Source organism: Chamaea fasciata, unplaced genomic scaffold, assembly GCF_029207755.1.
Source record: "Chamaea fasciata isolate MVZ Bird 193981 ecotype frontalis unplaced genomic scaffold, bChaFas1.0.hap1 SCAF_1, whole genome shotgun sequence".
In the NCBI taxonomy this organism is placed as follows: domain Eukaryota; kingdom Metazoa; phylum Chordata; class Aves; order Passeriformes; family Sylviidae; genus Chamaea; species Chamaea fasciata.
Genome location: NW_027094086.1, coordinates 129,096,230 through 129,168,318, shown reverse-complemented (window position 1 = coordinate 129,168,318; position 72,089 = coordinate 129,096,230). Strand labels below are relative to the sequence as shown.

Sequence of the window (72,089 nt, the reverse complement as noted above, 5' to 3'; positions counted from 1 at the left end):
AGTAACAGCCCCAGGATATGAGTTACCTTTTCACTCATAGCTGATACAGCATGATACAGCATTGGCAACTCTGCTGGTTCAAGCAGGAAATTGAATTAACTGACTTCCAGAGATCCTGATCAACATACCTGATGCTGTGTATTGGTAGTTGCTACTGCTGGAAAGAGTTTTTCAAAATTTTTCATGTAAACTTTTTTTTTTAGTAAGTTTTTTTCAAATCAGAGAATTTTCCCGATGATTGATAATTTCTACCATAATACTGGGTATTTTTAAACATTTCAGTAATGGTTTTGCTTGCAGATTTAAAATATTATTGTTTATCAACCCCCTCCCCCTATGTATCATACTATATACTGAAAGGTTTTTGTAAAAAAGAGCAATTTTTAAAAATATTAAAATCCTTCCTTTTTAAGTAAAATAGATGGTTTTAGTAAAAATGTTGATCACCAAAACTACCAGAAACAAAAAGCACTATGAAAAACTTTTCAAGCCATGTAAAATGACATTCACTAAACTTTCAAAAAGTAGGAAAATCTTCAGCATTCTTTTAATAAAAAAAAGTAGTTGAAAAACTTATTTTAAAATATTGTTCTCTCATTTTTCATTGGTGATCTCATATTTTCTAAAATCTCAATAATTAAAGGCACTTGCATACGTGAACGTTAGATTCCCCCTCAGTTTACATGATCTTGAGCCCTGGTGCACCTCCTCCTCAAGATCCAGGGGGCAGTTTAATAAAGGCTATTCCTAGATTTTGCCCAGGCTTTGTGTTCAGCCTGGATAAGGTCTGTCATCTGTATCTTCTTGACACGTCATGAAGTGAAACAGGCCAGCTTCTCCTAGCAGAGATTCCCCACAAGATTCTTTTTATCTTACTTTGCACAGACTGTTTGAAGCCCTGCCTCTGTCCTCCATGTGTTCCACAGTTTATTTTTTCACTCTTTTGTTGCAGATATGTGAATCAGCTCAGATTAAGTTAAAAAAATAATGCAGCAAACGGGCTTTATGTTATGGCAAGGAGTAGTGAAACTTTTTAGGCATAAAGGGGGAGCGCAGGGAAGTTTAGACATTTGCCATCCATTAAAACCGAGGAGAATGTAGCTCAGACTCCATGTGCTTTCTGAACGGAAACACAAGCACGCTTGTGCTTAGCTCGAAATTCCTTATTATTTACTTCATGAACTCAGAGACAAACTGCATCTTATTCAAGGTAAGGAACTGAGAACTCTCCTCCCCCTTTACGTTATTTCTTTGTGATTTTTCAGAAATGTTGGTACCTCCCTAGCATTGCTTTTGACAACCAAGTATCTTTGCATGTAAAAATGGAAAGCTTCAGAGGCGATATGGCAACTTCTAACCCACAACAGTAAAGCACAGGCAGAGAGGAGAGGGCAAAATGTCCTTTTGCATGGTGAGAAGGACAATGTTAAATTCTCTGGTGTTCCAAACAAACCCATAGGATGCAGAAATACCATGGGAAAGAATGTTGACAAAATTTATGCTTGTGGGTTAAAGATGCAAGTGCTTTAACAAGAAAACTAGCAGGTCAGAAAGCAAAGGATTCCCTTCCCCCCTGCTCTGCTTGAATATTTCTTCCAGGGATTTGAGAACTGCAGGATGACGTGGAAAGGGGTAATAAAACCCTTCGAGTCGCCGGGTGTTCCACAGCCTGGCCTCACTCACAGCAGCTCTAGACACTTTAAAATTAAGAGTCCCACGGAGTGAGTCATCTTGCCTCCCAGCTTCTCCCCTTTTTGAAAGAGTAGGCAAAAAAAGGCTGAAAAATTCCCCTGCAAATGTCTCGATCTTGCAAGCTTTAGTCAAATCACAACAGCATTCTTTTTAATGTTACTGAGGAACTGCAGTAAACAAAACTCAGATCCTAGAGATCTAGCAATTCCCAGTCTCAGTGTCTCAGGCTGTGCCGCTACGAAAGTTTTCTGTGAAAAGAAAAATAAGAAGAGAAAGTCATTGCTTTTCTTCTTGACTTCTCCGTTTTGGGGTGGGGGTTTTTTTGTTTTGTTTTTGTTTGGGGTTTTTTGTTCTCTGTGGGCTCTTAATTTGGAATTGTTGACTCTCCTTGCTCTGATGGTCGCAGGAGACATACAACATGCATACCATATAATTGGGAAGCGGTTCAGGAAGCTGCCACGTCTGTAGGGCTCCAGCCCAGCGCACAAAAGGAGGCGGAGGTAGCAGGAATACCTTCTACTTGACGAACTTGGAAATTCTGGTGCCACATCAGCAGGAGCAGAGCCCAGCACGGTGCTCTTCAGTCACTGCAGAGCTGAAATGCACCACAGAAGTGATTCAAGGCACAAAACTGCCCAAATGCCTGCTAATATCAGCCCTTCTGCCCCCCTCACATCTCAGTCAGAGGGGGGTGGTACACACTTTAAACCTCTGTTTACAACAAAGTCCCTAATTCCATTTAGTACACTGGGAACTTCTACCTCTATGTCCAAAAGCCTCTCAGTTTGCTTCTCTGTGAGTCAGGGGGGAACTGAGGCACAGAGAGACTGAGGATGTATCAAGACCCTGCAGTAGAATTTCACATCCATGTACCTGACCTGACTTCCTGACTTGGGAGACAAAGCCTAACAGCCAGAGAGAGCCAATGTTGCTCCTAAGGAGCTCCAGGTCCCGATGGCTTCTGGTTCTAGAATGAATTCAGGAATGTCTGTGTGATGTTGCTACTGCCATGCAGACATAAATTTCATTCTTAGCTAGCTTTGGTTCCATTGTGCTCACATTCTGAGTAGCCAGCACACAGGAAACTCAAGCTTTTTGTTCTAGAGGTTGGGAGAGGGATTTTGAGCCACATGTATGAGACACCTTACCTGGGTTTGGGCTCATTGGGTAGTTTTTCAACAGAGTGAGTTCATTTATAAACACTCAAGGGTATTTGCAATTCTATGAACTATGAAGAGGTGATCCTGGAAAAATTCATGACTGTATTAACAAGGCGAAACAATGACCACCTGTATGGACGCTCCCTGTAGGGATAACAGCACAAGCATGAGCATCTCTTTTATCTGCTCAGCTTCTAAAAGTAGCAAAGTATGAATTAAAGAAAGCCTTTGATTCATGCACCTTTTTACACCTATTTAACCAAATATCTGGAATAAGAGTGTGTGTTCACACGGCCATGGCTCTACCTATCTCAAACATGATGTGTTTGAAGACAGAAGAGCCTGCTGAAGTGTCTGCTGTAAAAACCATCCTTGGAACTATCAGAGCTGGAATCATATGCTGATTATTTAGATTTATCACTATGTGTACTTGATCTGAGATGTTGAAATATGCAGAAAAAAAGAGGGCTTAACGACTTAACAGGGACAACAAAAAGCTTATGTTGGGAGCAAAAAGGAGAAACAAATAGCAGAATTCAAAGAAAAATGTGAGAAATAAGTGAAGTTTCCCCAAAAAAGTGTGTTTTATCTAGACAGAAACAAGTTCATTTAGATGTTCAAAGGCAGAAATTAATGTATTCAAGTACCATTTTTCAAATATTTTTGAAAAATTTGAAGGAAACCATAAATAAAACTACACAGATGAGTGTTGGATCATCTAGAAAATAAATACAATTATGGACTTTTCTCAGTTGGCAACTGTTGTTCAGTTATCTCTTTTGCCTATTCCAAGTGCACTTTTGAATCATGTAAACATAATCTCCTCACATGGCGAACAGAGGCAATTTCCTATTTTCCAGAATGGATATGACTAAATAATTTACACATTATTTACCATACAAATTCTGTGATTGTGTGAATTGTGGAATGAAATGTGTGCACAAATCCAACTGATGTCTAATCACTTTGTATTACGTAATTACTAAATACACATCCATGTTTATGTGCTGAGTGCCAATATGAACATAGTGCACTGGTATCTATTTTATGGCAAAAATCAAAGTAGCATGAGGTGGCTGTAGTGTCGCGGCAGGACAGCAGCCATCCGACTCCATTACATTAATACCTTGCCTCTGATAGAGACCTTCAGGACTTAGATGCCCAGGGTAGAGGAAGTATTTCTTTTTCTGGAACAACATCTGGCTCGTTAATGAACTCCACAGGTGGCTATGCTGGTGGTTTCTAGCCCCTTATGTGGTTAGGCTCTGTGTGGACAGCTTATAAAGCCCATCATGTCAATGACTGGCTCATTCAGCCTGAACTATTTTCGTTGGACTTAGTGATACTGTGGGATCTGTGCAACCTCAGCAAAGCCTCTCCTGAAGTAGGTGCTTAAAAACACCTACAGTCCAGACCGGAAAAAGAGATGGTATGTTTGTTTACAGAAAGTTTAGCACAGGCAAGCTACCATCTGTACAGTCTTTCTGAAGTTGTTTATCCAATTTATAAGATTTTTTTCTTAATAAAGAAATAAAACATATTACACACTTAAATTAAAAGAGTGTTTTAAGGCTATAAAGGCAAGCACCCAAATTCAAAAGATTGGAACAATTAAAAATGTGTAGGAAATATTTTAAAAACCTGGTATTCTTTTCTCTTCAGATATGATTTTGGATACTTAACATAGCTCTGGACAGATTGTTTTAGACTAGCTGAAATTTCTGAAGGAAACTGAAATTTTGATTCACTAATGCAATATTGCCTCACACCATTTTTAGTGCTCTACTCATAATAGCCCATTGTTAGCAATGTATTTCTTCACACTTCCTGATTTTCCCCACTGGACATTAAAAAACATTTGGAGGTTAAAATAAAAAAAAAATAATTAAAAATCCTAGCTCCTTACTTCTTTCCACCTTTTTACACAGTGGGGAAGATAAAATGCATTAATAACTCCACTTAGGTAGCAGAGACCAAAGAAGCAAGGGTTTGGTCCATTTCTGGTTCAATGTAGGTCAGTCAAATTGATCCAAAACTTCAGCAAAAAAGCCTTTTGGTCTTCTTTCTGCTGTTGCTAAGGGAAGTTACTGTGCAGCCCTGTATGATGTTTATAGAGCAGGGTCAAACTGGAATAGCCTATATTCACCTATGTGCAGGGTAAACAGCTGGCTTCAGTAAGACCCAGAAGCTTTTCCTCAGGCATGTAATGAAGTCCACAAGGTCCTCTGACCTCACACCTGAATAGACATCAAAATGCACATTATCTGTGAAGTGATCTTTCAAAGACAACGTTAATGCGTGTCATAGGTTTCACAGAAACTGTTTATACTCAGTTGTTTCTTTCTACTTTAGTACAAAATCACTGTGAATTTCTAAATTCAGCAGAGATTCTGTTCAACACTAACTCATCTGCATATTTTGTACTTATTGCACAGTTTAGATGTAAATTGCCTGCCTGAAATTACACCAACTAGATTTAAGGCTATATGTTCCATTAAGCATAAGAATTACGAGTACTTCTGATGGTCTGAAGAACATCTTGCAGCATGAAACAAAGAGAAATGCAGTGATTATCTGCGCCTGCAATCAATGTAATGGAAATCAGTACAATGCACATTTAACCCATGGTAAGGGGAACATCATTATACTCTTCTGATCTGTTACATGAAATCTTGGATGTTCCTTGGGTGTAGGGTTGATCTTTTGTAATGTTCCTCTCTTTTTCTGACCAAATTATCTTCCTTCTTTCACTGGGGCAGGGCTGTACCCAGCCATTTGAATGCCCAGTGCTGAATCAGAAAAACTAGACTCAAGCCATGTCCCAGAACCTGCTGAAGGCAATCCCCATCTAGTCAGTCCTCAGTGGCTGGGGTTCCTTCTCTTGGGCAGTGACACATGGAAGAAAGATGCGAAGTCTTTGAGTACAGAGATGAGGGAGAAAACCCCAGACTTGGAATAGGTTGGGCTGGTGGACATGAGGAGGCTGGCTAGACTCTGGATGCAGAATGTGAGATGTATCACAGGATGTATCTGTACAGCTGGCAATCCTCCCTGTCCTTTTCTCTCCCTGTCCAATGAGACTGCAAGAGCATCCACACTTGAGTATGTAAAGGCTTGGTGATGTTGTAGCAGGGAAAAAAATTAAGGGTGGATATCTACATTCTGAATTATGGCTCTGATTAACAACTGCCCAGACTAAACAACCTTCAAAGAATAAACCATGAGCACAGAAACCCTCTCTTCCGAAAGGTGAGTTTCCTTCTGAAAGATAAAAAAAACAGAGGAAGGGTTTGAGTCTCCCACCTTGCAAGCATTTTCTCTGAACACCAACCTATTGGGTGAAAGATACAAATTCCGTGTGTGGACCACAGTCTGGAAGTACATTAGGTGCCCACACATTTTTTTCGTAGTTTACTTGACAAATGTAAGATGGAATTGTTTATGTTTCCATTCACGGTAATTAATATGAACAATATTCTGTACAGGCTTCCCAAGCAGCCATCTTTACCTGGATTTCCCTACAACTTCACTCATGGTATGTGACTCATTTACAATTCATTAACCTAATTTTTGCAGTATGTTTTGTATATTATTAAATATTATAATTAAAGATTCTACATCATATGCACAGAATTTTCATGCCTTTGTTCCTATTGTAAACCAGACATTATCCAAACAAAACTATTTTACTGTTGTCCTGGGAAAATAAAACCATTTTTATTTGAAAGGAAAAAAAAAGTTTATGTGTATATATATATATATATATATATATATATGTATGCAGCTCAACAATAATGATTAATTCACACATTAAAATTTCTCTGTCTTTTCATCCATTTTTTTCACCTGCTCCAGCTAATGGCCCTGCTGGTGCCAGGGTCATTAATGTAGCTGGAGCTGCAGAAATAGGATTCACTCTGGTATGCCCAAAAAAAAAGCCCAACACTGGAGACCAGAGGACTCAGAGCCCTTGCACAGTGGCAGAGTGGTGGCACTTGCTCTGCTTTCCTGCAGACACAGTTTGTCCAAGGAGCTCAGAACCTGGCTATCACTGATAGCATAGTTCACCCCTAAATTGCCAGGGTAAAATGTTTTCCTACTGCTTCCAGCTTGGTCTTTGTCTCTCTAGTTCAAACTAGTAATAACAACATAAATGAAGCTTAAATATTTTCTTTCTCTCTATCTAAGGCAGAAAAGATAACAGCATCATGAGAACTTGCAAAAATAGAAGGAAATATTTTTTTAAAAAACCAAAAAAACACTTTGAGAAAGCAAGCTAAACTAGGCTGAAACATGGTCATTCTTTCCATAGGGTTTTGTTTATACATTGAAGAATATCTCTCAGGCTGTGGCATCCAGTTGGCTACAGTTTCCAGGTTAATGAGTAAGGCCTTGCAGGAATTCCAGCTCTAACATGTGACTGCTGATTTTATGGCTATGAAATGGAGGAGGGGGTCCTACGTTTATATTGACTTTACCCAGCTGGAGGCTGTACAGTGCCATTATTCCATAAAGTAAAGCCACTTACCCTGGGGAGCCAAGAGTACTGCTAAGCATCGTGAACTTTTATTTCTGTATGGATGGGGATTTGCCTGGAGTGAACCCTCACCACTGCAGAGGATTCCTCATTTCAGAATCTTTAGCTTTGCTCTGGAAGTGGGGTTCCTGGAGGCTGTGAAGGGTTCAGTTGATACAGCTGCACGTTGCTACCCACTCTGAATTGTACACATGAGAGCTTGTCACTTCAATTCTAGCAGCACACAAACACTTTGCAGGCACACTTCTTCTTGGCATCCAGACACACTGATGTCTTCACTGGTCAGCTGCAGGTTGGTATGGAAAATGAACTCACTCAAGTAGCATTCTCTTTGACTTATTTTTCATATCAGTTTTAGAACACTGATGACCAAGCAGAAATCCTGCTGAGAAAAAATCAGTAACCATTTTCACAGGTTAAAAAAAATTCTTGCATTTCTGATTTTATCCAATTATTTCAAAACAGTCTAGTAATTAGCAGGATGATAAATAGGTGTCATGACATTCTTCTAAAATACTTGGCTTCTTTAGGAATTTCTGTACTTCTCACTGCAGAAGGAAACTGAAGTTAACAGCAAAAAAAAGAGATGTATGTGTAATGTGAAGGCACAGGTTCCATAAAAAGATGAAATACAGTGCACGTAAGTAATGAGTGTACAGTTGCACAACACTGAATTTCAGCAGAACTCAAAGGATGGTTTCTTTACAATGCAGCGTGTCATGGGAGTCTTTAGTTTGTGTGTGTTCATTTCTAGACATCATCTGAGATGTGGTACCTAAGTAAAGGAATTCCTTTTTCTCCTAAATAGATTATGACCATTTTTTTCTACTTACAGATACTTCCTTAGCTAACTAAAGTGAAATATTTTGAGACATCACAATATGACAATTCTCCTGCAACTACTCGCAAACCTGCCACTCGGGCTTTGTTTACTTTTTTTATTCCACAATCAAATATAAATTAGAAATTTTTTAAAGCTTGTCTAATAACAGTTTCCAGAAGGGTAGGAGTGGATGACTACAATGCAGCAGACAGAGTCAGGTGCTGGCAAGGGGGTCCATTAAGAGGTGGAAATTCAGCATACATGGAATCTGGTCCAGGGTCCTTCTGGGAAGCCCTGTCACAAGCAATAGGATACAGGTCAGAGACAGAGCTGCATTCTGCGTCAAAAGTTCTTGCAACACACAAGATGCCCAAGTACACAGGGCCCAAGCACATCCAGGAGGCAGGGCCAGAAGTAGTGCTGAAGAGAGAACACCTACAGCATAATTCAGGTAAGGGCTCACGGCCCAAGGCTGTGCTGAAGGGAGGCTCCTGGGACCACGGAAAGGGTGGAGGCCCCATGGTGAGGTTGGTCACCAATCAGGCCTATTAGTGGCCTCAGAGTCCTGACAATTGCCTTCTTCAAGCTTCTCCTCACTTCATTTGCAATGGCCCATTGTCTGATATTATTTTCACCATTTTGAAGAACTAGGCACTCCTACTACAGAAGAGTATTAGGACATTTTTGTTGGGAACATAGCCAGTCTGTCTCATTAGCCATTGCTTTGAACCATCCAATAAGAAACAGAATTATTACAGAATTATCTCAGCCTTCCCACAACATACGCTGTATATGCCACCTCTGCAGAACAGTACATTCTTCAGGAAATTTTTCAGAAATTTGGAGGCATTTCCTCTTTCTTGTGCTATAAACATAGCGAGTTGAATGCTCTTTCCTGATGGAACACCGGTCTGCAAATCAATAGTGGACACCATTACACTTCCACAAGCACAGGGAGCCAAAATAACTTCTTCACATTCCCATGATCCACACAGAGATGGGACATACGTGGCAGGTTGGGCACTGTGCTGGTGCCCTGCCCAGGAAGCAAATTTCAGCATAAAAGATGTTGAATGGTAACTTCAGAGGGTGAATGTCTTGATTGCAAGCTTAGTCTATTTGACAGCCTCTGCAGAACTGTTCTGTAATGGTGAAGAGAAATGGAGTAATGAACAAGTGGGCAGCTATGCTGCTTAAGATTTTAGTATTAAAGCTGCAGAAGGCACTGTGTACTGTGAGGACTCAGCAGGAAATGCAGCCATGGAAATTCTTGCAGTGGAGGAACTGGATTCTCTCTTCACCTTCATTTCAGACTGAACAAATATCACCGGGAAAAAAAAAAAAAAAAAAAAACAACAAACTGTGAGGACTTCTGAATCTTTCTAAACATTCTGCTTACTCCTGAAGTTCAAGAAGTAAACGCCACTACACCCATTCTTAATAAAGAAAGGTTAATTCTTTGGAAAAAATCAGAGGAAATCTGACAGAATGATCACAAAGTTAAGACCAGATAATGTACAGTGATCTGGTCTTGATTCATAAGTGAACAACAGCAGCAAACCTTCCATTAAGAATGGACTCTGAAAAGTGTCATTATTTTAGCTTTGGAATAGCCTGGCTTTGCAAAGCAGGGCATCACCAGAAATCTGTTTATTCCTATTGTGTTTTTTTGTTTGATGTTAAGACAAAGTTCCTGGGGTAGGAGGCTGGTAAAGAAAATACATTCCCTTGCTACAAACTGTTAGCAGACAGAACTTTGCTTTGCTCACTTTAAGTATTTTGCTTAGTTTGGCTTATAACTCTGTTTTTTCTGGAAACCTCTCCTTTTTCTTTTGGTCTGCCTTCCAAAACCACAGTGAGCTGAAAAAGAATTCTTACTCTGGTGCTTCACTGCCTCAAGGAATGCTCACTTTATATGTTCCTATATACCTGTGCCCTCCATTTTCAGGACCGCATTTACACAAATTAAAATATTTATCCCACCATATTTTTATTTTCTTGAAAAGAAAAGGACAGAAGTTTCAGCCAGTATGTGGGGGATGATCCAGCTGGCTTCTCCAGTGGAAATGATTACCGCAGAAACATTTGCAGTCACTTAGCTTTGCTCTCCCATGATCCTTAGCAGAAAAGGCTGAAAACAATTCAAAATAAATGTAGTGCAATCTAAACAGGGAGGGCAGAAATGAAAGATAATTTGCAGCAAATGAAGGAGAAGACTTTCTCACCATTCAGGGTCCATTAGCTACAAGATTTTACAGTTATTTCAGCAATCCTGTTACAAATGCCTGGAAAATTAACATGCACAGAGCCTTTATATATTCTGCAGCTCAGCTACAGTCAACCACATCTGTTTCTGGTTTAAATTATACCTCACTCTGGCATGGATTCAAAGAACAGCAGTGGAAGTAAGTCTGAGTCTGGGTCTGGGACTTCACTGGGGTAAATGGATGCAGCTTCACTGAGAGAAGTGCAGCTAAATCCACTAATAATGTGGTGCTACATTTCTGGAGACCTGTACTTCTAGAATTTTCTTCCCTTTCCCTTCCCTCTGTGTCCAATCAACTCTTCTACACAGGAAAAAAAAGGTCCCCACCTGAGCCAGAGAATTCAGTTCTACAACTGTATGTGAACTTCTTTGTAATGCCAAAAATAAAGTGAGTTTAAACATTATTCAGTTCAGAAAATGGTTCATGTTCCTATCAGATTGGTCTGTTCTGCATTTAATAGGATCATTTATATATATTAATAAGTACAGAAGCTGGGAATAACATGTGATATTTGTGTGTGCATTTGCAAATCCATACATATATGTTCATCGTATGTTTATATGTGTGAAAAGCCTGTCACATAAAAATAACTCAGTAAGCAGAAAATTCCTTACCAAACAATTTCCTGTACCAGAACAAGCTACATTTTCCCATTTAACATGAGAAGGTAACTTGTCATGCTGCAGCATGAATAAACTGAAAAGTGGAGAAAATCATGTCTTAGATTGCTTCAGCCTTTTATCTTACAAGAGTGATTCTGTAGATTCAGCAATTCCTCATACATTTTGCATGCAAAAATGATGAAATGAGACTAAAGACGCACTAAGGTGTCAACGTACGGTTTTGTCCTGGAAATCCCAGTTTCACATAAACTCCTGAATAAGCACAACGGGGTTTTAACTTGTAGAAGAGAGGTGAAATTTGGGTCATATTCTGATGTCCTATGCTTCCTACTAATTGCCTGTAGTAGCACCTATACTAGCAGGTATAAAGAGCAAGGTGTCTTGCCTGGGCCTGTGGGTAAGGGGCACAACAGAGCTTGTCTCCAGGTGGCTAAACTCTCCTGCACCTAAACTGAAAGTAAGCCCTTCCTTTATGATTTGGGACAGACAACACCGATTGAAGTAAAAGCACCCCGCAAATCAGCTCAGCAGCAGCTGACTCTTACAAAGCAGAGGTGTAGCTTTTGGGGGAAGCAAAATCCAGGAATACAAATGAAATAACTGTAGGTCACAGAAGCTGCACACCCAGTCAAGGAATCCATAGTCATCCAGGAATATGACCCACATTTCACTGTTTCTAACTACAGGCCAATCCTTCCTCTTCTTCTATTTTGCACCTAAATTACCAGTCAAAGCAGACTAGTCATTGATAACTGCTTAGAAAAACAGTGCTTCCATTTTTACATTCACCATCAACTAAGCAAACAGTAAAAATCAGACCTATGGCAACCTGCTTAGGGAACTCTTCAGTAAGTTTCATTTTAAGTCCAACACAGCTTAATGGGTTTCATTGTATGACAGTTCTATTTCATTCAGATTCTTCATTTTTGGTTTTGTTCCTTTGTTTGCAGCTGGGTTTCTATATTCCTAGGAAAAATTAAAAAAACTCGAAAACTAGTGAACACAGAACAAGAGAAATTTTCATTCGTCCTAGAAAGAATGGTGGAGTGAAGCTATGTTTGGAGAAAATGGAAAGGGGAAGTTCCCAATAACATAATCTTTCCTAAAACAGAAGACCTTAGTACAAGTTAGCTTTGATTAATTTTAATACAAAAGAAGTAGCAAAGGGATAGGAAGGTGACACATTGAGTAGAAGATTTTGTATATGTAAAATGAAGGTGGAAAGTTCGTACGTAGGGATTCCAGTAAGAAATCTCAGACTACAATGTAATAATTTTTAGTCTGACTTTTGTAAATGTAAATTAAGTAATATGAAATAAAGGTGAACGTTTAAATGGTGAGCTGGTTGAAGCTGAGAACTTATGGCTTGAAAGGGGTGTTTTTGCAGCACAGTGTTTGTTTGATGACTTTGTGAAGCAAATCAGCTTAATAAACTGCCCAAGAAGAAGTACAAAAATAAAAATTAGTGTTTTTCAGCTGGTTTAGTGAACAGAGCTTTTTCATCAAAAGTTAGATGAGAGCTCAACCTGGAAAAAAGGGTCTACATGGTCAGGACCACATGGGAATGGAATCACATTTTTTGGCAGTTGTTGAGATGTCAGACCAGGTCAGACCATCAGATTCAACTGTACCATAAATAGGAACAGCACCAGGTCCTTCAAAGAGTTTGTCCTTAAAATCGACTAGACCTACCATGGTTCATGTTGTCAATACACAGATACAGATGCTACATGAAAAGGAAACATCACATAAAAAGAAATATATTGGTGTTATAGAAATAGTAAAGAACTCCTTTTTTAGACTTTTATTCAAACTGTTTCACCTGTCCTCATAAGAGAGAAATTCTGTAAAGACTGTCTCACTGAAAGCAGTAAACGCCATGCAATATAGCCGGATAAAACACATGGGCATCTACGAGTGAAAGTACCTACATGCTGCCTCAACTGCTCCTAGTATCATCTTTATATCAAACAAGACACTTAGAATCATAAAAAAATCATCCTCTACCTTTTTTTTTTTTAACTTAAGTGAATAAGCTTTAGATCTATGTTGGTTCCAAACCTAAAGATTTTTAATTTGTCAGTCTGTAAAGAAATTCTGTAGTGAATTTTTATGTTTTCTCAAAATCTTAGAGGTTTGTGGAAGGAGCTAAATACAGAGTGAACACATAACCATGAGACATTAATGAATTAAATTTTAAATATTTACTAGAATCAGAGAAATAATTGACTGGGGGTTTAGGGATTTTTTTTTTTGTTTGTTTTGGGGTTTTTTTGTTGTTGCTGTGGGGGTTTTTTGTAGTGTTTGTTTGTTTGTTTGTTTGTTTTTTAATTCAGTCTTGCCAGTCAAAAGAATTTGCAGAGAGAAAGAAATTTTTTTGTCCTCCCTTTAAAAAAAAACTTAGGAAGGTGTCTACCATCTACAAGTATTTTACCATTATATGAAACACTGACTTCTGCACATTTATATGTTTATATATAGTTCTATATGTGTTGATTTAAAAGCTTTCACCAAACTATGGAATATAGAGAAACAATAAATTTCTGACAGATTGTTTGTTTTTAATTTGTCTTTCGTAGATTAAAATATGGCTTTGTTTCAGCGCATGTCTGACACATGATAAAATATAGGCTGGCCCTTTTGAGGCATCACCACTGCCCAGGAATAGGCAGAAACATCTAGGGTTAATCTGCACATCTAGCAGCAAACTCCCATGTCAAAAAGGAAAAGCGCAAGTCAACTACTCAGTCCCAAAGAGACAGCCAGAGGAGGTTAAATCCAGGATGTGTTTTCAGTGCATTAATCCTACTACCACATGAGAAAGAAAAAAATATCAGTCAAAATTTTTTCCAACTTTTGCCTTATTAGCCAGAGTAGGAAACCCCCACTCATCATGTTGTGAACTGTGAATCTTCCCCAGAACCAAACTCTCCCCAGGCCCTGGGGGAACTTGGCTTCGCAGGTCAAGCACACAGAGCTTGCCATGTGCTTTCCAGGTACTGCAGGCACAGCATCGGAGCACTTGCAGCCCGTTCTGGGGAGAGGCAGAGACTGCTTTGTGCTTAATTTAATGCAACAGTCCCCTGCCTGCTCAATGGGAGCTGTGTGGCTACTGCAAATATTTCATGTTCAAACTGTGGAGGGGGAAGGCAGAATGTGTCTTTTCTCCTTTTTTTGAGACCTCATAATTTTAAGCATAGATTCTGAGAGCTGAACTGCTTGTGGAGCCCAAGAGAAGAAATGTAATGGTGCTCCTATTGCAGCAGGAGCAGCACTGCCACATGGCTAACTAGCTGGAGCAAATCCTGCCACTGCTCTTCAGGCCCCTCCTTAAGACACAAGTAAACGTGGCTCAGCATTAAGCTGTCCAAACCAGGGTTCCAGCTCTCAGATGGAGGGATTTCAAGGAAACTGCCTAGGATTGGTAGGCTTTCTTACAGAAGTACTTCCTTGCTTTTTTCCTTCTCTTCTTCTCCTTCATCCTTGCAAGTCCCTTTCTGAGGGACCGGCTGCTAAGGCTGCTCCAGGACTGTGCTGGTGGAATCAGAACAATCTTTTCTATGTTTATTTCTTTTTAGCATCTGTACCACTAGGTTCACGGGCCTGACAGGTGTTTCTGACCCTGCCTTTCTTTAGAAATTAAAACACTCTTAGTTTTTCAGCCTGTTTGGCCATAGTTACCATCTATTTACTCCAGACTAATAAGAGGGCAAAAGGAAACAGCATTATCTGATATACAAAGCAATTAAAATAGGAGGCAAAAATTCAAGCTTTTTTCCAAAGTAATCTCCAACAGTTCACATCTTCATTCACGAAGTGCGGTGCACACAAAGAAATTACTCTGAATCAAAAGCCAATGAAGGCTAAAATGGGAGTTTCACTGGACATCATGTTTAAATAAGAGAGAACTGCTAGATGCCACAGCCAGAGACTATGGCTGAACCTGTCCTTCCCTGCTGCCTTTCCTATATATGTCAGAGTGAGAGATATATTTAGTTCTTTAATGTGTGTGTTTAAAAAACTATGAGCCATGTGGATTTTGTCGAATGATAAATGGTTATTATGCTGACCAAAGGGTGTGCTCTTCTCTGAGCTTTCGACTTTAGGGTCCAGGTTCATAAGCTGCAAGTTAACACAAGATTCAGTGCTTGTGAAATACTGCTCTGACAAGAGTTAGAGAAGCAGAACCAAAAGGATTTATTGTCAAAAGTGGGTTCTGGCAAAGCAGGTTACATCTCTGTGTTATTATAAGCCCCCTTTCTTTTCAGGCAAGCCCAGCACACTGCTGGGCGTTACTGCTCAGACTTCCTCTGAGACGAACAGCCCTTTTCTTCTGAAGGGCTGCATGAACGAAAAGAGTAGTTTAAATACAGTTATTTGCAGTCAGTGATGACTATCTTGTAATTTTTCATAACACCAACAGTTTTTTAGTAGCTTCTCTCTCCCTCCTCTCTTTTCATTTTACCCTCCCTCCTCACTATTTCATAAAAGGGGAATACTCACCATGAACTTTGCCTGTATACTGAAATCAAGGAGTTGCAAGCAGTTTAAGTAAGAGAAAGGAGGAGGAGGAAATGGCTGCAGCTATAAAGAGCATTTGGAGGGCTGGAATGATCCTGTACTTCCCAACAGCTGCACCGCATCAAGACAAACCACAAAATAGTTTTGCAGCAGCTCCCTAGAGCACAGGGTGAACAAAAGACAGACCAGGCTGGTTTGGGTGTTGGGTTTTTTAATGGTAGAAGACAGGAGGGAGAAGGGGACAGAAGAAAACCCTAGCCTCTGTTAATATGACACTGTGTGTATGCATCTGTAAATATACAGGTAGCTGGCAGATGTGCTCATCATCATATGTTACCCATTTGCTGTGATTTACATGCCGAGTTTTTAGGGTAGAATTCATGGAGTAGTCAATTGCAGTATTAATCTACTGATAGAGACAGCAGTAGATGTGAAGGAATATCTAAGGATGTAGATAATTTTGATTCTCTGACTACTGACACTTTGAAGAAATTACATTTAGATTACTAGTTACTCCAGATTAAAACTAGTATAAATGTCAGATTGTGTCTTTATTCTCTTCCTCTGACTCTCCACAAAAGTATAGATCCTGCTGTAGTAAGAAAAAGATGCGCTGATTGTCTGTGACATTGCCTGAAGTTATTCAGATACTTCTAATGAGAGGGTTAAGAAAACTAACTCCTCCCAGGACGTGAAAAACTTCAGCTGAAATCATAAGAATGTCTGAGCTGAAGTCTCGTCTCCCTCCCTGCCCCCATTCTTCAGCCTGCACTATTCTTAAATAAACTATTTGGGTTGGAAAACATTCCTTGCGTGTATTCTGACTCATGATTTCTCTACTGCTTTAGAACCTTTAAGTGCCAGGCAACTAGACAAAAGTTTCACTCTGCCTAATCTGCTGGGGAAAAAAGGCAGTTCCTCAGTTCCTTGAGCACAGGGAGCCCAGTCCAAAGTAAGTCACCACTTTGGGTGCTGACTGTTACAGGGCATGTGAGGAGGAAACATGGGCTCTTTCCTAGATTTCCTAATTGGCCTCTCAGATGGACAGGAGATGATTCATCGCTGGCTATGAAGAACTCTTGCTTTCCAGCTTTTTTTTTTTTTTTTAAAGATTTTGGGACCAATCCATCAAAAAGTAGCTTTCAACCAATTCTGAAAGAAAGGCTGACCACTCCATACAGGCAGCAACAGAAGACTTTTGGTGTATCAGGGAGAGTTTTCTTGTTATTAAAACCAAAGGTAAAACATAATTTCATTTATGTGTTTACTTACCAAACCATTACATGCAGTACAGATTTAGATCCTCTCTCTCAAAAAGAGAACAACTGACTTCCACAGGTACATAGTTTTAGATGGACATGGGTACAGATCCATACAAACAGTTAAATCTGCTAAGATATATTTACATATCAACTGTTCATGCCACTGTCTATTTGCATGCACTCAGATCCTGTAAACTGCAAACTAATACAATTTATTGTAACCCTTAAGGGAGTAGAGATAAAGTAATCTCATTTTCCCATGTTTGTCACAGATTGTTTGTCATGTTCAGAGACACTGATCACAGCTCAGCTGGTGACAGATCATTTATTAGACCACCTCTAGGCATCTTTGTGCATACATTCACATCTTTGTGCTTATATGGCATATAAAGACTTGTGAAGACAGTTAGGGCTCTGTGTTTCCTTTGCCAGCTACAATGACTACAGAGTATTTTATTCCAAGGGGTACTATATGCTTCATCTGCCATCAAAGGTCATGCAGTATGGTAAAGAAATTTTAATACTTCATAACAGTGAAATACAAGAGCTTATAGAAAAGGAAGTGAAGAACGTTCTGTATGAGCTGGAGCAAGACAATTCGCTTTACATCCAGGACCTGCAGCTGTCAATTATCAGCTGTGCAGACCCAGTTGTGATAAGCAGCTCATAGAGAACAACCCAGAAATGAAGTGGAAAGTGAGACTCAGTCCACTGCAGTGTTTGCATCCACTCCACATCTCTGCCTGCTCTGCAGCTCCTCTCATGACCTGCTGCAATCTTTCCCACACAGCAAATTGCTCCTTCTTCTCTCACAGCTGCAACTCCCAGCCCATCAGAGGAGACGCAGATATTTGGTGCCAGATGAACTGCAGCCATTTCACACAGCTCCTCACCTTCCCCCTGTCTCTTTTTCATGCTGAGTGAGCCTATCTGTTTTCCCACCACACAGAACCCAGTTAATTACACACTCACGTGCAGAGCAAGAAGTGTATGAGAATGTATGTTAAGGTCACCTAATTATGGGACGAGTCCTGGAATGTTTATTTATTTATTACGGGGCAAATCCAGAAGTTATGGACACTTCGGAACTGCTGCTTTCTTTGAAAGGTGGTAATCCAAGCAGGACCAGACCTCAAGAAAGATTATATCAAACATGCATTCATGCATATACACAGGCCTACTTGGAAGGCAGAGAGGCTGCCTTAGGTCATCTCCTGACCTTGGCTGTACCCCCTCTAGGTCCCTCCCTGCATCATTTTCCTCCACTTTGTTTTCTACCCCTGCATTAAAATGCGAGATATGTTTACATTATGCCTACGCAAGGGACTTCTGTAAATCTCTGATCAGCCTGATCATATAGCAAAATAGTTATTAGGTGGTTCTCTGTAAACACACATATTGTTCAAATTAGGGCTTGAAGACAGGGACTTCCTGTTTGCTCTGTTTTTTCAGCCTTACTTGATGAGCAAAGCCTCTGCAAGTGACAATATAATCCTTTTCTGGCAAACTCATTAAGAAGTATATGTAAGAAATACAAAAAATAGCTAGACCACAATGGCCTTGCTGTATCAAAGCTAATGTCTCAGGCCTTCAGAACCATAATCAGCCACAAATTTCTTTAGAACTGACTAATAAAGAGCAGGTCATCAAGACAACATCTTTAAGTAGCATTTTAATGGCCAGACAACCTCTGCAGACACCTTTGTGAAGGTGGCTGAAAAGCTGAATTATATCCACTATTGAATTCTGATAGCAGGAATGCCTTTTCCCAACCTGGTCGTTATACCAACCCGGTAATAAATAAGGCCTGAAATCTAAATATTCAAGGGTCCCATACAACTGTGGTGAGCAGTCTAACAGGAGTGTAGAGGTGATGACTGAAAGATAGCTCTTGAAGTATTAATTACTTGAAGAGATGTAATGCCCAGCTGCAGGTTGGGCTGAGTGCACAGACACAACACTGAAGGTTCTGACTGGCATTAGGCCTCAGCCACAAGGTCTGCTTGTGCCAAAACATTAACATTTCTGTGTCACATGAAATTAAGGCTGGGCTGACTAGAAAAAGAATATTTAGCACCTTTGTTGAACTGCATATCTTCAAAGCCTGCATCAGCATGAAACTATTAACATGCATCACACATCTGCAAAGCATGTAAATGAAGGCTCTTGTATGCATAATGCAGGGGCAACGACCCAGGAGGTAAACTCTCAAAGGTTAGCTGCCAAATTGGTGGCTTCAGGTGATGATAAAAGCCTGTCTTACGGCAAATGCCATCCTGCTGCCTTTTCATAGAACTTGTATGCAAACACTCCATTTGCTGGAAATCAAGACAGTGTCTGGGAGCTAAATGACTCCTCAAAATAACGAGCTTCTAAGGTCTGTTGCACTGGCAAACAGTGTCTCTAACTGACCTGAGTCTATTGACTGTGTTAATGGCCTGGAAACTGAATATTGGTGTATGCAACATGTTTATCATGTAACTCATTAGTTAGATTTCTAAGTGAAGTTTGGTCTAATGTGGAGCATAGTAGGTAGAACAGGAAAATAAGTTAAAAGCCAAGAGAAGAAAACTATGAAAATTCATCTGCAGCAAGTGAATGGAAAGGTATTCTTCACTTTTATCTTCCTAATTTTGGCAAGGATGTTGGGAATAAGAGCCAAAGTGCTGTCATTTTTAGCGGTGTGATTCTTTCATCAGTGAAATTTTCTGGTGTGCTGCAATAGATTCCACCAGGTGTGAATGTAATCATTCTTTGGTTCTGAGCCTGTAATAAACAAGTGAGCCACTGCTCCTGGTCTGGCCTCAGCTTAGGAGCACTTGTTACTCTGAAGAAGTAAGAACTGAGAACATGAAATTTGTGTTGAAGCTGGTACAGTTTGATTTTTAATGAACAACCTTGCAACTCTGAAATACAGCTCTGCAAGCAAACAAATGACCTGGAATTCATTGATAAGAAGTTTCCTTTGAAGTAATTGATACAGAACTTCTCAGAGCCTGAAATGTTTGACATCAAAGTATATATTTTCTCCTATTTTTGAGATAGTGTTTCAACCTTAGGTTAAAAAAACAGAGATCAAACTTAAATTTTAAGGACTGAAATGTAACAAAGTAGGAGTGAAATTGCAACATGTTTTCTTCTTTACCAAATGAAACTAAAAGACTAATACTTCCCAGGAATTTCCTCTGTACTTTGAATTAGAGTGGGAAAAATCTAGCTGCTTAAATTATCATCAGCTCTTTCATGTTAGTAACTTAGCAATACTTCCTTGTAGAACCCTGAAGCATTGCCCTCAAACCAGTCGTAGAGCTTTTGCTGGAAGAAGTCAATGCAATGCATCAAGGCTGAAGAGACAGAGGCTTACAAGGGAAAATAATACTCAAACTTTTGTAGCCCTGATTAAATTCTACCAGCAGATCATATATCTGATATGTGATTGTTTTGTTACCTACAAGTTACATAAATTCTTCCTATAATTTAGCACCTCCCTTATAGTAGATGCAAAATATTGTTGTTCCATGTATGATCAGCAAACACTAAGCAAAACCTACTTCCTATAATAAAATAATCATACTTCACTTAGCTAAATAAATTGGAGTTTTTTTCTAATTGTGAGCTGTGTTCTGTTTCTGTTGAACTCTTTCCTTCAGGATTTTCTCAAATGAGGATGAAAGGAAGCTCTACACTATTTTTTAGCTTACCCAACTATTTTAAGTCAAATTTGTGAATCCAGAGAATTTCTCTTAGCAAGCTAACCCTGAGAAAATTAACCCTTTCTCAACAGGCAGGATAATTCAGTTTTCATAGAGCTTTCCTGATGATTTAAAATAGAAGAAAGCCACTGCTTCCCTATAGTTTTTTAAGGAAATCCTAAGATACGAGTTTCATGACAAAACTCACTGTTCAAACACAGTCCTCTGGGTTAATTCTGTATAAATATCAAGAATGTTATTCCTCTTGTCCCAAACTCATGTTTATGCCTTAAGAAAGGGACTGCAATCTTGTGTGTTTCTCTTCAGTTGAGCTCTTCCCTGCAACGGGGGCAGCAGTTCCAGCAATTAGGAAAGAGCTGAGAAATATGAGTCTGGAAACAAAGTAATAGGAATTCAGCTGGGCAACCCCAGTCAGAAATCATCTGGAATGTGGCAACACTGAGATGCAGGGTAAGTCATGGATTTGGAAGTAGCTAAAGAAAATTAAATTACTCAGAGCTTTAAAGAAAAAAAAAAGATAACTCCTGTGCAAATTAAGATGCACATTCTCTGCTTCAGTTTTCTTTTTTGTTTTTTTTTTTTTTGTTTTTTTTTTTTTTGTCACCACTCAGACTCTTCTGTCAATCAAGTACCTGTACAGTGAGGTTGGGGTTTGCACAGGATGGAGAAACAAACCTTGTCCTGAGCTGATGATGAAGAACATATATGAGGCTTCAATTTTGAACCATGCACCTCCCTACCTAAGTTAAATGCACTAATTTTTTTCAAGTATTAGAGTTTAGAATATTAGAATTTTCAAAGCTGAGTAAACTGATATGTCTGTATACACACAAAGATTGCAAATGTCTTTGGAGCTTGGACACAACTGACGCTGCTAATGCAGAGCAAGAATCTGAGCACCGATGAGAGCACAAAGTGTCTCAACATTTAAAATTAAGAGAGAAAAACATTAGTAGTTACAATACAAAATAATCAACTAAGGCTCATGTAATCATTTCACATTCTGTGTTTGAATGCAAATAGCTTCAAGCAATAATTCCTAAAAGCAATTAAACTGAGGGGGAGTTTATAGACCAGCTCTGGAAGATACAAACAGTTAGACTGTAATGCCAGGAGTGTGTCAGAAAAGCTGAAATCTTCCACATTTGAATGTCTTTCAGTTTCATGACAGGGATAGAGAGGGAGACATATTTCACTTGGAACAAAAAAATATTTACTTCATTTCACGAAAATAGTGTTATTTCACGGCTAAGAGAGAGTTTTTCTCCATGTGACTGCATAATCCACATTCTAAGTCTGCTAGGGTCACACGATAAGAATGGATACAGTTATGTGCTCTCATAAAGAGTGATCTTCTCATTTACACTTTAGCCAAATGAAACACGAACACTCTCGTGTTTGAGGGGAATGTAGGAGGCATCACCCACCATTTCTTGTCTGTAGCAGTTTTAGAACAAAGAGACACCATCCTCTGTGGTTTGAAACCTTTCAGAGAAGCCTTCCAAAAGTCAAAGACCTTTTTAAATAGTATTCACTTAATTAGCCAGTCTGGATTTTTTGAAAGCACTTTAACCCGTTGTAGATTTGATCCTTTTCCATTCAATGAGACCTTTCTGGTCCAAATAACTTACGACAATATTTTTGTTACCAATTTGGATGATCTATGAGGTGATGGTAGCCCATAGTGCCAGTTCTGTGACCACTGCAGGGGAGGCTGAGGAGCTGCTGAATCAAAACTCCTGAGGCTAGGCAGGCTACTTCGGCTGCAGCCCTAAATTATCCTGAAAGGGCATCACACTCTGCACTATCCACACAGCTCATGCCCTTGAGCTTCACAACATTCTCTTTTAATGTACAGCAGCTGTGGTCAGCTCAGAGCAGAGCAGTCTGCTCTCTCACATGTGACCCCACTGCGCACCACTGCCTTTTCTGTAGGGCACTGGAGTCTCATTTGCAATAAAGACGGTGCTGAATTCCCAGCGCTGCTCCAGAGACAAAACCTGTTGGCTTCCGGTGGCGAATCCACTGAGACTGGATTCCACCACACTGTTTCAGGAGTGGGGCCTTCATGCACACAGAAATTTCACCAAGACATCCTAGTTCTTAATCACTCCTTCTGTAATTTCTAAAATGATAAAAAAATGGAATAACTTAAAAATATAGTATCATTTGTAAGACAGCAGACCTTTGTACATGCACTTTGCATGTACTTGCACTGAGAGCTCTTTTGTCCAGATCTTATCCATACACTCTACTGAGCATCTTATCACAGCTAAAAAGCAGTTTACAAATTAAAATATCCTCCACAATATTAGCATAATCAGACTAAGCACAAACAGTTTAACTGTTCTCATGTAACAGCCTGCTCAGTAATATAGATTCTGTAGACATGATCCTACCTTTCTCAGAGTCCCATGGATATACCTGTCAAGACTTTTCCATTCAATTTTTTGATAGCAGTCTAGGGCATAATCTACTTTTCCCAAGAATGATCCAAGAGAAAAAAAAAATCTGCAAACTATATGGGAAACAAAAATTATTTTAAATACACAGGCTCAGTACTGATTTTTTTTTAATGGATTTTACTAATTTATCTGGCTTTATTCTGTGATTCTTGGGGCTATCCTGTGCATGGCCAGGAGTTGGACTGATGATCCTTGTGGGGGACTTCCAGCTCAGGATATTCCATGATTCTGTGACTCTGTTTAAAGAACCCAGCTTTCTTTCAATATTGTGGGGGATTTTTTATTCATAAGTACTTTGGAACCTATCAGGTCAGATCAAAGTGTGTCTAATGCAGTGTCTTGTCTCTGATGGTGACCAATAGAAGACATTTTAAAACAATCAATGTAGGAAGTGATACTTTATTAAAACAATCTCACTGCCTTTCGCTTCTTATGGTGCAGGAACTACAGGCCTCAACTCTCACTTGCAAGTTTGCACTTTGTAGAGTTTCAAGGAGTTCACCGATTTATTGCCTAATATTTCAAATATCCTATTAAAGCTTGGCATGTGAAAATATCATGCTGGGAAAAAAAAGTGGAGTACAGCACTACAGCAAGGCTGCTTATCATCTCACAAGACAATGGAGAGGTACACTAAGGCAAGGATGAGCAACCTTTTTCAAAGAGAGGAAAACGTTGTAGAAGAGAATGGAGAGCTGCCACTCTTTGTCTATTAGTGGTATTTACTAACAAGCAAAGTTAATACTAAGAAGGTATTTTGTGCTGAAGAATGCCAACAACGTTCAACAAAATCGATTCATGTCTGAAGCCCAACAGACTTCAGTAAGAAAATGCACCCTCCCTACTTGCCTGCCCACTGCATTCCCCCACAGCCTTGTAGCCCACTTCAGCAGAACTGATGGAACAATCCACAAAGATACAAAGATTCTGCAAGTTTCATGAAACTGAGAGGTTAGCCAGAGTGAAAAGACTAAAATCAGCAGCTCGAAGAAGAAAAGGTTTCAGTTTGAGTCCAAACTGTCTGGTTTGGTTTAGCTGCTGGCTAATCAATACAAATATCCTGGCCTGCTTGGGGTCAGCACTGGCGTGGGCTGCTTTTTGCCAAGCTAATAGCTGCAGAATAGGAACCTGAGCCTAGTGAGAAGAGCAGGTATAGATGTGAGAGGATAACCTAGAAGGGAGAATCTGAGATTTTTAGGATGTTTGCCACTCTTGTTCTTCTAAAGGTGTATGTGTATCACACAGAATCCCACGCAGAGAATATTCTGAGCTGGAAGGGGCCACAGGGACCATTGAGTCCAGCTCTTAAGTGAGGAACCTGTGACCTTGGCTTGGTTATGAGCACCATGCTCTGACCAATCTGTTGCAAGGTCTGTGGGATCCACCCCTCATGCATCACCCTCGGATTTTTACAAAACCATACACTGTTAAAATGAACAATGGCCCATTCAACTGTATTAAGAGCTTTTAACAAAGCACAGTCAGCTTTAAAAATGTTTGTAGGGAGAAACAGCACTGTACTGCATGCCATTTATTGATTCTACCACTTAAAAATGGGAATGTTGTGGTGTACAATTTTGGGGAACAGCAACATGATATACTCAGCCAAGCCCTATATGAGTGATTTCAGCTGCAGAGATTTCACATTTGCCACTGTGTGATGTAAAAATATGCCTTAAGTCCTTGTACTCAGATGCTATAACATTTTCCCTAGTCTGCAGCAGTAGATTTGTTTATCTTTTCAGTGAATAGGAAACAGAGTTGTGAGAAGGGCATCCAAAACTAATCAACGCATAAGATTTCCTGTGCATTTTCTTCCCAGAATGAGGAATTCTAACACCACGTGAAGCAGAACAGAGATCTGTCCACAGTTGCTGTGGGAGATGAAAGCATTTCAGGATAACAATTGGTGAAAAGTTTTAGACATGGAGAAGTCTGGACTGACCAGGAAATGTTGTTGCTGAATACAACTTAAATCTGTATGCTACCTCATTTTTAAAAGTAGAATTTAAATGCACTTGAAAATTACCCCCACTGCCTGTGGGAATTTAGTTGCTTCAGAAGCCAATTTCAGTGATCTGCACTGCCTGAAACAAGCCTTTACTTGCACTACTGCTTATTTTTGACTATCAGTGTGCATACCATGTGGTATCCAAATAATGAGGGATCAGGTTGAAGGTGCTTCCTTTACTGAGACATACTTCTTTTCATTAAGTAATGGGTTATATGCTCTTTGTTGTAGCTGAAAATTACCACTTGCTATGGAAAACTACCATTTATTATTATGCTAATTGAAACTCAGGACATGAAGATAACAAAAAGACTGATTCTTTTCCCACCTGCTGTAAACTGTGATAGCTGAGGGTTCTTTTGATGGTTTTATTTGGGTTTTTTAATTCTAATTGTGCAGCAAACTTCTCAGTGGTTAATTTCAAGGCAAGGTGCCAATAATTTGGCAGTTTCCTCTAATACTGCCTGTCTGATTTTGATTGCAGTAGTGACTGTATCAAGCAATAATTAGACCTTTATATAATACCACAACACTCCATGCAAAGACATCTTCACACAGACCGAATACAACCCATGATCATGTTTACTTGCTTTCAATTACTCCACTGATCTCTACCTTTTACATTTTGCAGTGCATTCTTGATTAACTTCTGAGTTAATAAGAACTTCTGAGTTCTTATTGTTCCCCAGCCTGTTGAGAATGTAAAGGAATGGATCTATACTGATCCTCTACAAGTGATATTCATTGCATTTTTGTTTCATCTCATATAGAAAATTCTGAAAATCCCCAGGAGCCAAGGCACTGCAGATGTCAATTCCATAAAGATGCAATGCAACCTTTTAATACTGTGATTTGATCCCCATTTCAGCAATATTGTAGATAACAGTGGTACAGGCTTGGTACACCAGACCTCATGTCCACATCACAAAGTTATTTATATATAAGTGTAATATAATATTTATATTTTATTTATAGTCTGTCTACACACATCCATTAATTTGTGTTCATACAGAGAAATTCTCACCAGCACTTTGTTAATTTACTTTATTAGTATTTGCTGAGATTGATGAGCACATCAAAGGACCACCTGGCTTTATTTCATTTCTCCTATTTTAGCTGAGAATTTTGATTTCCTTGAGTCAAAATTGTAAGGCTGGCAAATAGAACGGGGAAAAAAAAAAACAAATTAGATGGCAAAAGCTGAAATCTAAAAAAAAAAAAAGAAAAAAAAAAAAAAAAAAAAAGATAAAAATTTCTGTGATATGGGTTAAACACTTGTGAGATATACAGCTATAGTGCATATTGGCCTGGCTCTGCTACTACTGAAGTCAGTGTGAGTTTCCATTGTATTACCAGAGTGAGAACAAAATCAGAGCCAGAGAAGGATGTTCATAACAGACATACAGGCTTATAGCTTCCTTAAATGAATTAGAGGTGAAGTCCAAATGATCTTTAAAAATAAAGTTTTCAAATTAGCTTTCAGATGTAAAGTAATTTAGCATATTAATAATTTCATTATTTTATTGGATGACTTTCAGTGTCACAGAGCAATAGATTGAGTTGATAATGACATGAAAAGAGAACAACGTGTCCTGAATTTATTTAAACATGATAAATTGGTTTAGCTCCAGTAACAACCAACTGAGCCTTTTATCAATTGGTGAACTAAGCCTTTGTTTTGACCTCCTCAATCACTAAATGTGTAACCTGGGAGAAAAAAAATAAGAAAAAAAAAAAGAGGAAAAAATTATATATACTTTGAATAACTTAAACACCACCCAGAAAGCTCACTGACTGCTGCTGTGGAGGTTTAGCCCTTTCAAGAAGAATAACTAGACATCTCAGTTTTATTAAAGCAGTCTTGAGTCATTGTCTTGTTTGCCTTTACTAAAGCATAATTGAAGAAAATTTTCCATTAAATTTGTCTACTGATCCCTCTAACAACATTCCCGCAAGGGCTGCCTATCAGTTGCTCCTTTCTGAGAATTCATGACCATTAATCCTGCTGAGGATGATGGATGATGATTTATTTCAGACACTAGACATCCACTGGGGAACAGAAACTAAATAAAGCATCAGCCATAGCTGTTCACAAAGAACCTCTTTATTTCCCATTAAAAGTCAGTTTGCCGGTCTACTTCTCAAAAGCCACTTTAAATGCTTCTAAAAGAACTGTCTTAAAATATCAAAGTATTAGAAGTCAATGGCTATAATCTGTTTGCACAATGTTCCTGCTTCCTTAATATTTACTGGCACCCCATGGACTCCCTCTAAATTATGATCCCTGGAGCACCCACGTCATGACTCTGTGTACCTGTGCCATGCTCTTACATCCACGTGTACCTTTAGTGCTAAATAGGAACAGTAGGACTGGCCACAGGAGCCTGGCCCTTCAACATTGGGTACAGAGGACTGCTGGAAGTTCGTTGCAGTATCTTGTCTCTCCTCAGGATTTTTCCTGTGACAGAATAGCACCACCTTTTTTTACCTTTTTTTTTCATTTTTCAGGGTTTTTTTCTGGTTTGTTTGTTTGTTTGTTTGTTTTTTAAACGAAGTAGTCAAGAAGAAAACAGCAAGCATGACACAATGAGTGGCAGTGAGGGAGATATATGGTGCCACTTCCATATTTTCTCCACTGACAATGTACTACTCTCCTTGTTGATGCAAACACTAACTAACCAAGCTAAGGTGTGAAGTCCAGAATCATAAACAATTCCATTAAAGATAGCTCTAAGGAAGCTGACATGGCTACACAGCAAACATCAAGTAAAAACTGTCCAAGGTTCAACTCAGTGATGCATGAAATCACAGAGACCCTTATATATCCATACATAATCTACAAAAGGAAGATTGAAGCCAGATCATGTCACTGAACTCATCCCAGTACTCATCCCACTGGGAAGATACTTCCCATAGGCACTGTTGTTGCTCACCCACTACTGCTGTACAGTGGGGCATGCATCCATCATCTGAACAAATGTGTGAAAATTTGTGATGGAACAGATGAAAAGAAATGAATAACTTATTTGTACCAACCACAAACACTGTTGCTCTCCCATTCACATCAGCTGGCGGAGAACTTGGATCTAAGAGGACACCAAATGCAGTTATCCACCCTGGAGTATGAGGTTTGGGCACAGCCTAAAAAGACACAGATCCTTCTCCAAATTCTAGCATTGTCCTCTGTTTTCTTGTATTATGGTGCTGGCCAAACAGTATCAAATTGTTTGGCTGGATAATTGTTTGGTGTCTCTACTTCACTCTGGTGAGATCTCACCTTAACTACTGTATCCAGCTCTGGGGTGCCCAGCACAGGAAGGACAACATCCTGCTGGAGGGACCCCAGAGCAGGGCCACCAAGTTTATTGGAGGAATGGAGCACCTTTCCTATAAGGAAAGATGAAGAGATTTGGAATTGTTCAGCCTGTAAAAGAGAAGAATTTGGGATGATCTAATTGTGGCCTTCCAGTACCTGAAGGGAGCCTACAAGAGAAATGGAGTGAGAGTGTTTACAAGGGCATGTGGTGACAGGACAAGGGGGAATGGTTTCAAACTGAAAGAGAGTAGGTTTATGTTTCAAACTGAAAGAGAGTAGGTTTATGTTACATGCTGAGAAAAAAATTCTTCACTGTCAGATTGGTGGGGCTCTGGAACAGGTCCAGAGAAGTTGTGGATGCTCCATCTTTGGAAGAGTTCACAACCAGGTTGACCATCAAATCTGGTCCAGTGAAAGTTTTCCACAGCAAGAGAATTGGAACTAGATGGTCTTTAAGGTGCCTTCCAACCCAAACCATTCCTTGGTTCTGCGATAATGACCCAGTGGTTGGCTGATAAGTTCTGAAATAGCATGTGGGGAAAATGTTTCCCAGTGTACGTATTAAAAAGTTACAGTTTCATAAATTTTGATCTATATTCTAATGATTTTTCAAAATAATGATAAAAAAAGATATCTGGGTTGACATCACCTGGAAACTCCTCTCTTTTAAAGCCTGCCCTAACAGCAAATCTTCTAGAGGATATGTTTTTGTTATCATGAAAGTTTCAATTTAAATTGTGCCATAGGCATTACTGGCTTTAGTGTGAAATAGTTCCTTTTAACAGGTATGATCCAAAGGGAAAAAGAATTCTTAGATATTTACTTGTTTAAGCTGGCTGATCTAATCAATTCTGGTATGCTAATGGCACTAAAAGCTTTCATTCTTTTCTTACGTCTGTTATTTCAGAAATACTTGTACTGGTAATGATATTTGTACACTAGCAACCATTTACCATAATTGCATTTTATGGAAAAAGTATTCTGAATTCACACTATAGGACCAAAGTTACTAGGCACTACCTTTTTGATGAAATACTTTTTTTCTTTCCCAATGTTTCTAAGATTATTTTTGCATGCTTAGGTAGAGAAGATAAACATTGTAGCCTGTCTGGACAACAGAAACTGTGACAGTGCCTGTAGGACAGAGATACCTTGCAGGAAGATCAGCTTAATAGGCCTTTGTCACTTACCCTAAAATCATTTGGTGTGGCTTGAGTAACTGCTGATGCTAGAGGGAGAAGAGATTCCTCTCTTTTCTTCCTCATCTTTCCTTGAAATAAGAAGATAATGGATGACTGAAAGTGAAAATGGCCAAGGACTCCACAGGTTCCAAAGGTCAGGTTTCCATCTAAGACTGGTGTGGCAAAGCTGTTGTTGGTCCTAGAGAACTTAGTTATGAATTTTTCAGCATGGTGGATTGCTGAAAAGAGATGGGGAAAAACCTATTATAAATGAATTATTCTTCTGCATTTTTTTTTTCCTATCCATATGCAGCAATCCTGAAATGGCTGGAGTATACCAAGAATTCATCTCTTTGGAAGCCTGAGGAGTCTCACACCATGTCAACTGCTTTTGTGTGTTACTGAGCTTCTGGCTCCATGTCTCCCTCAGACACCTGCATTACGGGAGACATTGTGATTGAAAATCCACATCTTTGCAGGGGTTTTCTGTCCTTTGGGTGGGAGCTTGTCCTTCCTGTGTGAAACTTCATAGGTAGGATGAATGGGTATAGTAGCTTAGTTTGATTTGGTCAGGATACATGTGCCTGCATCCTTGCACCTTCCATCTATTTGATTAATAGAGAAAGGCTATCATTTATTGAAAAAGTGCATAAAATAGGTTTATACATATGCAATTAAAACAGGTTTATCTCGTAAGTCTTTAATTACTATTATAATCAGTCGATAACTTCTGATCCATCAGAGTCAAAATAAAGAAAAACTGGCTGCAGAATCAATGACTGATTCCAAGGAACAAGTTTTTAAAAAACCCAAACTGTTCACTGAAAGTGGAATCAGAAAATCCTTGGACTTGAGCCACAGGGCTTTGGGTCTATAATAATTATTATTATTTATTTATTTTCACTTGTTTCAGGCTCACTGAGCTACTTTAGCTTTATGCTGGTATAAACTTTCAAGTAGTTATCTTCCCTGTCCAGGTTAATTTAAAATCCTTCTTGGTCTAATTTGATACCAGTCACATGAAAGATAATCTGAAAGAATACTCATGTACTCTTTCTGCCATATACTTTTATTACAATGTTTCAATCACATCATTTGCTGTGCTACCATTATCTGGTCAGACTCACTTCGTCGGATCGCCTTTTTCTAATGTTGTGGATTTTCCCAACCAAACTGCAGGATTTTCCATTTCGTCGGCACCCTTAATAGCCGAGTAACTGTCCTGTCCGCGGAGGCAGCTTCAGGCAGACTGTCCAGCCAGGAACGGCCGGCTCGCCCGAACACGCGTGGATGCGTGGCACAGGGATGCTGCTTTCGGCGCTGGCAGTGCCCCCGAGACCCAACCCCTGTGAGGTCCCCGCTCAGGTGCACACCCGTGACCCACCTTTCCCATTCCTTCTGTACACTCGCCCCCGACGGCAGCTGATAAATAGGGCTGGATACAGCCCCGGCACCTTCCCTAAGACAGGCTGAGGGCGAGACGACCCTCTTGGCTGCGGGGCGGTCAAGAGGCGGTGCCGAGCCGCTGCCGGGAGCCCTCCCTCGCCCTCCGCCGCGGCTCTCCCGGAGGCTGTCGCGGCTCTCTGCTGTCCGGGGCAGGATCCGCCTGCTCGGCGACCCGCGGCTGGGGGAGGGAAGGGGAGCGAGGACGGGCGCCCTCGTCGCATTTTCCGCCCCAGAGAGGTCCCCCCCCACCCTGAGGCGGGGCTCCTATTTGCCTTCGCCGCTACCTCTGCTCGGAACTCCCTTCGGCGAGCGGAGGGGGCCGGGGAGGGGGCGGCTGCCCCCCTTGGAAGAGCCGCTGGGCGGGGAGGCGGGCTGGCCGCGGCTGCTGCTTGGCCTGGCCGGAGGCACCACGTCAGCCACTCTCAGCCGCGGGGACCGCGATGGGCGACCCCAAGTGACTGCAGCCCCGACCCCAGCCGCGGGGCAGAGGAACCATGTGCCCTCGGGGGCACTGCGCGGGCATCTCCTCTCACACGCAACTCGGCCCCCCTCTCTCGCGAAGGAAAAAGCCGTCTGCCGGGCAGACGTGGCAAACAAGCCCGCCAGCTTTCCCTCAGGCGGGTGGGCGGGTGGCCGTCGCGAAGGGGAGCTGCCGGGAGTGCCCATCCTCCTCCCTGCGCCCGGAGAGTCCCGTTCGGCCGGCCGGGAGGCGGGGAGCGCTCGGGGCGACGGCTGCAGGGCACCCCGGGCTCCCCTCGCACATACACACTGCCCAAGCGGCCGCGAAGCCGGGAGGGGAGACTGGCAGGGCTTTGCCCGAGCCCTGGACGGACGGAGTTGCTTCCCCGGGGAGAGGAAACAGCCGGGACGCGAAGGGGCTCCGCCGCGGCGGCGGGCGGGCTGAGGGGCTGTCGCTGTCCCCGGCACTCGCTGTCCGCGGGGAAACGCCAGGGGCGCGGCACCGGAGTCACCGTGCTAGAGGGGTCGTGCTAGAGGGGATGGGGATGGGGAGAGCGTCGCATTTTGCCTTTGGTTACAGCGGGACCGCGGAGAGAGGTTGAGCTGGGATCCAGCCTCCTCCCGGCTCCCCCGGCCGCTGCCCCGCGGGGCAGGAGACGCCGCCGGCCCTGGACAGCTCCCGCTTTGAACGCCGTCGGGGCGCTGCTAGCCGGCTGCCCGGCGAGGCTCCCGGCCGCGCTCCCAGAAAACCGGGGCGAGAGGGGCGTGGGACGGCTGAGGGGAAAAAAAAGAAAGAATGGGAAGGGAGAAAAAAAAAAAAAAAAAAAAAAGACGACGAGTCAGATTTTCCTTCCGAAAGCCTCAGTGGCCACGTCCTCAAAGCATGGAACCAATTTAGCGTCGCCGCCCCCCCGCCGCTGCCGCTGCCAAAGCTGCTGTGGAGGGCTGGAGACACGGGGCACGTGACGGCCTGGGCGGCGCCGGGACCCTCCTGCGGTATAAGTAGGGCGGATCGAGCCTGGGTCAATTTAGCGTCCCTGGCAGCAGGTTTTTGCTAAGGTTGGAGTTACTCCTCGAGACTGTATGCCTGCGTCCCACAGGCGATAGCTAACCAACCGACTCGGCACCACAAGGAGTCTGCATGTCTTGCAACTAGACATGCTCAGCTTTGTGGATACACGGATTTGGTTGCTGCTCGCAGTAACTTCATACCTAGCAACAGGCCAACGTAAGTGCTTTCCGCTTGTTTGTGGCAGGGGTGGTGGCAGGGGTGGCTGTCCGGCACTGCGCTCTGTGCTTTGTCCCGACGCCTGCCCCACGCAAGGCAGTCTGCAGGCAGTTGCCGCTTCCCAAGCGGTACAGACCAGCTCATAAACTGCCACCTCCGTCCCAGATCAGACTCTAGATTCTTTCTTTCCCTCAGAAAAAGATGGCAAATGGGCAAATGGCCAACGAGATCCCTGTCTACGGGGGAAAAAAAAAAGGGGGGGGGGCATATGAAAATAAAAGAAAAAAAAGGGATCACCTCCCCCCAGACGAGCTCGTTCCTAGAGGAGCACCCAAAGCTTCACCTCCAGCGCAGATGCTGGGAGGAGATAAAGATACAGGCTGGGAGGAGAGTGCTTGCGGCGAGCGAAAGAACCCAGGCTGCACTTTTGTGAGAGCTGAGGCGCGCTTTCCGAAGCAGGGAGCGGGAGAGCGGCGGCTCGTCCGTCCAGTCAGCCATGCATCCATCCATCCATCCCTTCCCTCCCGCCCTCCGAGGGCTCCGCGCGCGGGGCGCCCCCTGCGGGCCGCTCGGAGCCAGCGCGGCGGGCGGAGCGTCCGCGGCCCCGGGGAGGGGGCACGGTGTGGGGCGGGAGGAGGGAGGCTGGGAAGGGGCACAGCTCCCCTCTAGTGCGAAGAGGGAGCGCGGCTCCTCGAGGGCGCATCGCAGCTTTCCGCCTCTCGTTGGAAGAGGATGTAGTGCCCCCTTATCGCAGTCAGCGAAGCGCGCACACACACACCCACCCACACACACACCCCGCACGCTGGGATTGGAGGGACACCCGCCCCGCCACTCGGTTGGGGTCGAAGCGGAGCCTTCCTGCAGGGCAGCGCCCTGTGAAGGGCCCCCCGAACCCCGGGCCACCGTGGCTTTGACCCAGGGTTTGGCCGCCTTCCCGGGCAGAGGAGGGAGGGAGCAGCCTTGCGCTGCCCGCTCCTGGCGCTGCGGGCCCCCGGGACGATGCTCCCCGGGAGGGTGCCCCGGGTCGCCCTCGCCGGGGCGGGGAGCAGCGGCAGGGCCGTTCTAAACAGGCTTTTTGGGGACATCCCCCCTAGCCCGGTGACGGGAGGCAGCTGCGCCTTGGAAAGGAGACGGAGCAGTTCGCGTGGGGGTCCCCGAACAGGGCACCCCGCGCTTCCCGCAGGGAGTTTGGGTAGGCGCGGTTGTCACCGTCACCTGCGGGCAGTACTGGCTTTAGTTTTGTGTTGGGTTAGCACAGGCTGCCCGTGTGTACTCCCGCGGAATTCCAGTGCTTTCAGCATTCAACACTATTACATTTTCCTGGACTGCACGAATCATCCGAATTTAGTGTGATCATACACTGCCAAAGTGACACGTTGTGGAAAAATATCCAGCGACCTGATAGTTAGTGGTAATGTTAAATTCCTGGCATTCAAGTGAGATGTGAGACTTTTGTACTATGGTGAGTTTAAGGCAAAAAAGATTTTTAATTCCTTGAAATCAAGAAACTCAGAAAATTTGTTTCTCCAACTACGAAAAAAGCGCATACTCACACTTAAGCAGTGCATAGCATACTGAGATAGTTATTTGCAATTAGGTGTTTAATAGCTTCAAATTGTTTCCTGTATCACAGTTTTACAGGAAAATGTGGAAATAGGGATGTTTGGCTAGAACCTTTTCCCATAAAAAGTGGGATTGGGCCATTTATCTGAAAATTCACATTACCCCTACAATTTAGTGTTTTCACATCTGCCAGTCTGCCTGGGTTTATTCATCTCTTGCATGAAGACATGTGGAAATACATAGGTCTGGGGGGTTTTCAATGGAGGCATGTTGAAATATTTAGAGCAGGTTTATCATTGATATCTACCTTTTTACTCTATCAGCCGTATTATTTGTCTTGATTTAATTAACAAGTCCATTTTGAATTTGAAATACATGGCAATTTCACCCGTGAGTCTTTCCAGTCTAAGATAACCATCTTAACAGTAAGAAATTACATTAGAAAAATGTTTATTGCATTAAGGAAATCAACAAAATTGCATTTGGAATTAAAAGCAGCAAATCTAATTTTTAATTGAAAGCAAGTTTAAAATTTAAAACTTGTAAAATATTGGAATCCCTCCTCTAATTATCTCTTTTTTCTTTCCCTTCTCTTTGCAGATGTGAGTCAGGTCAGTATAATTTTTTTATCTAATATGTAACACTCCAATTAACAGGCTAGGCTTCTCTTGTGGCAGTCCTATTTTCTAACATTCATTCCCAAGATGGTTGTGGAAAGGTGGTGATTAAATTCTGAAGGCACTGCCTGGAAAGGTACCCACCCCAATTTCACAAGTGGGACGGCCTTTTTACGAGACTGCCTTCATAGGTGTAGAGACCATGAGGAGAAAGTAACGGAGCAGTGCTCTTTGGACATTGTACCTGGCAATTTGGATTGGAGATTATTCTGCTTTAAAGCCAGCTTTACGGTCTAAAATTCATTGCACATTAGGATTATGAAAGAGCTCAGGTGTAACTTTTTTTTTTTTAAATTCTAATATTTTAGGCTGCTATAGCTATAAAATTGTCACTCTTCAACACAACATTTTATTATAGTTACATGCATCTCTGCTATATATAACCTAGCTGTCAAAGTAATTTTAAATCATAGGGCATAATTAAATATATTGGACTGAGAAAAAGTATAGTTGTTTAAGAAAATGAATCTAAGTTTATGAATTATTTTAGCTTAAAATACTGGCAGTTTAGTTTAAAATTGTAACTTTTTTTTTTTTAATCCTCTTCCTTATTTTTTCCAGGCACCTGCAGGGCGCAAGGTAAGCGTTTTTATTTTTCTTTCGTGGAAATGAAGATGATATCAGGGAGTCAAATGAATTAATATTTTGTTAAATTTTGGATGAAAGGAAAATTGATTGCATTGCTTATTTTCAGTGTTCTCTGAAAATAGAAGTGAATTGAATTAATCGTGTTTTACCTGTGAACAGAACTTAGCCTACCAAGACCTAAATGACATCAAAGTATCATTCTTATTTAAACAGTGTTCCTTTGTAAAGATTTACCTGGATTGAATAATACGACAATATCCATAGAGCTCTGAAAGACTGAATCAATTCTATATTATTTCTAAAAGTCACTACTGTTAAATTAGAACTAGTTACTTGGTAGAAAAAACCCCCAATTTTGCAAATAGTTCTGTGGTCTGTGAAGTGACACTTTTAATTCACACAACAGTGACAGTGGCTAATCTATTTGCAGTAGATTATTGTGGGTGAAAATACACTGTCTGTGGAAAATAGCTGTTGGACCTGTATATGCAACCTTCTTTTCCTTTTTAATGTACACCAATTATTCTTAATCTATTTCCCTGTATTGTCCTGGAAAGTTTCCACAGTAACTCATTGAGTGTTATTTTCTTCTGGCAGGGCCCTAGAGGAGACAAAGGGCCACAGGGAGAAGGGGTAAGGAATTAGATTGACATTTACTTGTGACCTTTGAACAGTAGTTGTTGGAAAACCAGTAGGAAAAAACTAAGTTTTAGCGTTGCTGTGAGGTTAAATGATTGTACCTGTAGAAGCTTGCATGTGCAATTTCATAAAAAAAGGAAACCAACTTACCTATGTACTAAATTCAGCCTAATTATGGTCATTGTGCCTGAGCAGATGTGGTTGAGATCATAGGGCAGCCTAGCTCTTGAAGTGATGATTTGAAAAATGTTTTTCCAGCTGCTCACAGTGGAAATAGCACATAGAAATACAGAGGGAAAATTTTACATGTAGAGACGTAATCTTTGAATAATAAGGTTTTCTCTACATAAAACCTGAATAAACTAAACTGGTTTGGAAGATAATTTGTTATCTGTGCCTCCAACAATGTTTTGGGGAAAAGCTCTTGGCAGGTGCGCATTTGTTACCTACCTTCTGCTAGTCAAAGTGGATATTATACTGTTGAAGGCTCTACCATAAAATAACCATAAATAAGGACAGTTTGAATAATTTAATTGTAATGTTCATTCATATTGCTGACATCTGCTTTTCTGGTTTGCCCCTGCATCATTGTTGCTTTTTGTAAAGTGGTATTCTGAACTTCACATATTTATCTAGGTTGTGTGTAGCTATGTGTCTTTTTTTCTCTCCTCTGAAAATGAAAATGCCATAGTACTGATGAGGGAGCTCTTGAAGATTTCTGAGATGTGTGCTGACAAATGTAATGGAAACTATTAGGAAGACTATATCAGTGTGGTCAGCCGGATATTTGGTTTAGGCTGCCGCTAGCTAAATTTGTTTAATGAAATGAGATGCTTTCTTTGTTCTGAAGGCAACAAGCCTAATCCTGCTCCTTTAAAAATCCATTTATTATGGATTTCATTAAGTACTAATCTGGGTCCAAAAAACTCAACGAATTAGATACCCCACATCAATTGCCATGATGCCAAACTTGACCAGCTTTGTGTACTGAGGATGAAAGAATGTAAGGACAAATGTTACTGGACTGAACACAGGTAATTTCGACCTGTTGTAAAAGAAGTTCTGAGAGTAGTAGAAGATGGATGGTATCAAAAATCTGTAGAAGAGCACTGCTAAATTTTAACTGGATTTGCAATTATACCACCAAATTGTCTATACTGATTAAAAACTGGCATTGGACTTAGTCAGGATCCATGTTAACTCATATCAGTAGAGCTGCCCTTTTCTAATCCTCAGCTGGTCAAATTTTAGGCTCTCACTAACAGGATCTGCCAGGCTGTGTGGGTCCACATGGGTCACTTGGGGTTCGTAAGTCCAAAGTTTGTCACTTAAGATGAAACTTCCCAATTTGGACATTACGCTTTGGTAGTGCATATCCAATATTGCTCCCATAAATCTTCTCAAATACGAAGCTCCAGTACATATCTGATACAGGGTGTAGCAAGGTAACATAAAATCAGACTGTTTATTTTCTCAAGTTAAGCATTTATTGAAACTATTTATTGAAATGTATAGCACTGCTGTAGGGTGTGCTGTGGGTGCCTGATTGTTACTTAAGTCACCACATCAGAGGTTTCTTCAGCCACTTCTAATTTTCACTCTATATAATTCTATTTTTAACTCTAGGGTCCACCAGGTCCACCAGGCAGAGATGGTGAAGATGGTCCTCCAGGTCCTCCAGGGCCCCCTGGTCCTCCAGGTCTTGGCGGAGTAAGACATCCAAACTTTCTATTACCAGAACTCATAAGCTGTGCTTTGTGATCAAGATGAAATTTATATCTGCTGGAAAACACTGTTTTTGAACAACATTCTCTTGTGAGCCATAAGAAATTGATGGTCCCAGTTCCAATGAAACCCTCCTTGGGATGTATATATTCCATGGAAAATTTGGATTCTGTTTTCCACAGGGACTTAGGAAGAAGAGCAAATCAGTTCTGTTATTTAGCATTAAACTTACACAGCGATAATGTGTATGGGTTAGGCATCAACTAAATTAAACCAGTGCTGTTTTAAGTAGATGGGGAAAAGAAACCATTGCGGTTGGATTCAAGAAACAGCAACTGTATCAGAATAAGTGAAGAAGATGACTCCTTAAGCTAAAAATCAATTAAAAGTGCTATAGAATTTTAGTGTTGTCCTTTAGAAATTTTTACTTTTTGTCTGTATTCATACTGCAGAACTGTAAATGGGCTGTCGCATAAACACTTTGCGCACAAGTGTCCATCATGTATTCTCTGCAAAGTGCTGCATTTAACTCTTTGCTGGACATTAGCTTGCACAGGGAGAATGAAGACATAGACAGTGTTGTATTGATCAAGTTTTGTTAAGTCCTTTTGCATGGAAGAATACTCTTTTGACTTCAATGTGAATAGCAATACTTTATTATGCTAGTTGCAAATATCAAAGTGCTTTCATTAATTTTTTAAAAATTTTAATATGTTAATTAAATAAGCAAGAAAAGGAGGTTTGATTGTGCTGTGGAGAATCTTTTTCTATTTTGATAAAATATCAAAAATCCATTGCACTGTTTCTGAGGCTGCATGCTCCTCAGATGTTTCTGAAACTGAAGGGCCTACTTTATGCAATAGCTACTCAGGGCTGCTACGTGAATTTTACTTATGCATATTTTTTCACTGCTTTGCTAAACTCCCCTCATTGGAAATTAGGCAGAATAATTTGAGAGTTTCAAGTAAGTTTTCAATTTTAAATGAACACTGAATTTACAGTCCTAATTTTCAGTTCACACTATTGAATGCCTCTCTATCACTTCTGCAGAGATATTTGGGTTTGAAAGGGCCTTCCGGGTAAAATCAAGTCTTTTTGGAAACAAGTGAATATAAATATATTTATAGTAGGACTATATTTACTGAGCTATATATATGCTACTTTAACAAACAAAAGTAACAAATACTTTATATATAGCAAGTATAACAAATCAGATGATATTTAATACAAAATGTTGATTAAAAAATAGATCTTAAAGTTTTTAGTATTTTAATTTCAACCTTTTTATTGTCTACAGAACTTCGCTGCTCAATATGATCCATCTAAAGCAGCAGATTTTGGCCCAGGACCTATGGTAGGTATATGACATACCACTTGATAACTGACATGAATAATGTGTTTGGTTTTTTCCTTTAACTCTAATTCAGCTGCCTTAATGAAAAAATAGTTTTAAAATTAGTGGTTTGATCATATATTGACTCAGACTGGAAACTGATCCTTCAATATAGGATGATGTTAAACTTTTTAAATAGTCTGAGAACTTGAAATATGGTCTTGGATCTGTATATTTATCTTGAATGTAGCACTGCTGGGTCTTGTGCCTTAACTCTGTTTATTGACAACACTTTTATGAGTCAATGAATCTCATAATCTGATGTTAGAAAACATGTGTACTTTGGTATGGTATTACTTTACCCACACTGAGACAGAAGATCATGTTTTGGGAAAGAGATTAACTGTAAAGCTGCTCTCTAAAGCAGACCCAGGCCTAAAAAGTAACTCAGCATCTTGGCTCCAGTTGGTGATTATTTTTTCTCCAACATGTGTACTTTGGTATGGTATTACTTTACCCACACTGAGACAGAAGATCATGTTTTGGGAATGAGATTAACTGTAAAGCTGCTCTCTAAAGCAGACCCAGGCCTAAAAAGTAACTCAGCATCTTGGCTCCAGTTGGTGATTATTTTTTCTCCATGGCTGTACAACTCTTTTGATATCCTTGGATTGCACAGGTTTTTTAGGAAATTGGTCACCGCATTTAGTTCTCAACATCTGAATGTTAGTACTTGGTACTGCAAGGCTGTCCTGAGGAGGACTCCTTATAGGTCTCTGTATACTACGTACAAATGGAAATTAGGGGGTCTATTGCCACTCCATATGAATTTCTAGCCCTTCCTTATGTTAGCAAACATTTTCAGTGTACATAGATAGCAGAATATGGATTATATTCACTACACACATTGACATCACAGACAGGGCATCTGGTCGGTGAGCAGCAGTATGAAGGATGACCAGGATTATTCTGGGTCAGGTGCTTGTCTCCACTTCCATAAACACTCTAATATTAAATGGATTTTGGAAAATACTTTGGCATCTGTTTATTATTTATTATTTATTATTTTTTCCAGTATTTCATCAGTTATGAAATACTGGAAAGTAGGAGTACCTTTAATCAAGTTCTGCTGTCAGTGTCGGATGATTAATCAGAAAACAGATGAGGATTTATTTGAGGTGTCACCATTTCTATGTTCCAATTTCTGAGTCAGTTAGGTTCATTTGACAGAAACAGCAGCAGGATCTACCTATTGTGAGGAAGTTTTAAGTTTCACAAATAAAATGTAACAAATTGGCAAGGGGAAAGTAGTTACAGAATATCATTTATGAAGAAATTCACAGGGTTTATGCAGCACATATGATTCAGACTGTCTAGAAGCCGTTATTTTTCCTAGAATTACTGCAGAAATACATACCCCATATGTATTTTTATGTCCACAACATTGCTTTAACTTCCAGGAGTAACTTCCTGTAATTAATGTACATTTATTCCTCTTAATACAAGCTTTTCAGTCTTATGGGAAAGCTACATAAATCACTGAAAAACTGGCATATGATTTAAATCTTGTAATGAGAAAATCTAAAAGACTTTCCAAGAAAGCTTTAAAACCAATTTAAAATATAATTATTTCTGTTGAAATGTCTCCTAAATCATTTGTTTGGACTATAGAAGCTCCAAGTTAAAATTGCAGTTTGCAATTGTTTGCTTGCTTAGTAGAACTTAAGATAACTGTTTAGAGAGAGCACCAGTCTATGGAAATTTCCTTTTTAGAAGTGATTTTCTCACCCTGTGTTTTCAAGATGTATGTAAATTGTAAATAATGTCAAGGAGAGCATATTGGTGACTTACTTTGCAAGTGATATGAAAATAATTTATCAACACCAGAAAATAATGAAATATTTAAATAGAAGTAGATAATTATTGGAGATAGATGTATACACAATATGTATAACAGCCTTTCATAATGCGTCATGACCCTCATCTTTAAACTCTGGACATTTCTGCACAGGAAAGGCACAAGGAAGAATTCAAAAAAGAATGAACAAGTTCACTTGATAACAAGCCAGAAAAGATTAAGAAGATGAATCATAAAATTCTCTGCCATAATGGTACATTTCTAATCATCCCACTGGATTCTGTGCTGGTTCGTTGCCATTAGATGTTTTCACTTGGACTGCCTGTGCAAATTTATGCAGAGCTCTAAACTTCCTCTAGTTTCATGAACATTGCACAGTGGAAACTGTGATGCTTACCAGTATTTTAGGAATGCTGGGAATTGGTGTTATAGATGAGTTTATGTAAATGTATGTTTTTAAAAAGATCTTGTGATTTTTCTTAACTAGGGTTTAATGGGACCCAGAGGCCCACCTGGAGCATCTGGACCCCCTGTGAGTACAGTCTTCTCTCTCCTACTGACACGGACATACCTGTAAAATTAAAAATTATATTGTTTGGAAACCAATCATATCTCCCTCATTTTCTAGGGTCCTCCTGGTTTCCAAGGTCTTCCTGGTGAACCTGGTGAACCTGGTCAAACAGTAAGTACAGATCACATGCAGACACTGCTAGCATCAGGAAATAACACACCAAAGTAGGCTCGTAATGCTTAGGCCTGTTTCTCATATCTCTATGCACTTCTTTGAATGCTTGGACACTCCTGCTTGATCCTGTTACAGAAACAGAGCTGAACACTCAGGTTCAGGCTCTCTCCACTTGGAATCGTAAAGTGTGAAATTGATTAGGCTCTAACTATGCCCCAGCTCGAGTCAGATAACAGTGGGAAGATGTATATAAAGACTGATGCTGCAAGTAATTCTCAATCTATTTTTAACAGGGTCCCCAGGGTCCTCGTGGTCCCCCTGGTCCTCCAGGAAAGGCTGGTGAAGACGTAAGTGGTTATTAAATGTTTCTCGTCTCTTTTGGGGTAGTGATTCAACCTCAACAACCAGATTATTGTTAAGCTAAACATTCTATTGGCCATATTTTCTACATTGTTAAATAAATAAGCCCCTGAGATAATCATTTTATGGTATAAGAGGTGCAGTATGCTGGAAATGTACAGAAAATTGGATGACTTCCAAACCACTCCAAATACATTATTTAACTTACTGATTACAGGGAGAAGAAAACTTAAAAGTCAAGACTCTCCCTGTATTTATGGAAAAAGAGAAGCCTTGGCAATGTATTTTCTTTTCTTTTAGTGGTTTGTGTTGCTATTTTACAAAAGGAGCTTTCCTTCTTAGTGCATCTTTATTGCATTTTTTTAGGGTCACCCTGGCAAACCTGGAAGACCGGGTGAGAGGGGTGTTGCTGGCCCTCAGGTATGTAGTGATCCACTGGATGCAGTACAAACCAGTTCACTAATCAATGAAACCTAACAACCTTTCTGAATTTCATCACATTAACAGTCTAGTAATATTCCTTATATGTATTAATACAATTTCAGCCCTTACCTGCAGGGATATCATATAGTTATGTTTTTATTTTGTTTCCCTACCCCATTCCCACTAAAGCTAGTAATGAGTAACAGAAGTGGCATAGTGAGGGGTTACACAGGAGCAAGTAAGCAGGAAACTTGGCCTAGATAGTTAAAAAAGCTGTGCTATGACATAATAAGGCATGAAATTTCCGAGATTCAGAACTGAAAAAATCAGGTTGATTACTGTTAGTCTTGAAACAAGTCTGGTCCCGAGAGGTTAGGATCTGGATTCTGTTCCTTACTTGAATGATAATAACCCAAATGTACTTGTTAATTTTGTTGAAAGACTTACTCATCACCTATCCTTTTAACTGCTCTATATAATATGAGAGACAATCATTCATGCACTGTGTGTTTTTTAGGGTGCTCGTGGTTTCCCTGGAACTCCTGGTCTGCCTGGCTTTAAGGGAATTAGGGTGAGTACATATATACTTTTCCCTGAATATTTAAGACTAACAACATTGCAGCATACTGAAAACTCCTGGAAATCCTCTGAAAGTGAAGAGTGCACAAACCTCTTCAAAGTTCTTAATACTGCCTGATATGAAAGACTAATTATTTCTGAAAAATCAGAAGATCTTATTAGGAAATTATTTTGTGTGGAAGTTTTTATGTTATAAGACTAAGAATTTGCATATAGCCATTTGAGAGAAAATACGTATCAATATTTCTTTTTCTGCTCAATATAGGGACACAATGGTCTGGACGGTCAAAAGGGACAACCTGGTACTCCTGGCAACAAGGTAAAGACAAAATCTGAAAATGTAGGATGCATTTGTAGCTCTTCCTAGCAAAAGACATGGGAAATCCCATCCAACCAGTCTTCCATGTTTCCACTAAACATTGCCCAGCTGCAGTAACCTAGAAGGCACTGGATCCATGTAGAACAGATATAGTCACTTTGTCATGGGAAAACATTCCTGAGGCCTTGGTCTTGAGCCCTCAATCAAGTTGTAAGCAAGTTAGTGCTTTCTGTGAATAAAGGCTGCAGAATTGGGCTCTTAAGGATTGACTATTCAGCAGCACTTCAGACTGATTTTGCTATCTCTGCTCTTCTCTGGATTGTATTCTGCATTTGGGTAGGTTTTTTTAAAGCATGCTAAAAGGAAAACATCTCATTTTTTTACAAAACTATTGTGTGACACACGTGGTCAATGTAAGGCTTCCTGTTAAAAATTTGGATAGATGCAGTGCTTTTCTGAGTTAAGGCAATTTGATCCTCACAGTCTTTTTTTTTTTTAATCATCTTCATATTAGTGCACATTTGAACACTAGCCTTAGAAAAAACACCTTAAAATATATTCTGAAATATAGTCTAAAACATCTGTGGTAGACTCTTGTCTTTTAGTTTTTTCTTCTCCCATTCTGCCTCAGTACCTAATATCAGTGTTCTTGAAAAATTCACTGTTACATCATTATGTTATAGGAAATCCTGACAGATTCACAGGAGATTTGTATTCACACACTTCTAATATAACAATGAAAAACTCTAATACTAATTCTCCATCTTGCTTGTTTCTGAGAGCTTAACACTACTTGTTTATAGGGGTTTTAATTGTAACATGGCATTCTTCAATATCACTGCAAGTTGTTAACCTTCAGGAAAAGTCTAGATGGCAAAGTCTGTCCAGTCATTGGAGATTTAAAGCAGATAAAGCACATAAGTAAAGGATGTAGCAGTTACTAGTAAGAGTGCTAGAAAATACCAGCATATTAAATCAAGGTTGTCTTTGATGTAACCTTGCTGAAATCAACAATGAAAAAAAAAACTTGCTCACTTGGCAGCATTTAAGACTAGGTGTGTTCAGGTGTATTCAGGATACAAGCGCTCTAAGACAAATTTTGTCACTGTAGACCAGCCTAGACCTGTTGAGAATACGGTACTGAGGGGACAGGAGCCATATATTAATGGCTGTTACTCAAATAGTCAAGTATTATTGGTCTTAAGGTGAAAATACCTGAGGCAGATCCTTATTTTAAGCCATTTGAAAGGACTTTGTCAACTTATACTAAGGCAAAAGAAAGCATCGTTCTGCTTCTGCTTTAGCTAAAAAACAGCTGCTGATCTGGATTTTTAGTTGACTATCCAGATCCAATCTCTTAAATGTATACTAAAGAGTAAATGTCAGCATAAAGAAAGGGGGTAAAAAAGGCTGAGCAAGTGACACAACTTTGTCTGGCCCTCCTCTTCTAAAAGGATTCCATCTGGCTGTGTTCCAGTATATGCAGGGAGAATTGCAGTCTCTGCACCCTCAGGACTTGATGCGCTATTATTGTATAGTGTGATGCAGAAACATGGACAGGGCTGTGTTGTAAAATGCTTCAGAAGACACAGACAGTGGGATCCAGTAGGAGAAAACCTCTCTGATAGTGTTAGACTATCTGTCCAAAGCATCCTTTAAGTAACTCAAACCTCCAAACTTTCTTCTTCATAGGGAGAGCCTGGTGCCCCTGGTGAAAATGGTACCCCAGGACAACCTGTAAGTACTCACTGCTGCTGTGGGAAACTAGAATCTGATTTACTTCAGCCAGCATTTTCTTCATTATTTGTCATTATTGACACTCCACACACCCAGATACTCTAATGTAATAGTAATGTGACTTAACAGAAGGAAAAAAAACCTCTATATGTCTATGTTCAATGAAAAGATATAAATGAGTTAATTTAATTTCTCTTTCAAGGGTGCTCGTGGTCTCCCTGGTGAGAGAGGAAGAGTAGGTGCCCCTGGACCAGCTGTAAGTGGCTTCCCATCTGTTCTGTTATCATGAACCAGCCACTCACTGTGGCTTCCTCTGATATTCAGTTCTCTTTTAAAACTGTTTATCATGTTCTTTCCTCACAGGGTGCTCGTGGAAGTGATGGCAGTGCTGGCCCCACTGGACCTGCTGTAAGTTTCAGTCTGGCTTTTTGAGAGCCTGGCTCCATTAGGCTTTGTGATTCTCTTCCTGTTTTTAGAGGATTTCTTGAGCTTTTAAGAAGTTGCTTGTGCTGATGTTTTTAACATGGTTCTTTGTTGCTTATCCGACCATCACAAAGAGAATGAGTGAAACATAAATGCTTTGCAGACAATATCATGAGAGCCTCAGGATTTATATTAAACACATCCATATCAAAGGAACCAAATTATTCTCTTGTTTGCACTGGTGAATTCATGAGGTTTTCCAGCACATCTCACTGAGAAATACCCAGTGCACAGAATTCTCATTTCCAACAGTCTAGCAGAATCATTCTCATCCAAAAGCTAGAGACTTTCTACTTTTTAACAGCTACATATCATGCACGTGCTACAGATGGCTATAATTATATACATCCTGTAAATTATATATGCACAACAGGACGTAGCTTTGCACCTATCAGCCTAACAGGCACTAAAGTTTTTCATTCACCACTTATACCTGAGTTGTGAGTTAGTGTGAAAGGCCAGCAAGATCGAGCTCTCCTGATCTGACTGGTAAACAGTAATTATTCCAATAAGAGCTAATCCAATGCAGATTTGTCTGTTTAAAATGAGTTAGTGTTGCCATAATTTACCCTTGACTTCAGTAAATGTCATTTATCTCAGCCACATAAATATGAATATAAGGATATAGTTTTGAAACTGTAAAACAAATCTGAAATCCACCAGAACAGTAGTAACAGTTAATAGTTTGGTTTTTTTTCTTCCTACTTTCAAAAACTGAGTCTATGATGAAGCTGTACTTGGTTCTGTTTTGCCAAAGTTGATTTTAATACCCCTTGTCACTTCAAACACCTGTTGTGCTTTAACAGAGTAGAATGTGAGCATGGCTGTGAATTTCTCTTAAGTTCTCCCATGTGGAATATTTAAAAAATGTGTGATTGGGCTGTTAAATTGCAGGCAAATAAAAATCTTACAGCTAAGATCTGATGCAGTAGAACCAAAACATTTTAGCTGAAGACATTTTGAATGAAGGCAGTTGAGTTGCCTCATAAGAAACACAAGAAAAATGTTTTGAACCTGCCAATTGCTTAAGTTGTTATTCACAATGGGCACAGTGTTGCTTTATGTCCCAGTGTCTGTTCAGGCTGAAGTTACTTTTCGCATACTTAGGTTACAATACCTCAATATTCTGCAAAACAGTTATTAACACTCATTTTTTAAAAACTAAAACAGAAATAACATTTTATCCTTCTTTCCACTTGAAATTTAAAATGTAAAAAAGTCAATGCAATGAAAACTCTGGAATTTTATGCTTTCAAACATATCCTAAAGGGCATTCGGTCTTTTTTTTGCTTATGCAAAACTAGTGACAATTCCAGGTACCCCCTTTATAACACAGTAGGCTAGAGAATGTCTGAAGCCAATTCCTCTTTGTCATACCAGCTAACAAGTTTTATTACCTTGGATTTATGAGGCAGTTTTATTATAAATATTTCTAATTGAAAGATGTTAGCTCACAAAATAGTAGATATCAATTCCCAATATCAATTAATGAGTTGGATTTTAAATTAGTAATTGAAGAAAAACTATCCCTTTTTATCTGTATACCTTAAAAAATTAAGGCTATGGATCCATCAGTGTATCTTTTCTTGTAATGTCTGGTACATTGGAACTTTGTCCCAATGTAATTATAAATCTCACAGCAATAGGTAAACATAGAATCAGTCATCTTGCCTTGCGGATTCCTGCCTCTGCTCATCCTCTGTTCTTTCTCAGGTGTTTGGCCTCAAGGCAAGATTTTACCAATTCTTGCTTAATTTGCACTGCAAATGTTGTTTAAGCATTGACCTGGCTCTTAACTGTTTGTAGTGAGCCAAATCTGTCAGTTTGGAATTGCAAAAGGCAACTAATATGCCGAGGTGGTAATGTGTGGAATAAGTAAATGTGCATTTTTTTAATCTGTTTACTTCAACAAGCAAGATGTTTCTGTTGTCAGTGAATAACTTCACACAACTGCTTCCCTTTCATTTCCCAGGGCCCTATTGGTGCTGCTGGTCCTCCAGGATTCCCAGGTGCTCCTGGTGCTAAGGTATGAGCATCTGCTTCATGGTGGTGCATTTGATAGTGAAGATTAAATGTACTAACCAGAGTTTCTAGAGAGCAAAAAAAAGTCCCACCCTCTATGAACTATGAGGGCTTTCTTATTAATTACTCTAGGGATTCATCCTCATCTTGATCTGTATTTGGTTAACATTAGATGTGTATGCTAATTTAAAATACAGCACTTACTTCACAGCTGAAGATCGATGCTGGGCAGGTTTAGGAAGACACAAAACCCTTTTACTGCGTCCTATGTGGTGCACTTATATACACCTTCCAAGGGTGACATGAATCATGATAAATAAGGAAAGCAGCAGTTAACATCACTTTACAGAAATAGTGGAGGACGAAGAAGATGCATTTGAGTATTTGTCTACTTCCAGTCTAAGTCCTTGAAATTGCAATGCAGAAATTGCATTAAAATTTTTCTGGTTTAGGGCAGTACTGTTTTGCTCTTGCAGAGCAAATTGGTATCTTGAATTATTCACTTTATTGCTCAAATCCTCTCATATTTTACCTGGGTAAGAACCTCAATATTTTTAGTGTCCAAGGAAGGACAGAGAATCTGAGGAAAGAGTGTTGCCTATATTTCATTTACAAATTTTGCTGACCATTTGCCATGAAATCCATGTCATTCTGTGTATCAGACAAAACTTAATCCACTTTTACAAGAAAAAAAGTATTGTTTTCTAAACCTTTAATTTTAACTGCAGGGAAGATGAGAAAAAAATTAAGATCCCATTCTGGTTATTCTTTTCAAAAGGCAAGACGTTTGAAAACCATTAAGTCTTCTCTAATGCAGATGCAAGCGTGGTGATAGGATGTACTTTCAAAAGAGAAAACTGTCTACATATCCAGGGTGAACTCTGACTGAACTGCTGAAGAGAACTTATTATATTCAGGTTCTGGTAGTCAACTTAGGAAATACAACCTTCTGAAAATAAAAGCAAGAACCTTTTTTTTGTCATTTACTCCATTGTGAACACCATAACATGACACTCTAATCAGGCCGAACTTTGGATTTTGCATCTATGCAAATGGCATCTGAAAGTGCAAGATAATGGCCAATTAAGTGTCATGTACTATGGCACCTCAGGCCAGTTCTGGAGGCACATGGATGCAAATAAGACAAGGATGCTAATTCTGGGTTTTTCTCATTAACCTTCTGGCTAAGCCCCTGTTTTTCCTGTCTTAGCCATTGCCTTAAATGAAGCCTAACTAGACATCCCAACTTGAGTGCCTTTAAAATCCATTGAAAGCTCTCAGCTGCTTGGTTTCCTGGCCTCTGAAGTGGGAATAAACAAATATGATTCTCTTCATGCCAGGCTGATACAGGATTGCTTCACTGTTGCCATAACACTGTGTACACTGATAGAGGGTTCTGTCCTTCTCTCCAACAGGGTGAAATTGGACCTGCTGGTAATGTTGGTCCTAGCGGTCCTGCTGGCCCAAGAGGAGAGATTGGACTTCCTGGTTCTAGTGGTCCTGTTGGCCCTCCTGTGAGTAACTTGCCAGCTTTTATCTATTGTCAGATGTGGGCACTTTTGATTCTGAATTAACCAGTATTGTTGTCTTTTTTTTAACAGGGCAACCCCGGTGCTAATGGTCTTCCAGGGGCTAAAGGTGCAGCTGTAAGTACAACTACACTCACACATGTTTGCTCTAAAAAAAAAAAAACAATTCAGTTAATGCAACAGAAAAGACAATGGGTTCATAATACCTCTTTCCCCCTCTGTTGGACAGGGTCTTCCTGGTGTTGCTGGTGCTCCTGGTCTGCCTGGTCCCCGTGGTATTCTTGGTCCTCCTGGCCCTGCTGGTCCTAGTGGTGCTAGAGGACTTGTTGTAAGTGACCTCCTCTATTGCATCTATTTGAAAACCAGACACAGTGTCCACAATTGTAAAAGATCTTCTCTGGATAAGGTTTTTATTATAGTGCAGACATTTTTTCTTGATGCACTATAATTGAACATTGTAGTTAATTTCTGTGTCTCATTACTCGCTTTAGGTGCTGAGACTGAGAAGATTCACTCTGCACTCCCTATGAGTGCAAGGAGTAGTTGGACTCAATGATCCTTGTGGGTCCCTTCCAATGCAGAATATTATGTGACTGTGAAGCTCTGTCATTGTTGATAGCATTGAGAGAGGTGTGGCAGCAATCTCACAGCTAGGCCCTCAGTGGGTATCCTCAGTTGAGGAACCAGCCCTAAATGTGGTGTTGTTCAATACTGTCATTTCTAAGCATCTTTAATATGTTCGGGTTTGTGCCTTTTAAGTCAAAAATGCAGTCATACTCATTGACCATTTTCACAATAGAGGGAGGCATGCCATTAGATGATAAAAGAATTTTTTGATTCATGAGTAAGCTCTCCAGGTAGAATAGAGACTTTTGGAATGATGCCTAATTCTGTCATCTTTTTGTTTTGGACTCTAGGGTGAACCAGGCCCCGCTGGTGCCAAGGGAGAAAGTGGTATGAAGGGTGAGCCTGTAAGTATGGCAAAATGCGAAGGCTTTTTCAATCAAAAGCCTAATAATATCGGCAAAATGGTGTCTGACATCTTCTTTTTCTCTGTTTGTCCAAAATAGGGTGCTGCTGGACCTGCAGGCCCTCCTGGCCCCAGTGGTGAGGAAGGCAAGAGAGGCAGCCCTGGTGAACCTGGCTCTGCTGGTCCCCCAGGCCCTGCTGGTCTGAGAGTAGGTTTTCTTTTCATGTTGCAGACATAGAAGCAAAAAGGAAAGTGGAAATCAATCTAGAGTCCCACAGGCAAATTAAATAATTATGAGTAATTAAATTTACATTAATGCTGCTAAGCAGTGATAATTTTCTATTCTGAGCCTTTTGATTAATTGGGACCAAACCCACTTTTACTTTGCATTAATGCTTATTTACTATCTTATCCCTGAAGTATTTAGAGATTGCTTTGATTTATCCACTGTGTAATATTTAGTGAATTATCTTTTGATTACTCTTAAAAGTTTTTGATGGGATTTAGAATACACAATGGGCTCACACATAATGGGGAGGAAAAGCTTTCAATTCAGTGTCTTCAAGGATGCCTAGTCAACTTTTCACTGAGTGAGAAAGCCACTCCATGAACTTCAGGAGGCATGTAGCTTTGTGAATGAAAAGAATTCACAGCAAAATGATAAGAAAAATGGCAGTGCTTCCCCCAGATTTTTTTTTTTTTTTGGCAGAGAAAGAGAAGTTAGAGTCAGTAACTCTCTACAGGGAATGTGGAACTGTGTGGGCCAGGGATCCTAGCTGCTGGCTAGTGCCTTTATTAATTACAACAAACACTGAAAATGGTACAAACATTAGAATTTAAACAAATCTACAGGAAATGAGAGAGATTTCTTTTGCAATACCTGTTTACACTGAGGTGTGTGTGTGTTTAAAGCTGCACTTATCTCAAATTCAGCAGACCTGCTTGGAAGGCTGAAATCTAGTAGGCACTATACATCTCAGAGGAACAGATTTATTTCTTTCCCTTTCTTGATTTTTTTTGTGTTGACTTGCAGGGTGTACCTGGATCTCGTGGGCTCCCTGGAGCTGATGGCAGAGCTGGTGTCATGGTAAGGCTTTTGTCTGGGTCACTATTTCTGAACCACCTTTTATATACAGATGTGCGATGCTTTTTGCTACCTCTGCCTAATTTTATTTATTTCTTTTGGTAGGGACCTGCTGGTAACCGTGGTGCTAGTGGTCCTGTTGGTGCTAAGGGTCCTAATGGTGATGCTGGCCGTCCTGGTGAGCCTGGTCTTATGGGTCCAAGAGTAAGTTTGAACTCTGTGGATTAAGTTTGAACTACATAGAAAGAAAATTACTTACAATTAATGGACAAAATTATTCAGAAATCCAAATGCGAAAAATTCAGCATGGGTTAACCACAGTTAAGGCACTTCTACCACTCAAAAAAAAAAAAAAAAAGATTAGGAATGATTTGGAAGCATCAAAATGTTTATTGAAATTAGTAACTTTTGTTAGGGTAGCATTTGATCACCTTGCAATGGAGCACTGTCCTCTTGTACTGGATGCTGCATTGACTTCTGTAAGGGGTTTCTACTTGTGATTATTTACAGAATGTGATCATTATGGTCACAACTGAGGTGTGCTTGTGTTCTCTTTAATGAACTCGAAGGAAAGCAGACCCTACTAAAATGTTGTGAAATGGCTGATCTCAATTATTTCTTTATTATTTTGCAAATGATTTCACTGAAAACAGCCATTCACTTTTAGTGGTGTTGGCTGCAGCCAGATTATGTTCTTCTCATTACATTTATATTCCTTATTCTTTCTCTTCCTACCCTACCCTGTGAAGTGAAAGTTTGCAATGCACATATAAGTATTAGGCATCTGCAAACATTGAAACACACTATCTTCCAAAGCAGACCCTAAATTAGTTTCTCTGAGTAAAACAGGTACTTTCCTATACTGATTTTCAACTGGCATGGGAGCACAGACCACTAAATTAACAGTGTGCTTCAGGTGGAAATGTGATAGCACCTACAGTAATTTTTAAACAGTGTACACTGATAACTTGGCACATTTGTGTGTGTGCATGCATACATGTAGATAAAAATGGTGGTTATGTGTTGGGTGAGTGGATTTCCTTCTAAAAACATGAAAATTTTCCTTTCTCAGGGTCTCCCAGGTCAGCCTGGAAGCCCAGGCCCTGCTGGCAAGGAAGGTCCTGTTGTAAGTACCTTGCTTTTTATTCTGTTCTCCCATTGCATGGGAAAGAATGAAGTACAATTGTATAAATCAGACGTCTCAGAACTGAGCTCTAACACAACTGTGTAAAACCAGAAAGATTTTCTCTTGTATTACTCAGAAGATCAGTGTGAAGCTTTCTATTCATTTCTGTGGGTCTCGGATCTGGCCTGTGTCCTGGAAGGGGAAGAAGAAATACAGAGTTCTATAAAAAGGAGAACAAGGGAGGGATGCATGAGCGTGCAATGTATCAGCAATGGTTAAAAGTTAAATGACATTTGCTTCCTATCAGTACATATTTCTCCTAAAGCTGAACTCTAATTGAATTACCTCAGCCATTTAATAGTATGATTGCTTTTCCTAGGGTTTCCCTGGAGCAGATGGCAGAGTTGGGCCAATTGGTCCAGCTGGTAATAGAGGTGAGCCTGGCAACATTGGATTCCCTGGACCAAAAGGTCCCACTGTAAGTATAGTACAGAAACTTTCTATTACTATGAAAGTATTTCCAGACTAACCTGTAGGTTCTCAACTCTGTCATTAAACCAACACATCTCCCTGTGCCCTCCTGTGCTGCTCACCAGATGGCATCCACTTACATTCAAGAGTTCTGTTTCAAATTATTTTCCAGTTATCTAAAATATGATTAAAGAAATGAAAAAGCAGCTTAATTAGCTTAGGAATATTTTTTGACATTGAAGTTGTTAGAATAATATAAGTCTGTTTTATGATTTCAGCATGTCCATTTTATCATTTCTGTATATTCACATTTGTAATAGTTCTGTCAAGTTTGGCCATTAAACCAGTTCCAGGGTAGTGCTCTTTATGGAGCACCATCCAAAGCTCACTCAGCTTAGAAGAAAATCTACCAGTGACTTCAGTGGAGTTCTTTACATGTCCCACAGAGGCCACAGATAACAATCATGTCCTCGACTTGACTGTTGCTGTGCATATACACACATGCAAATATATAGTGTATTGCATAGGATACTATGTGGAGGGCCATGAATTATGATCTCAAAACATAAAGGCATTGAGTGTTGAAAAGAAAAGACATATATTTTTGAGCTAATCTAAGTGACGCAAAAAGACAGATAGACCTTGTGTGTGTTTTAATTTGGGTTAAAGAAATATTAGAGTAAATCTGGCAGTGAGAGTGTAAGTCTCTGCTTAGTAGTTTAAACTGAATCTAATTTGAACTGTTGGTTAACTTTTCTGTCTTTTTCTTTCAACTTCAGGGTGAACCTGGCAAACCTGGTGAAAAAGGCAATGTTGGTCTTGCTGGCCCACGGGTATGAGGATATATTTTCTTTATCACCTTCCTGAGAGGAAAAAAAAGCAGATTTTCCAGACCTCTGTAATAAGATAGCATTGGCTTATGCAAGTATGAATAGATGATGAAATTAGAAAATCCCTTGGGAATGCATTCTTTTTAGCCTCATGTCAGTGGGGGCTATTACTTAATGGATAAATGAAAACTCCCCTTCTTGGGTATTACCTGGGTAATTAATCATGGGGTATTACTCCGTGAAGAGGAAAATAAAGCACTCCCTCATCCATAATTCTTAGAGCACAGTGTATGGTTTCTAATTTATCCTGTAAATTTCCAACTTTTTACTGATAGTTGAAACTTACTAATTCTTCCATTTGAGGGACACCAGAAAACAGTCTGCTGTGGGAAAAATGCTATCAGCAAGGTTTCTATATTCTGTAATTCCAAAAGAAGTTTTCTTAAGTATAAATGTGCTGCAATAACTAAAACAATAATGAGAATTTAAAATTTTAAGCGTCTTTAGTACTTCTGGCTGTGAAGTTCTTGCAAGGAAATGGTTTAGTTCAAAATACACAGTCAGAGACTTTTGATTTTGGCACATAATCATTTAGAGATATTACTCATATCAAATCAAAACATTGATAATAGCTTTCTACTTGAATATCTATAGGGTGCTCCTGGTCCAGAGGGAAACAATGGTGCTCAGGGTCCTCCTGGAGTCACTGTAAGTAGCAGCCTCCACACAAATCAAAATTGTGATTTACTTTTCATTAGTGTGACTTCCCATTTTAAAATACACTTCCCTGTATTTCTTCTTCCAAGTTAATAATTGGTTTTTCATTGCATCCAGGGCAACCAAGGTGGAAAGGGTGAAACAGGTCCTGCTGGCCCTCCTGGCTTCCAGGTAAGTAACTGTGTGCTTTGTTCAATCTTATCTATGGTTCCCAAAATGTGAAGAGCTTCTGCCTTAACTATATTTGTATTCTTATTTCTTTACACTCAGGGTTTGCCAGGTCCCTCGGGTCCTGCTGGAGAGGCTGGTAAACCAGGCGAGAGGGTGAGTAACAAACACAGCATTCCATGGATGGGGCAGGCCTTGCATGAGGGCTGTGTTTGCAATGGCACACGTGGTGAAGCAAGAGCCTGTTGAATCTATTTGCCAAAACAAAGCTATCAGGGTAACATGCAAACTTTAATAGTCCCTTTTGCACTGGAATTTGCATCATACTTCCTTTTTCAAAGTTTTGATATGAAACAGAGAAAAGACAGTCCTTTGCTTTTTGAGCCTTAAGTAGCAATAAAATATGCTTCTTCCCCCAGAAGAGACAGTACATGAAAAATATTTTATTTCACATTTCTTTCAAAATCTTCAAGCTTCAATCTAACCTGCAGTACTCCAACTGCGTTTTTTCATCTCAGCTGATTTCAGGGAATGTACAATGGCATCCAACTGAGTTCAGTCATGATTCATGCTCTAGCTGTTGCAGAGTTAGTGTGAGATGTAGTCTGCACATTGTGCATCCTTTGTGTCATAATCACCTTTAACATTTATAGTTACATCTGTGTCCCTGTAAAAGAGTTTACATTGCAAATACCTGAAAAAAGAGCTTGTAATTTAATAACTACCTCTTCAGATGAAAAAATATGATATATAATATATAATATATAATATATAATATATAATATATAATATATAATATATAATATATAATATATAATATATAATATATAATATATAATATATAATATATAATATATAATATATAATATATGTGTACCTTGAGATATTGTGCAGCTGCAGGAAGAGGGCTTATTTCCATGTATGTAATAGACTGTCTGAAAATTTGTCTGAAACTTCTCAATATGCTGCTGCAATTTGAGAATTTCCATTTTTTTGCTAAGAAATAAACTTTACCACTATATCTACTCTCTTACAGGGTCTTCATGGTGAATTTGGTGTTCCTGGTCCTGCTGGCCCAAGAGTGAGTAACTCATTTGAAATCTGGTACAGACTGTCTTAATAATGTGTTCAATAATAATAGTAACCAGACACAGTAACTAGTAACACAGATTTTCTTAGCCCAACCATTTCACTTTTACTATCCCTTGCTAGGCAGCTCCTACCTCCCAAGCACTGTCTTTGAATAAATAGTGGACTGAATTCAGAAACTAGAATAGTCATTAGAAGATCTTGCCTCCCACTTCCCTTTAATTCTGAACTGTTAATAAACATCCTCAAAGAGCTTTGTGTGGATGCCTTCCTGCATGGCAGGAAGATCCCATTTATGTAGAGCAAGAAGTAGTTTATAAAGGGCTCAATTAATTATTTGCTTTCCAAATCCACTTCCAAAGAGATTGATATTTAACCTACTTCTGTTGCTGCTTCTTTTCTTCTGACTTCCAGATTATGTCCAGTGACAAATATTTCCATTCACTCTTATAATTTATTTCAATCAGTTTAAACAGTACTTTTGCTGCTTATGTTTTAGTGCCCTGAGTCCGTATCAAAAACCATGTCTGCTCTAAACTCTCATTTTGGCAATGCATCCAAGCCAAGTTCCCTATGTCATAGCAATAGCAGTTATTTGCCTCTGCTCTAGCTTCCCCTAAGCATCACATATCCAGCCCTCAGTGTATTTCATCCAATATTCCAAATTAGGTCTTACTGTTGCTTTATACACAAAAGTAACCCTTCCTAAAAATACCCCAGTGCTTGCGCCAGATCACATTTTCCTTTTACACATCTGTGTCATATTGTTGGCTATTACTTTTCCCTTTCTTCATTTTCGCCACTGAAACCTCCATTTACAGCAGAATTTGCAGTTTTGGTGCCAAAATGAATGGCCTGGTACTTGCACTCCTGAATTTTATCTCTTTGCTGTGACAGCCATCTAGCAGGTTACTCACTTCATCCTGTGTAGTCTGCCAGTCCTTCTTCCTGTTGACAAATGCTTCCACCTTTGTGATATCTGCATATTTCTTCTTTTTCTGCCTTCTGTAATTAACAAAATGTATGGAAAAAAATGAATTTAGGAACATCTCTACAATATAAATTAATCTGTTGCATCACTGGTGCTTTCTACTGGTGTGCTATCTCCCCTTAAGTCAGTTCTTTGACCATGTAATAGTTCTTACACACATTCCAAATTCTCCAGCATAGCTAAAAACTCCATTATACCTTATAAGATTATTTACTGATGTCCAGCTTGATCACACTGCGATAATTTGAGATATCTTTAGTAAAACTAGTTTCTTTCTTTGATAGATCTATTGTGCATTTAAATTGAGTTTCTGGCTACTTCCATGTCTCCACATCTATGATTCAGAATTTATCTTTCTACCTGTTATAATGTACAGGTGAAATTAGTAGGCTTTAGGTGTTACCTTTATTCTCCTGTCACCAGGTATTTGCCACTGTAAAAATAATTGTTTGCCAATTACTATCCCATTAATTTCACTAAAATCCATTATTTGTCCTAAAGCAGAATCTCCGTTTGACAGCAGAATGCCAGACACTGTTAACATAACAAGCAAAGTAGCCAAAATTCATGTGCAAAGTATTAATACTTTAGTTGTCAGTTGTTGTCATGATGCAAGACTTTTACTTCGTTTTGATATTTTTGTGTCAAAAGCTAGAGCCAGTTCTTGTGACCAATTTGGTTAATAGCTGCACAATTCTAATTAAAGGTTTGTTCAGGTAAAAAGGCATCACACTGTCATTGCACCTAGCCAGTGCTTTCAGCTACAGAGCAGTTCAAGGAAGCACTGAGATCAGTGTCTGTCTCCTGTAGGGTGAACGTGGTCCTCCTGGCGAGAGCGGTGCTGTTGGTCCTGCTGGTCCCATTGGCAGCCGTGGTCCCTCTGGCCCACCAGGCCCCGATGGTAACAAGGTATGCCTTTTCCAGTTGCCACTGCCTGACCCTTGAATTCCTGATGAATGCAATCCAAACCCTTTCTCCAAGTGGTAAAGTTCCATCCCAGCTTGTCCACACTAATATTGAATGTGTTTATGTTTAGTACTGTAGATGATGGGAGGGGAAGTCAGTTAAAATACAGGTTGTCAGCTGGGTTTGCTGTCATTGTGTTTGGAGATAGGATCTGAGATTCTGACCAAAATTCATGCTGACTTCTGTTTATACCCCATCTACTTATACATGGAGGAAGCTTTTGGTTTTAGTTAGCAATATTTTCCCCCAAATATTGGGGCAATAGGAAGAGATCATCTAGCAAATGATGATGTTGGCTTGATGTTAAGTGAATCTGGGTCTTAGTTTTCTGTATTTCCATGGCTAGTCTTTCTACAGAGTTTAGTTTGGAAAATGTATCTAAAACCTCAGGAGCCCACAGAATCAAAGAGAGTGTTCACACCTAGCATCTTTACTAGCTGGAAAAGTAAAGCACATACAATAGCTCAAGACAAAAATGTCACTGCTCACACTGCTTGCAGCCAAGTAGAATGGTGGGCAGAATATAGTAATGATGATTTTGTTTCAAATTGTGTGAGTGACTTGACCCTGACTTACATGATATACTCTTGCTGCTAGGGTGAGCCTGGCAATGTTGGTGCTGCTGGTGCTCCTGGTCCTGCTGGCCCTGGTGGAATCCCAGGAGAAAGAGGTGTTGCTGGTGTTCCAGGAGGCAAGGGTGAAAAGGTAAGATCAAAAACTAGCTTGTTAGTGAATGCATAGGTTTGAGATGCCTAAATTTCAGTAACTTGGAAAAACCTGTAGAGGTTACAATTTGCAGGTTACCCCAATGCAACTTTTATTTACTATGAAACTCGATAATCAGCAAGTAGAGGTTTTGTTGGTCGAACAGACTGACTGTCTTTTCTAAGGTGTCATTGTAAAACTTTTTAAAAAACACTATGTATTGACATGGAGATTAATGCAGAACACTAGGGTCTATTAAGAAAAAAAGAGAGAACATTGATCTGATTTCTTGACTCTAGCAATGGCCTGAAAATAACTTTTTGTTATATGAAACATGTGGCATTTTATGTGACCACCCAAATGACATCATTGTTTTTAGCAACTGTTTTCTTGCTTCGTATAGAAAGTATAACGTGAATACCCAGAAGAATTTTTACAGATGGATATCTCTTGCCTAAAATAGAAGAGATTTTGAGAGGGATTTATATTACTCATTTGTAACATAAATGGACATGGTTTCCAATTTCTAATTCTAATTCTAATTCTTGGGACCTGGGAGAAACCAAGAAGGTTTCCCATGACAGAAGCAGGTTTATTCTGAAAAGTATGCCAGTCCCCTTTCCAAGCATTCACTTTGCAAGTTAGTACCTACTCAGCAATAAGGAAGAAATAATAATCAATGCTCATTTCTCCAGAAAAGCTAGCATGATAAGCTTTTTTGTATGATGTCTAAGTAATGCACTCAGCAAACAGCTCAAGACTTCTTTCACAGAAACTATTGTGTTCACTACCAATACAATTTTTCCCACTGTGTGTTCCAGGGTGCCCCAGGTCTGAGAGGTGATATGGGTGCAACAGGAAGAGATGGTGCTCGTGTAAGTATCTTCTGGTTCTACTTGACTTTACCTTGCTACACCTCAGAACTTAAATTACTGAGAAAGATTTTCAGAACTTGCATTTCCCACTGTATTGCATTACTGCTTGTATCTCTTATTTTTAATACGAATCAATGTAATTTTGTTGCCTCTTGTCCAAGGATGATTGAATTCAGGGGGAGAGAGAGAGAGAAAAGTGATCACTTCTCATTCATCCAAGCAGAGAAATTACATGTGCAGAGTATTGCAGAGACATTGCAGAGCTGTTCAGTGTGACAGTGTCCTCTTTAATTTCATGGACTCATCCCAGACAGCTAATTTTAAAGGCAGCCTGCGCAGTTACACTAAACTACTATCCTTAATTTGAGATTTCAGGTGCCTTTCTTAGAATTCATCATTTGGGAAGGAAAATAACAGAGTAGATTTTGTCTTATAAAATCATGTATCCTTTATATTGAGAACATTTCAAAGAAAGTTAGTTACACACCTTTCTCCAGGAGGAAAGAGAAAGCTTATTTAAAGCAGTTGGTCCTACTTACATTTTGTTTGAAACAGTGTCCTGTCTCTTGGCCCATAGGGTCTCCCTGGTGCTATTGGTGCTCCTGGCCCTGCTGGTGGTGCTGGTGATCGGGTAAGTCTACTCTTTGAATGAAAAAATGCCTTGTTGATACAGTTTACTCACACATGAATATTAAAGAGATGAGTTCCATTAAAAATCAATTCCATCTTCTTAGTCTATACCAATTCTTTAAGTTTTTCAGATCCAGGAAGCAAGGGCTGTTGGGACTATTCAGTGAAGCTTGACATAGGATCCCAAACCTTTTTCTAAAAGAGTAGGGAAGAGGATGCACATCTGCATGGCAGTGGGTTGTATCTGGAGAGGATTCTGATTCAGCCTTGGGCTGAATTTTTTCCAGCTGAGGTTAAACTCCACAATCCTACTCAGACTGTGAGAGGGGGTTTTGATACAATGATTAATAACCACACATTAGCTCAGAATAATTCTTTATGCTGTGTGAGAATCATTAGAAATTATTAATACAGGGTGGATCAAAATCAGAAGCATTTTCAGTAACATCCTCTGCAATGGAGACCCAAGGAGACTCACTACATGTAGCAGTACGACAGGAGCATTCCTGTTCTGGCTTTGTTAAGGCCATTTCCCAGTGTCAAAATGTTTTGGGCTCTCTTTTAGGGAGAAGGAGGTCCTGCTGGTCCTGCTGGTCCTGCTGGTGCCCGTGGTATCCCTGTAAGTTGCAATTTCTACAATTATTCCTGTGTCAAAGTCATGATGTTTAGAAAACTGCCCTTTTAAAGACCATTTCAACCAGTTGTCTCTTCTTTGTCCTCTCTTTAGGGTGAACGTGGTGAGCCTGGTCCTGTAGGTCCCAGTGGATTTGCTGGACCCCCTGTGAGTTTCGTTTGCACTTTCCTCACTGATGCCGTAATTTTCCTCTATTTCCTCTGCAAGGTTTTCAGTTCCTCATTTTGTCTGTTTTTCTGCCCACAGGGTGCAGCTGGTCAGCCTGGCGCTAAAGGCGAGCGTGGGCCCAAAGGACCAAAGGGTGAAACTGGACCAACAGGAGCCATTGGCCCAGTCGGTGCTTCTGGACCACCAGTAAGTGAACTGTGTCTTTGTGAAGTGCACAGCTCTCAACTGTGCCATGCAAGCAATATGTTAGCCTGAAAGCCTTGAATTCAGAAAAGGTAATGAAAGAAAGAAGCAGTACCTCAAACTAGGCTGTGAGAAAAGTTACCATGCTGATTTTCACACATCATGTAAATTTTATCAATCTATTTATGTGGGCTCAGATCGTGAGTCTGGAACTGAAATGAAGATAAAATAATAACTAATTTTCAACTTGCTCTGAAGATCAGCAAAATCACTGTATCTTGGTCCATTCAGGGGGTGATTGTGGGTAAGTTTTCAGCTGAGGACGTTGACACTTTTCTCTCAAAGACAGGATGTGCTGTCACAGTCTGATTTTCAGACTCAGTCATCCAGAAGCATGTGTGCAAATTTGCCCATGCATCCATTTGCATATAGACTTTTCATGTGCGGAGACCTTTATAGCCCAAAGTTGCATACTGCTTCACACACATATTATTGGGGAACTGGTTGAAATGATGCAGAAAGTGAGACCCACATACTTCAAACATTATGAAGTGCTACAGGATAAGATGGCTTGGGTTACTTATTGTATGATTTTAGTAGACCAATACCAGGCTCTTGCACTCTGTGGCTGTATTAGTCACACAGTGCAAATAGAGGACTTGATTTTTCCCTGCTTTCACGTTTTGGCTTCCAGATTTGTTTAGATACATGTAACAATTACAAGGAAATTAACCTGAATCAGAAATGCAACTTTTCTCAAGCCTTATGATACCAATTTAAAATGTCTGTGAGAATTGAATACCCTATTATCAGGATAGGCAGCAAGGTTTGGGGCCCAGTCCTCCTCCTGCTGGTGTAAAAATCACCCTTAGCTTTCACAGTAGTGAGACAGTCCTTATTTTAAATGGGGAGCATTAATTGTGTTTGTTTTTTCAATCCTTCCTAATTAGGGTCCCGCTGGTGCTGCTGGTCCCGCTGGCCCTCGTGGTGATGCTGGTCCTCCTGTAAGTCTTCAGGCGTTTAATGCTGATATTGTTGCTTTTCATGAAGTTACTGTTTCCTTTAAACCTAATTTTTGCTTTCAATTTTGTTTTTAGGGCATGACTGGTTTCCCTGGTGCTGCTGGAAGAGTTGGTCCTCCTGGCCCTGCCGTAAGTAACTAATGAAGAACTCTAATGGAGAATAAAACAGAAGTTGCTTTGCTTAGGGTTAATCCTAACTTTTGTTTCATTGATGTGAATCATAATTGCACTGCAATAACCTCAGATCCTTATAGAATTGGATGAGAAAAAAATCTAATTGTTCAAACTCCCAGAGTACAACATATACATTTGATTTGTGAGTTTTTATAAAAATCCATCAAGCATCCCTATGCCTCTTGAAGTACCCAACCATTTCCAAAAATCTATGTTTGTTTGCTTTTGTTCAAATCAATGGCTATGCAATTACTCATGATGGAGTGGAATAAGGAGGTCATATCCAGTCTGCAGAAGAATGTTAAGGTTATCATATGTCTACATTTTCTAAAGTACCTGCAGTTCTAGCCCATCTTGAGCAGGGCAAACTCACTGTGTTTTGGAATGTGAATCTTTTTTATTTTTCAGCAAGAAATTCTCATTCTAGATTAACATTTGTGATTTTTTCTTCTCAAAGGTGTTTCCCGCCTTTACCAAAAGCCACTTCTTTTCTTAGATACTCTAGATTTAAATAAATATTAAATCCCAGTATGCAAAGCAAATAATCCTCTTGAATTGGAAGATAACTGGGTCTTTTTCTCATGGATTTTATAGTTGCAATTAATGTCTGCAACGAGAGACAGATCTATATTTTCCCACCAAATTTTGCCGCTTTTACCTGCCCAGAGAAAAAAAAGAAAAAAAAAAAAAGAAGCTAGAAAGCAGTCAAACAATTCTACTGCTTCCAGCTCTGCTCTCCACTGCTAACAAAGCAATAGAAGCTTCAGAGGAGCTGATGACCTGTTTATTGCAAGGCACTATTTTTTCACATGGACTTAAAATGCAATTTATCTGTGTTATCCCCAGGTCTATAATGGTCTGTAATGGTATCGTATTCATACTCAATCCTAGGGCATCACTGGTCCCCCTGGTCCTCCTGGCCCAGCTGGCAAAGATGGTCCTCGAGGTCTGAGAGGTGATGTTGGACCTGTTGGCCGCACTGGTGAACAAGGTATTGCTGGCCCACCTGGTTTTGCTGGTGAGAAAGGTCCTTCTGGAGAGGCTGGTGCTGCTGTAAGTTACTGAGTATCACATCTCATTAAATATGTTTTTCTTCATGTAAATGTTATGGCTTCTGAGATACTTTTGGTGTTTGTAAAGGGCTTTTCCACTTAATCCACAATTTTAACAAAGCCTTTAAGTAGAAGTTCCACTAAGACACAAGAAATTGTTTATAGGCATGCTTGACAAATATGCCATAAAAAGTGAACCTGATCCCTGAGTCAGGGTTTCCTTTCTCTTTTTCTCTTGTGGTGAGTTGTATCTTTCTCTAACTACAGAAGAAATTGATATTTAGTCTGAGAAAAGGAAGCACATCTTGTCCTCTGAAATTGGTCCTCATGGATAGAAAAAGAGGGAACCTGTGGATGTCCATTTAGAACAATCTCAATTCATAGCTGCATCAGAAACTCTGATTCATGGGAATCACAAGGTTAAAGTTATCTGCCCACAGGTTGACTTGGAATTATGCAAAAAAATAAATTACTTTTGAGTATCTTTAAGTTTTCACATCCAGAATTACTGGCTTTTTTTAAAAGTCATACATGTTTCTGTCTTACTGAAGTAAGCACTTGTGTGAAATATGACAATTGTTACTCAAAACAAAAAATTATAGATTTCTTCTGTGGTTGGCAGAAATTGGAACCGAGAATGAAATTTTCAGTATCATTGTCTGATGTGTATGTTACATTCATTGTTGTCTGTTAATATAAATATTACTTTCTTCATGTCATAGGGTCCTCCTGGTACTCCAGGTCCTCAGGGTATTCTTGGTGCTCCTGGTATCCTTGGTCTGCCTGGCTCTCGGGGAGAACGTGGTCTTCCAGGCATCTCTGGAGCAACAGTGAGTATATGATTAGTTAACTGCTTTAAACAGATAGCATGTAATGAAAAAGAAAGAAAACCTACACACAGGAGGTCCTGTCTTATGGGAAGGCAGGGAGATGCAGATTATGCTGTTTCCATTGCTGTTGGAAACAGAGGATATGGATCTACCAGACCTATATCAGTGGAAGAAATTATGGCTTGTTGCAGGCAAACCAGAATTGTGTGCAAGTGAGCAAATTTCTGAATGTCAGAAATGTCAGAAATGTTAAGAGGTTTCTAATAGTAACAGTTAGAATAAAGATAACTTTTGATATAGATAGGTACATTTCTTGTGTCCTGATTCTTTTTTCCTTCCCAAATGCATTGCAGAGAAATGTTGTTGCTCTTAAATCAAGGCTAAAATTCTGTAAGATTGGTTTGTGTTGTATTATAATGTCACATTTTGTTACAACTGTTCCTGTATTAGGGTGAACCTGGTCCCCTGGGTGTTTCTGGTCCTCCTGGTGCCCGTGGTCCCTCTGGTCCTGTGGGTTCTCCTGGTCCAAATGGTGCTCCTGGTGAAGCTGGACGTGATGTAAGCTGTCTTTTATGCTCTTCAGGTTGCTTTTCCTTTGTTCTGATCCAAATGCAAGTACTCAGAAAAAGTGGATGGAACTGGAGGCTGTTCTGCTAGCAAACTTGTACAGTGTCTTCAGGGAAAATTGTATCATGATTTTTACAGTGATGAATTCCTATGTCCAACTAGGTGACAAACTTTTTAAAGCACAAGTTGTGTCTGAAATACATCCTGAAGTCACACTCAGAATCTTTTCACTTTTTGGTTAAAGGCCAAAAAAGATGGAGTGGGCAACATACATATCTTTCATGAAAGTATAAAAATTGCAGCCTTATCAGGGAAGCTTATTTGATAACCTGAAGCATAGTTAATACATTGTTAATACAAATCTTGCAGAGACTTTGCAGGATTTCAAAGAGAACAGAAAGTAGTAATTTAAAAATCCTGAACTTTGTTTCGTTCGAATTTTCTGAAGGAAAAGGGCTTTTTTTTGTACACAGCCTAAGTGCTGAAGTGAAATTAACATTCACAAAGAAAACCATTTGGCTTTATGAAGTATCACAACCAAGTAATTTAGTTGTGACTATTGTTTAGGTTCTTCTCCCTCCACTGGCATTTTTTATCTAAAAAGAAAGTCTCAGTTTTAAAAGAGTGCAAGCTAGTGAAGACCACTATGGTCTTAGCCTTTTCATTTAGAAAAATGTTGCAAATCCCAGTAATTCTTTTCTTTCCTGAACTTTGAAAACCTAAAATATTTGAAGACCATTTTAGTTTTCTGAGAACATTAGTATATTGAAGGCATTTGAGATTTGCATGTATAAGGAAGAGGGGTTTTTTTCTTTAAGATTTATACTATCCTATCTCAATATCTTCTTACTTCCACTGTAAGCAATTAGACTGATCCACAGTTCTGTGTGAGATGAAAGGTGGTGAAATTTAGTAATTTTTTTCATGATATTTTAATAGGGCAATCCTGGAAATGATGGTCCCCCAGGCCGTGATGGTGCTCCTGGTTTCAAGGTAACTTGTTTCTTTTTCTGTTAATTCATTGTCATGGAAGAAATATTCCCATATGTGTAAGTCAGTAATAACATAATGTGTCTCTTGTTGCATTCCTTTGTTCCCAGGGTGAGCGTGGTGCTCCTGGTAGTCCTGGTCCCAGTGGTGCTCTGGGTGCTCCTGGTCCTCATGGCCAAGTTGGTCCTTCTGGAAAGCCTGGAAACCGTGGTGAACCCGTAAGTCGATGATCTGATGATATACCTTAACTTTCTGGATTAAGGTCTAAGAGGACTAAGACTTGTCTATCATATATATGTATACAAAGTCCATCCCACCTCTACAATAATTACTTCACTTTCTCCAGAGATGTGTTGAGCATAGAACCTTCATTAAAACAATAAACAGCAGTGACATGTATTCTCTATTCTTGTTTCAGGGCCCCGCTGGTGTTGTCGGTCCTGCTGGTGCTTTTGGTCCAAGAGGTCTTGCTGTAAGTCTGATTTTTAAGCACATTACCATATTAATGCAAGAAGAGAAGACATTCTTTATCAATAAGGACTCATAAATGTGGTCAAGGGGCCTGAAAAGTAATGCTTAAGGACCTGAAAATACTTAGGAACTTAGAATCTCAGTTAGCATTCTCTTTTGTGGGATCAATCCTGAAGTTATTGGGATTGGCACTCTTCCTGGATCTGTTAAGGGGATGTCCGTTATATACATTGGAATATGGCTTAATGTAGAATATTTACACTTAATTCTTGCTTTGACAGGAGTATGTCCTTTAAGGCTTCTATTATATATTCCTTTGACACCTATATCCCTTCCTAGGGCCCACAAGGTCCACGTGGTGAGAAAGGTCAACCTGGTGATAAGGGACCTAGAGGTCTTCCTGGCTTGAAGGGACACAATGGATTGCAGGGTCTTCCTGGTCTTGCTGTAAGTAAATGATTTTCAGGGTATTGAATATAAAGAGCAAAAAACCAAAATAAGATCACACTAGCAAGGAATTACATATGCGCAATACAGCACAATACTTACTCCACTCTGCAGCATCTCTCAAATGAAGAGACATAGTCTCTTTAACATTCAACGTTTTTTGTACAAAATGGCAAATTCTGGTATTGGCATTAGAACTGTGACTATCATTACTTCCCTTGAAGCTCAGTTGCATTTGGCTAACAAAGAATTAAAAAATCTTCTGCCTTTGTTTTAGTATTATTTCTTATTTTGGCCAGAAATTTTAAAACTTTTATTTCAAAAAAATCCAAATTAATTTGTGGATTTTCTTCCCTTTAAATTTGGGTATCAACTTTAGGAATTCTGACTTTTATTTTAAAGCCTTCTCCGAAGGTCACAAGAAACAATAAAAAGAATTTTATAGGTTATCCTCTTAAATATATCGTGACACCCTCTCTTCCCAAAACAAGCGTTTTATACCCTAACTCCACTAATAAATGTCTTTAGCGCTAGATTCCCATTCTCTGAGCCCATATACACATGACATACAGTTCCCTCTTGAATCAAGCAAACACAAACATTTTCTACTGCTCTTTTTTTGATGACTGTGTATCTTTCCCATTAGGGCCAACATGGTGATCAAGGTCCTCCTGGTAACACCGGCCCTGCTGGCCCAAGGGTATGTGAATTTCAGAATATATTCAAATAAATCCCATTCTCTTTGTGCAATATATAAGTATACTCCCATCCAAATGAATCCCATTTTTTAGTATTTTTACTGTCATTTAAACTGTTCAAATTTCCTTTTAGGGTCCACCTGGTCCTTCTGGTCCTCCTGGTAAAGATGGTCGCAATGGTCTCCCTGGACCTATTGGCCCTGCTGGTGTGCGTGGCTCTCATGGTAGCCAAGGTCCTGCTGTGAGTATAACCTTTCACTTCTTGTTGATTTAACACATTTATGGTACACTATAAGCCTAGTAATTACATCACTTCAGAAGCCTAGCAGTTTAATAATGCATATGGGTTTATTTCTTAAGAAAGATATTAAATATTAGGGAAATGTTTAATAGACCTAAATTAAAAGGTTTTGTTCACTCCTTATGGCCAGAGAGCAAATGCACAAAGGAGATGTGGTAGTCCTGCATTGTGCATCTTCTTCTGGTTGAACCCATAGCAGTCACCACAGGGCGAGTCTGTGTGTGCTGCCTCCAATTAGAGCTGAAGGTGCCAGGAGTTAACTAGAACTATGCATGTGTGGAAGCATTTCATTAAAAGCACCATATCTCTAACAGAATGCTTTTTGTCTTCTGCTTTTGAAAAACTTCAGGGTCCCCCTGGTCCCCCTGGTCCCCCTGGCCCCCCTGGTCCCAATGGCGGTGGATATGAAGTTGGCTTTGATGCTGAATACTACCGGGCTGATCAGCCTTCTCTCAGACCCAAGGATTATGAAGTTGATGCCACTCTGAAAACACTGAACAACCAAATTGAGACCCTGCTGACCCCAGAAGGCTCCAAAAAGAACCCAGCTCGCACCTGTCGTGACCTCAGACTTAGCCACCCAGAATGGAGCAGCGGTATGTTAGTGCCAGATAGATGTTTGCCCTCTCTGGCTCAGGGAGCACTTCCAGGGCATTAGCTTTCTTCAGTGAAAGGTATCCTTGGCCATGTGGCAAAAATACTAAATGACCAATGAAGAAGTTCTTTCTGCCTCCACTGAAAATAGATAGTTACATCCTGAAAAGCTCTTTTCAGATATTGTTGCACACTATTGCAATGATTTTCCAAAATAATAGAAAAATATTTAACCCTTGCTTTCAAATACAGTTTCTTATACATTAACAATGCAAAATATCCCAAAGTATTCCACTTATCACTTTAATATTGCACCTAGCAGCGATATTTATGGCCTGAGTTCCTATATCAGACAAGTGAACATGAACTGAATGCAAAGTTTATGCTGAGTGAACCATTGTTCACATTTCTTCCCTCAACGGCAGGCTTCTACTGGATTGATCCCAACCAAGGCTGCACTGCAGATGCCATTAGAGTATACTGTGATTTTTCCAATGGTGAGACTTGCATCTATGCCAACCCTGACAATATTCCTGCTAAGAACTGGTATATCAACAAGAATTCCAAGGACAAGAAGCAGCACATATGGTTTGGTGAAACTATCAATGGTGGCAGCCAGGTAAGTGATGTACAGCAGGGTGATTGTTTCCTACAGTGCTGTCTGAAGAGTTTCCAATTCAGTGACTCTCAGGAAGCAAGCAGATAAATTAAGTCCTTAGGGGAGAAATATGGAAAAGCCAAATACCTTTTATCTCAAGGGTATAGAGCTCTGATTCCGGTTTAGATCAGTTTGTTAAAAGTACTTCTCAGTATTGTTCTAACTTTTTTTGGTGTCTGCAAGTGATCAATTCAGCCTGACTAGTGGGTATTGCTATGGGAAGCCTGGTCTGGAATACGGTACCTATAAAGACAGTCCAGAAAATGTCTGAAAAAATAAGAAAAACATCAATCTTTTTAATTGATATTTGTTACAAAAAATACATACAACACTATTCCTGGAAAAATATTACACATCACAGATTCTGAGTGCATGCCACCATAATGTTCAGAATTCTTGGTGTAAGTAAAGCCAAGAACTACTACTTGCATGTTAGACACTGTCCCAGCAAATTGCAAATACATCACTTTTGTACAGCTAAGGAGATTTAATTACATAATTCTTAAATGGAATTGAGTTGATATTGTAATGAAGTGTCTAAGTTGAGACTTAATCACATTGGATCAGAACAGTCTAGGGTCCTGTTTCTTGGAGTGGCTAAAGGTAGATGCTGTATATAAGAGTGAAGAAAACATTTGTACTATCCACAGACACTCTTATATTTTTAAAAGTTTCAAAATTCTATCAAAAACAGTTTCATGGTTTTATTGAAACAGGCACTGTTTGTGTGTAGCTGTGGAAACAGTAGACTCTCTTCTTGAACTTACCTGATCTTGTCTCTGAATCCATATAAATATTAACACCATATCCTGGAACAGAACTCCGCAGTTTAACTACATCCACTCATGTCTGGTTGTCAGTCTACCTCCTACTACTTTTATTTCATGCTCTTTAATTCTGGAGGAGAAATAGAAAAGTGATTTCAGACTTGTGATTCTTTGTTTTAAAGTTCCTAGCTGTCATGGTTTAAGCTCAGATAGAAATTATATACCACTGCCATTTGCTCAACTCCCTTTCTCTTTCCCCCAGTCCACCCTAATAGAAGGGAGAGGAGAATCAAAGTAAAACTGGCATGCTGGGATAAAGACAGTTTAATATTTGAAAAAAATAATACAGTAACAATGGTAAATATTTATGATGATAATAAAAAGGAAAACAACAGGTGATGCACAATGTCATTGCTAACCACCTGCTGACTGGTACCAGACTCCCTTGCTTCTTGAACCCAGGCTGGCTGCCCTTTTGGGTTACTTTATCCCAGTTTATATACTGGGCATGATTTTTTATGATGTCGAATATCCCTTTGGTCAGCCCAGGTCACCTGTCCCAGATATGCTCCCTCCCTGTTTCTTTTGCCCACTTCCTCACTGGCAGAGCATGAGACACCAAAAAGAAAAAAAAATGTCCTTGACTTAGGATAATCATGACTTAGCAAAAATCCGAAACATCAGTGTGTTATCAACACCATTCTCACTCCAAATCCAAAAAACACAGCACTATATCAGCAACTGAGAAGAAATTAACTGTACCCTAGCTGAAACCAGCACACTAGAGCAACTATTAGGCATTTTCATTATGAATATCCTCCTTTCCCCAGCAATACAACTGACTGGGTTCCTCTCTGTTTTTCAGTTTGAATACAACAGTGAAGGAGTGACCTCTAAGGATATGGCCACCCAGCTCGCCTTCATGCGCCTTCTGGCCAACCATGCCTCCCAGAACATCACCTACCACTGCAAGAACAGCATTGCCTACATGGATGCAGAAACTGGCAACCTTAAAAAGGCTGTTGTGCTGCAGGGATCCAACGATGTTGAACTGCGAGCTGAAGGCAACAGCAGATTCACTTTCAGTGTTCTCGAGGATGGCTGCTCTGTAAGTAATGCAGAAACCACGGGCACGGTGACTGCCCAGGCCTAAGCCTGTGATTAGGGATAGAGTTGTGTTTTAATTCAGAATTAGATTATTGGTCATACCAGCAAAATTTTGCCTGGTGAAGATACATAGCCTAAAAACCCAACCATAGCAGATCCTTAACAAGTGGGAAGGAAGAGGCTGCAAACAAATCCTACCTTGGCCAAAAAAAAAGTTTCAGAGGAACCAGATCCAAATTCTATGTAAATAGAAGATTGAAAAACAGTGCACAAGCTATAAGAGGGGCAGGATCTTTAATTCCTGAAACAATCAGGCAGAGTTCTCTTAGGATCAAACATCAGTGTGAATAATACAGTAGCTTGCACACGGCATCACGTAGGACTGCAGAATATTCAAGTAAATATTTTCTCTGTATTGGAGATCTAAATAGTTGGATGCAGGTATCGGATTTGCACACAATAGAAGCAAAATTAATATGAAATTATTTCAGAAACTATCCATTCAGGTGAAACAACTCTTAATACTGTGAACAGTGCAATAACAATTGCAATGAATCTTCTCTTACAGAGAAAGAACAATGAATGGGGCAAAACAATCATTGAATACAGAACAAATAAGCCATCTCGCTTGCCCATCCTTGATATTGCACCTTTGGATATTGGCGGCGCTGACCAAGAATTCGGTTTGGACATTGGCCCAGTCTGTTTTAAATGAATGAACTAAAATTAACTTAAAGCCTCTCCCAAACTATTCTCTTGTCATTTCTTTTTATAATGAAAGCTGACTCCTTCCATTTCTTCTGTTCATCTACTTGCTTAAACTCTGGGCGAAAGAGAAGGAGAAGAATTGATTGGAGCATTGTGCAATGAAATTTAATACAGCCCCAAATGGACTTGGAAGTCTCTCAAGATTTAACACCTTGTTTTGGGAAATGTCAACCTTTGTAAAGAAAAAAAAAACAAAATAAAAAGTCATGAAAGTTTGCACCACTTGTGGCCTTTGAATATCTTCCACAGAGGAAGTTTAAATCCATGACTTCCAAAGGTTTAAACTACCTCATACACTAAATCAAGAGTGATCCACATCTTTTGTAGGAACTTCTCCATATGATCTGAGGTACTTTCAGTTCTACTCAAAATACCGTGGTGCTAATTGCATAATTACAGAGTATCTTTCCAATACTTGAACTTTGATGGTGCTAGTAGCATTTAAAGTATTGCTTCTCTGTTTCTTTGAAGTCTGTCTTAAAACTTAGGATGTCCTGTCTCACCCACAGCTTAAGCATGTGGATAATTTTTCTTCCTCTATGTCATCTTCCTCCAAAATCAGGTGTTCCTGCTTTCAAACTTCATTTCCATCTTCTACTATGGGTAAAAAGAAATCCCCATCATTTCTCAAAAACAGAAAGAAAATGTATTTTGTATATGTGAGATGTTTAAATAAATTGTGAAAAAAATGAAATAAAGCATGTCCAGTGTTCCAAAAGAAACTATTTAATGAATTACTTGCTTAGATGCATTGGAGATTCTCACACCCAGATTTTACAATACTGTTAGCACATTGCTGTAAAACATTTTGT

The 72,089-nt window shown here is 39.8% G+C and overlaps 1 protein-coding gene across 1 annotated transcript; it reads left to right on the top strand.

The window, feature by feature from the left end:
- The first annotated feature begins 32,521 nt into the window (after positions 1–32,521).
- On the top strand, positions 32,522–71,478 carry COL1A2 (collagen type I alpha 2 chain). Its single transcript, XM_066197426.1, has 52 exons — positions 32,522–32,704; positions 34,868–34,878; positions 35,506–35,523; positions 36,130–36,165; positions 37,798–37,881; positions 39,194–39,250; positions 41,575–41,619; positions 41,716–41,769; positions 42,066–42,119; positions 42,499–42,552; positions 43,073–43,126; positions 43,400–43,453; positions 45,146–45,190; positions 45,393–45,446; positions 45,554–45,598; positions 47,646–47,699; positions 49,111–49,209; positions 49,297–49,341; positions 49,454–49,552; positions 50,142–50,195; positions 50,295–50,402; positions 51,228–51,281; positions 51,384–51,482; positions 52,351–52,404; positions 52,784–52,882; positions 53,655–53,708; positions 54,360–54,413; positions 54,540–54,593; positions 54,693–54,746; positions 55,627–55,671; positions 57,481–57,579; positions 58,234–58,341; positions 59,163–59,216; positions 59,794–59,847; positions 60,412–60,465; positions 60,574–60,627; positions 60,727–60,834; positions 61,782–61,835; positions 61,929–61,982; positions 62,919–63,080; positions 63,802–63,909; positions 64,360–64,467; positions 65,416–65,469; positions 65,577–65,684; positions 65,885–65,938; positions 66,277–66,384; positions 67,031–67,084; positions 67,216–67,323; positions 67,733–67,979; positions 68,403–68,596; positions 70,268–70,510; positions 71,078–71,478. The coding sequence occupies exons 1-52, from the start codon at positions 32,635–32,637 to the stop codon at positions 71,222–71,224; spliced, it is 4,095 nt and encodes a 1,364-aa protein (XP_066053523.1). The 5' UTR covers positions 32,522–32,634; the 3' UTR covers positions 71,225–71,478.
- The last annotated feature ends 611 nt before the right edge of the window (positions 71,479–72,089 follow it).

Excerpts from the sequence above, each read along its gene's own strand:
- COL1A2 (XM_066197426.1), top strand. The coding sequence starts at position 32,635 with ATGCTCAGCTTTGTGGATACACGGATTTGGTTGCTGCTCGCAGTAACT. Across the intron at positions 47,700-49,110 it reads CAGGTGCTCCTGGTGCTAAG|GGTGAAATTGGACCTGCTGG; the intron begins GTATGAGCATCT and ends TCTCTCCAACAG. Across the intron at positions 52,883-53,654 it reads CTGGACCAAAAGGTCCCACT|GGTGAACCTGGCAAACCTGG; the intron begins GTAAGTATAGTA and ends TTTCAACTTCAG.